General features: G+C 39.6%; 1 protein-coding gene across 2 annotated transcripts; it reads left to right on the top strand.

The window, feature by feature from the left end:
* Positions 1 to 12,482: 12,482 nt before the first annotated feature.
* Positions 12,483 to 50,252, top strand: SFPQ (splicing factor proline and glutamine rich). Of its 2 annotated transcripts, XR_008401375.1 has the most exons (12): positions 12,483 to 13,302; positions 17,055 to 17,243; positions 17,625 to 17,926; positions 18,022 to 18,117; positions 18,199 to 18,395; positions 22,505 to 22,589; positions 22,693 to 22,807; positions 22,892 to 22,937; positions 23,014 to 23,126; positions 40,148 to 40,190; positions 43,395 to 43,467; positions 50,056 to 50,252. XR_008401375.1 is itself a non-coding variant. In XM_053707068.1 (10 exons), the coding sequence occupies exons 1-10, from the start codon at positions 12,568 to 12,570 to the stop codon at positions 28,240 to 28,242; spliced, it is 2,034 nt and encodes a 677-aa protein (XP_053563043.1). In that variant the 5' UTR covers positions 12,483 to 12,567; the 3' UTR covers positions 28,243 to 28,912. The 2 variants fall into 2 exon arrangements, 1 of the variants encoding a protein (XP_053563043.1); XM_053707068.1 differs by lacking the exons at positions 40,148 to 40,190; positions 43,395 to 43,467; positions 50,056 to 50,252 and adding an exon at positions 28,087 to 28,912.
* The last annotated feature ends 21,837 nt before the right edge of the window (positions 50,253 to 72,089 follow it).

The following is a 72,089-nucleotide window of genomic DNA, read 5'->3' on the forward strand; positions in this document are numbered from 1 at the left end:
AAGTCTGTGCCAATTATCAGTTCCCCTTGAAAACTGTTTGTAGTTCTCATATTTCCTCAGACGGATCGGCATCTTCCTTTTCAAATTTATTTCCCCCCAACATTCCTCTAAGTCAGTGTTTTTCAACCAGTGTGCCACGGCACACTAGTGTGCCGTGAGAGATCCTCAGGCGTGCCGCGGCAGACTGAGAACAGTGTGACATTTTTTAAATTTTCCTTGTTTTGATGTGACAGGCTCATCAGGCAGACAGGCAGGCATCATTTACAACCATGACATATTGACATTCATTCACAGACAATCATTATGATGTATAATATATGCTGTATTATTCTACAACGTGTGATTTTGTAAAATTTTGGGATGGTGGTGTGCCGCAGGATTTTTTAATGTAAAAAAGTGTGCCACGGCAAAAAAAATGTTGAAAATCACTGCTCTAAGTGACTGTATTAAATTGGGCAGGCCAAATGTTCCATAGTATCAAAGTGCTGTCATCCAACATTGGTTCCCAGGCAATCACACAGATGTTCCTGAAACTGTGTTAACTTTCAACTTCTTGCTAAATTATACAATTGCATAATTTAGCATATTGAGTGTGTGAGATCTCCTGTGTAATTGAAGAAGGGGGAGAGAACTGAACCTGTCTGAAGTCAGTTCTGAATGCAATGAGTTATTTTCTACTGATCAGTGAAAATATTTGATCAAAGATACAGATTTATTAATCTTGAAATATATGATCAAAATATATATTTATTAATCTCACATATACCTTGACAGTCCGAATGACTAAACGTTACCTTACCACAGAAAGAACTTTGCGCCCTCTCCTAAAAATGCCACCTGAAATTCAAAACAGACAAACTCAAATACCTTGGCATATACTTGACAGCATCCTGACTCCCTCTGACAGCAACTATGACCTTCTGTTAAGTAACATTTCCCTTTACCTTTCCTCTTGAAAGAATAAACCAATCTCCTGGCTAGGCAGAATTGGCATCCTCAAAATGACCATCTTACCCAGAATTTTATATTACTTACAGACACTGCCCATCCATTTGCCCCCTCATTTCTTATCATGTCTCCAAAACATCATGGAGATGTTTATGTGGAAACACATTAAACCCTGCATACCCAGGACTACCCTCTATCTTCCTAAGGAACATGGAGGTTTGGGCTTTCCTAGCATCTCACTCTATCAAGAAGCTATAACCACCCAACACCAAATAAAATGGAGTTCAAACTCCAAAGACAAGCTGTGGGTGGAGCTGGACAGGATCCTCCTGCAAGTTCCCAACCTAGGCGCCTTGGGTTGGCTGCCATCTAGGACCCGACCTATCTCTATAACCAACTACCTTTGGTTTGGACAACTACCTTTGGTTTGCACACTGGGATAAAACTCTCCAAGAGCACCCTCACATTTCATTAAACCCTTTCCCACTAACCCCATTCACTGATATCCCAGATATCCCCTTCTCTCTTCCTAAATTTCTCCATACGAGTAAAAAACAATTAGAGCAAGTGACTTTTCAAAGACTGATAACCAAAGACAAACTCAAAGCCTTAATAGACCTCATCAACACAGGCATACCTTTCACCTGGTACTCATATAACCAACTGCAAATATTCCTGGCTTCTCACAAACAATGCAAACTTAGAAACAGAGCTCCCACCTTTTTGGAAACTTTATGCTTGCTACACACCTCCCCAAAATATCTAATTTCAATCGACTAGCATTTACTACTACTCCCCAAGGACGCTTCCCTCCCAAGCTTCACTAAGTTCTGGAATAGGGAAGGGACAATGACTGGGGTAAAATATTCTGCACACATGCTAAAGCATCCATATAAGCCAGGGTTCTTGAAACCAACTATAAATTCCTCTCTAGATGGTACTACACACCAGATAGGCTAAAGAGAATGTTTAAGAATGTAGATGATAAATGTTGGAGGGACTTTGGAGAACGCGGGACTCAACTCCATATTTGGTGGGACCGTACATTCATAAAACCATTTTGGCAAAAGATCCTGAATACAGCTAACACCAAATTAAGTGTCACTGTAACCCAGAACCCCTGAGCTTTTTCTCTTACACAATCTACCTATTTACAACAACAGACCTAAAAAACTCCTACTGCTCATATTGCTCAACAACGCAAATTTGCTAATCCTTAAATACTGGAAGACTTCGACCATCCCCACATATGCTGAATGGATAGCCCAAGTAGATAGACACCTACAAATGGAGAGGTTCCCATACCTTAGGGAAGGGAATATTGAGGCCCACAAATGAATGCTCAAGCTCTGGAACCCACCACATCCGTCCAGTGTGTAACTCACCTACATTGACCCTTCTTCCCTTTCTTTACATAATCCCTTGCCCTCCTCCCCACCCTCACACCCTTTTTTTTCTCTCCTTGCCTCTTTTTTATTCCTCTGCGCTCACTCTCTTCCCTTTCCAAACTCAATCCCAACACTACCACATATGCCCATCCCCCTTCCCTTTCCAGATATTTTTTTATGTATATTTCTGGACACTAATGTTTTCACTTCCCCAATTGCTTCCATGTTGTGTTATGCTTCATACAATGCGTTTAGAATTATTTGACAGTCTATTGAAATTCACCACAAACTTTTTTATCCCTCCAAGAAACTTTATTTTCCCACATTAACGTTACAATGACTAAAGAGTGAAGACCATCCAAGCTGCAAGGCTCACAATGCTTGGACATAGGACTCATAGCTGCTCCGGTTCCTAATTCTTGGACATACCTACCTGTCCTCTTGCCAAGTATTGCATCACACACATTGGAGGACAATTTTATTCCTGAATCTTATGTCAAATGTGCTCTTCTTCTTTTGTATTCATGAAGTTTTGTACACATAACTTTATTTTAATACAGTTTTGTTGAAATTGAATATATATATATATATATATATATATATATATATATATATATATATATATATATATATATAAGATTAAGATGCTAAAACACAAAAATGTCATTTAAACTAAGAATAATAAAAAAAGCAAAGGACATCCCTAATATGCAGAGATGGAACATATGGCGAGTATAAAAATTTGCTAAAAATACGTAGAGTTGTAATGAATACTACGTACACTAAACGCAATGTAATATAATTTATAAAATTGATAATATTAAAAGGAGAGGTCTTATTAATAAATTAATGTAACATATAATTATTATTAAAAGGGTCTATTATGCACCTTAATATACATTCATGATAATAATAACATATACAAAGGACGCACATAAAGTGTCAAGATACAACATATGCTAATATATAGAGACACAGAAATAATATATACTGAGTATTGTATGGTGTGTTTATTGTTAATAGTATAATATAGTGAAATGTAGATGTTCTGTATCATTATATTGCTCATTCACTCTCAGATACTGTGAATCATTATACAGAGCTAATAAGTACACCATTTCTGTATCACTATATAATGCAGAGTTATTGTATGAGCCACAGATAAGCCAGATGTGATGATGTCACAATACCACAGAGCCTGAGTAACGATGCCACAATACCGCAGAGCCTGAGTGATGATGTCACAATGCTATATTGACATCACACATTGTATTATCCCAGCTGCAGACACTCAGAGCTCTCAGTTTCAGTGCGAGTAGATTTGAGCGAGTATGGATTGCTTATCCTTTGTGATATTTTTCTTGTTGGTTTCGTACCAACCAGTTTTGGCAGCACCTGTGAGCGCCCTGCAAGGTAATTACACAATTTGTTCCTTCTTTGCTAATGACTTTAGTTTGTTACTGACAATCTCTTCCTATAGTTAGTACTGTTTGACTTCTGTAGCATGGGGGTGTGTAAATAAGAGTACTCAAGGATTTATTTTATTGGTTTTTATTTGATTTCCCTAATTTCATCATTTTTATGATTCTTTATAATCTTGAAAGCTATTTAAGTGACCACATTTTTTATAATGCTTCCTGTATCCACTACTTAATGCACAGGATTTTTTTTTTATATCATTGTTTTATATTATTACAGCCATTTTGTGTGCAGGTAATTAAATATCTCCAGCCCATGGCTCAATATCAGACCTTGACAAACTCACAAGGTCTCCAGTAATAATAATATGTCCCATGCAGACCTGATAGTGACCACTGAACTGATAAAATGGCACAAACATATGAGCAACAGCACTATGTGTATTGTGTTGTTTTATACCAAGTGACAATATCACACACACAGTGGTCATGTGACAGCCACATGCCATGCACATTGTCTGCTAATTTCTTTATTACTGTCTCACGGTCATAAATGCTTAAAAAATAATCACTTGTGTTTTCTTTGCACACACAGGGTTACCCTTGCGCCAGGGTGAAGATACAACAGAAAGTTCTGTGGTTGTCTTCAAAATAACCGAAATCTCAGTTCCACACCAGCCATTTTCTCTTCATCTATCCTTCATAGAACACACCCAGTTAATGGCCATCAGTGGCTTTGGGATCCTACTGATAGCAATATTTGTAGTGTGTGCCCTTTATAAGCGCATTAGTGAATGCATAAAGAAAAAACCCACTGATGTAGAAAATCCCGTAGAGAGTGACAAAGGCTCCAAAAACGTAAAGGGTGAAAGAAAAGGAAAAAGAAAGATCCGTAAGAAAAAGAGAAAGAAGGAAAAGAAAGAGAAATGCAGAGGGGAGGAAAGTGTATCAGAGACAGACTCAGAAAAGATGTCAGGGTCTGAAAAACAAATACAAGAGAAAGTGGATAAAGCTGTACAGAAGGTGGAGACAGAAGATAAAGCTGTACAGACAGAAGATACAGAGGAGTGAGATCCAGAGGAAATGACAAGATGGTGGAAACGCCTCACATTTCTCTGGGATGCAGATAATAATGTTATAAATAAAGTAATACGGATCAGATATAATGTTGTCTATTGTAATGAATTATTCCAATAAAAATAGTTACTGATATCTCAAAAAAACTAAAAACTTCCAGGCCGCATCTAGGAAGGAGCATTCTTGGGACTCTTCTATGTTGCCCCTGTTGGGCAAGTTGTTCCTTTTGCTGTAAGTTACAACAGTGACTCCTGTGTCTTCTAGAAGTGTGGCTGCCAGAATAAACAGCAAAACTTCCATGATTATACTTCAAGCAGAAAACAAATAAATAAATTAGTTTGTCTGTGTACCTTTGTACACCTCCTTTGTTATCAGAAACTGTGTTTCAGTGTTTACTAATCCTCTACTGTTTCCTATGTTGTTCAACTTGTGAGGCCAGAAGTGCTGAATGAGCAATTGCCACCCGGGCATGGTTGTAGACATAAATATAAGACAAAAAAAAGTGTGATAAATATGAGATGTTGATTGGATTTGGCCCAATGCGGATGGAAAAAAACTTAAATTGATCAAAATACAGTACAGAGTATTAAAGTTTCCATTATTTTAATAGGGTAGACAATATCTTAAATTACATATGTTAAGTGTGCATGTATTTATAACACCCAATATGCATAATAAATGCATATGGGGCCATACTGTTTCCAGTGAATAATTTAGTCATACCCATACAAACTGGATTACTATGCATGGGTTATCAATAGGGTTGCACCAATACCGATACTAGTATCAGTATCGGTGCCGATACCAAGTATTTGCATGAGTACTTGTACTCATGCAAATGCACCGATACTTAAACCAATACCTTCAATTCCTACCCATATGCCATCTTGTGGCGTTTTTCAAACTGTATGTTCCCATTTCATTTTAAGCTGGAATGGAGACTTAACTAAAAATTGTTCACTTCTGTTCTGCCAATACAAATTGCTGTTATTTGTATTATATTACGTCAGAGCAGTGCTTTAAAAGCTGCTACTTTACAGCTGGAAGCCTCTCATCTTGCACAATTATGCTCAAAATATACTGTACTCTGAGGAACACCCTTAGCCAGGGCTGGACTGGGAATAAAAAGCAGCCCAGGAAAAATATGAAGACCAGCCCTATTTACTGTTGAGTCAGTAGAATACAAATGCCCCATTTTTCTCAAAGGAGATTATTGGGATACTCCTTCCTCAATATTATTTTCAGAATTAAATTATACGACTTTGTATTATGTACAAGTGTCAGATTTATCAGTTATATAGGCACCCTACAACCCAATTGTATCCAGTAATCACCCCTTTAAATTGTAGCTTTCCAGTCCCAGCTGCTGCAGCTGTTATTTATTGTTGTTATTATTAATATACTGTTATTGTAATAATTTTATTTATAAACATGTTCTATGAACTTTGTGACAACAAGCGCATAAAACTGTTTTATTATTTCAAAATGTCTTTTGAGATACAGTTCATAATTATAAAGAAGTGATCTTAAAGGGACATGAAACCCACATTTTTTCTTTCATGATTTAGAAAGAGAATGCATTTTTAAACATCTTTCTAATTTACTTCTATTAACTAATTTGTTTTACTCTCTTGATATTCTTTGCTGAAAATCATATCTAGATAGGCTCAGTAGCTGCTGATTGGTTCCTGCACATAGAAGCCTCATGTGATTGGCTCACCCATGTGAATTGCTTTTTCTTCAAATAAGGATATCTAAAAAATGAAGCAAAATAAATAATAGAAGTAAATTGTAATGTTTTTTAAATTTGTATTCTCTATCTGAATCATGAAAGAAAGATTTTGGGTTTAGTGGCCCTTTAAATCATTAGTCTGTATTGTGCTTGGTAAACTGTCATGACATTAAAAAAGTATCAGTACAGTAATAGGTATCGGTGAGTATTTGAAAAAAAGTATCGGTACTTGTACTCGGTCTTAAAAAAAATTGTATTGGTGCAACCCTACTATATTGTGTTTAATATTAGTACAAAGGGCATTCACGTCACATGTAACTAGTACAAAATCTTCCTTCCAACTTATATCTTCAAGACTATTTATAAATTATGTAGAATCTTTTAGATAAGTAGGGAGAGAGGTAACATATGGTTGCAAAAATGTGTCCACATATTATGAAAGATTTGAAGTTAAGGAATTAATACCTGAAATAATAAGCCTTCCCGGGGGATTTTTTTTAGGAATTTGTGGATTTTGGGAAGGAAGTAGAATACTGGGATTGGTATCATCTCTAATCTCTTATAGAGTTTTATATCTACTTTCTAATGTAATAGTTTGTGGTGCATTGTGTCTTCCCTTATGTGGGTTATTCCCCCATTTATTATCTACAGAAGACCTATACCTTTTGCTATAATTTTCCTGATTAGATCTATCTCTATTCTGTTTATAATGGTAGTAGTCTCTATCATATCTCATATTTTCAGATATCTTCCATTGATCTTCATGTTGTCCTCTATTTTCAAAATTCCCTTTATTATTATAGTCGATACAGAACTGCTACATTTTCTCACAACTTTTTCATATTATGTTACAATTTTTTATACTATGTAACATTGGATTTCACTAACAGAGCTCCGCGTCTGTGCACTATAAGACTATCACAGTTACACTTATAAACTCATTAAGGACTTTTTTTTTTGCATTATTTTCAGTGGGCCTCACGCCAAAGCACACTTACTATTTTTTATTGCACTTTATATCATCTGAATATTAGCGCCATATCAGAATACTGCATATATAATTGGATATTCTTTCTAAAGAATATTTTAGATATTATAGACATATATTTCCGACGATTTTAGAGAGCGCTAGTCTTTATGTCAATATTCCATATATATATATATATATATATATATATATATATATATATGCTGTGATTTTTTTCTCTGCATTTTGACCTTAAAGTGAAGGTTAAGTTTAGTGGTTTCATCGCCTGTAATATATTATATAAGTCCTAAATAACATGATCGCTATTTTTTTTTTTAAATATAAGTATATAGATTATAGTGTTATAAACATGTTATATTTACTCTCCCGGCCGTTTGTTGCTCCTCCCTCCATTGATTTCCGGATTATTCATTACATTATGTACAGAGCAGTCCCACCCGCTCTGTACGTCATTCAAAAGCTCGTTCACGTTTTCATGAGCAATTGCGCATGCGCACCACTCGCCGTAATTTGTATTTGCGCCTGCGTGACCTATTTTGACAAAATACAAGACATAGCCGGAGGAATCGAGGAAAGCGCATGCGCAAAACTAGAACGCGCGTTGAGCCTAACACATAGGAAGTAAATACAACGCATGCGCATTAGTTAGAGTTTTGCGGTGACGTAATTTGACGGCCGCCTAACGGCCAGTGTCTCTATTGGCTTAGAAAAAAACGTGACCAGGATAAGGAAAAAAAAACAAAAAAACGGGCTGTTTAAACAGTCTAATGAATCGGATAAAGAAGAGGTAATAAATACATTAATATAGCGAAACGAAAATTTTGATGAATTAAACTCACATTTATTTGGATACTATTTACAGGGAAAGAAGTTTAATAACTAAAACTTTACCTTCACTTTAACTTTAAGCTGATAGAGAGACACTACCTGTATATATATTTATAGGTATATGTATAGAATATATAAAGTATAGTTGTGGCCACAACTTATTTTCATTTTTATATGTGTAGATTTTATATATTGTATTATAATTTACATTGTGCGTATTAAATTAACATATTATTCATTTGACACCATTCTACTATTATTTTAGTGTTATTTTTAACTTTATATTTATGAGAATTTCCTAGAGGATTTTAGCTGACATTCAAGTACTAAATAACATTAAATTTAGTGACACTTTATGGTATTATTGTTTTAATTTTTTGCTTTTAATATTTATTCCTCAGCTTAATTAGCGCCACTCATTCCCTTTTTTACTCTGCAAGAGACTTCCCTGTTTGGTCTGAATTTGTGACCATGTGTGGCTGGACAAGGGTAACAGTTTCCCTAGTCTCATAATCCCTAAGCCGGTCGGCCGTTGATCCAGACGACCTGGCAGTGGTGCAGGCGGTTGTCTCCGGTGGCGGGATCCATCTCATGTAGGACCCGACCTCTTCCTCTGCCCATTCAGCATACTCCGCAGGGCCCTCTGAGTCCAAACAGTGGCTCTGTTGCCTCCAGCCGGGGCCCTTGTCCACTGAGCCTGAGGGGGATTCTTTAGCCTCTCCACCGCCAGGCAGTGCCTTTGGATATGACCCATCTGACCGCACCCAAAGCACCCCTGGGGTGAGCTGGTCTCGGAGAGGTGGGCAGGCGCTGGTTGGGTCTGGGGGTACCAGGGAGGTGCCGGGGGACAAACAGGGGTGGTAGAGGAGTGGGTCACTGGTCGCGGGTCAGGACGGGCCTGATGCCGGGCATCCAACTACTGATCATCCAGGACGGCTGCTTGGTCGGCTGTTTTGGACCCATTCTCGTACCCCCTATCTCGGACCCATTCTCGTACCTCCGCCAGGGAGTGGTTATAGAAGTGCTCCAACAGAATGAGCTGGGTGGCTTTCGCTAGGGTAGTTACATGGCAGCCTGCGAACCAAGAGTCCAAGGACCGGGTTAACCAGTGTGTCCACTCCGTAAAAGGCTGCCCCTCTTGCCTCTTTAGTTCTCGGAACTTCAGCCGGTGAGCCTCCGGCGTGAGACCATAGTGGGCAAAGAGGTGCTCATTTACCCGGTCATAGTTCTTTCGGTATCCCAAGAAAACGGTGTTGAAAGCCTCTAGGGCTCATCCGAACAGCTTACCGAGCAGGAGGGTGACTCAGTCGGTATTGGCAACACCCTGCAATTCGCACTGTGTTTCAAATACTTGGAGGTAGCTGTCAATCTCCTCTTCATTGTCTTTAAAGGCATGGAAAGCCTCATGGGGTAGCTTCTTCGACTGGGAAGGTGGACCCAGGGGAGCCAGCATTGCTCCCCCAATAGACTTTTGGACCTCCATCATTTTGAATCGGGTGGTCTTGGATATTAGCTGAGTGATTACCTCCTCAGGCGGGGTGGTCTCATAGAGGGCCAGTCGCCACTGGAGCTCCCTCTGTACCTCGGACATTACTGTCTCTGCTGTGGACGCCTCACTGGGCCGCTCACTGCTCTGGTCGCTATCGGACCCACCGGCCGGCTCGTTAGCTTGGTCGCCTTCCATCAGTTCGGCGATGATTGCTGCCTTGGACTTGTTGCCAGCAACTTTCCCCCAAGCTTCCAGCAAGTCTTTCAATGTATTCTTCTGGAGCCCAGCGTACTGCTGCTCCATTCAAAGAGGGCTTCTGTTGGTGGTTTGAATGTTCCATGTAGACGGAAGCATCCCACCGCTGCCAACCAAATGTGAAGGACACCAGCTACCCCGACTGGGTAGCTCCACCAGAAGGGTCCTTCTTATGCCTGGAACATGCCGATATGTAGCGGAGCAAAGTGATTATAGCGGAGCCCACCCAAATAACCAGACATAACCAGTATTTGGGTGAAACAAAGAACAACTTAATTGTGGGAACACACTACTTTTATACACCAAATCATCTTGATAAGGAGTCTTATCAGACCCCCAAATCTCCTGCCACTCCAGACAGACTGGCACCCCCCAATAGTGTCCATTGTCTTATAGAGTCCCAGTGGTACAGAGGTGGCTATTTTGGGGTCGTTGGAAAGCCCTCTGGCCCCAGATACCACAGTCCAAAAAGCGACGTGATCCATGGCGGGGGCCGGAGCTACGGGTGATCAAATGTACACCGGGAAGGCCAAGGGGAAGCTGGAGTTGTAGGGGGGTCTGAAACCCCCAGTTCCCAAGGGAGCTCCCTTCCGGGAATCACCCCACCTCTTGCCCTCCAAAGAGGGTACCAATCCTCAAAAAAGCGGAGCTCTGGGGTGAAGGGCCACTGGAGCGACCTGGTGAAAATGTCAGCGGTATGCAGGGAGGCGTGGCCGGCCGGAAGTTCCAGGAGCCTGGCCAGCCGGAGAGGGGTTGGATGGTCAGAGGTCAGCTCTTCTGTGAGAAGGTACAGAACATAAAACAAGTAAAGCCAAGTGTCTGGGAGATTGCGAATGCTCTAAAAAGTCCAAATCCGGTGAGAAATTGCAGGGGGCTAGGTAGTAGGGGGTGGGTTTTTAACCTTAGCAGCCTGGTATCCGAGACAACTAATATAAAAAAGATTATGCACGTATACTGATCTAAAAATCCAGTATAAAATCTTTTAAAAACTTACTTAGAAGCTCCAAGTTTAGCACTGTTGATGAGGTTGACTGGGACACCCAGTGAAAGGGGCTGGAAAAAAACAAAAGGAGCAAACACTCCACCTCCCCCAATTCCCTGCATATGAAAAGACAGATAACATACACAGGAGTCTTAAAATCATCACAATGTTATTAAAAAATAAGCAAAACTATACATTGTTACAAAAACACTCCCAGATAGGCTATATAAATGGATCATTTTCAAAACATTTATGCAAAGAAAAATCTAGTGTACAATGTCCCTTTAATAATAAAGTACAGCACTTGTGAGGAGCAACATATACTGAAAGTAATCCTTACTACAGGAGTCTATTGTATTTTGTAAAGAAACAAATTATTTGTTACCAAAATAAATTAATCACACTAAGAAAAAAGTCTAGCAGAGTATGCCCCCCCCCCCAAATGTAATGCAGAATGTTATGTAAATAAATAATTTAACAACCTCAAAATAACCTTTTTTTCTACAAGTCCAACTATACAAAATAGAGGTACATAGTGCTTTCTTTTTTTTATCCCTACAGGTTTTGACAGTAGATCCAGAAGAACCAAAAGGCCTATGAAGTTGTGAACATTCCCTTTTTAAGTGTAAACTTAATTCTCAGAATGGCCTTATTGATTGCACTCACACCTCTATCAGAAATCTGTTACTATGAATGAATCGACTTTTCTGTAAAGAAGTACTGTACTTGTCGAATTTACTCCTAAATTTACTACCCTCCAACTTGTTGTATTAATAGTTTATCTTCTACATTAATACATCCCTTAGTGATATTACGCCCATAAATATTATTTTATATATATATATATATATATATATATATATATATATATATATATATATATATATATATATATATATATATATATATATATAATATGCTTGGGACTGGAAAAGGTTTGGACTTTGGAACACTTGTATGTTTGTATCTGTAAAATGTTGCAGCTTGGAAAGGTGATGAGGGCAAGGGTAAACAATAATATTTTATGTCATTTAGGCAATATTTGCAGATGCATAAAGGCATTTTGAAAAATCAAATGTTTTATTTAGCGCACCACAAGCTGCTTTTGTTGTCAGTGTCAACCATTTTAAAAAATAATTTTCATGTTTTTCACGTACTCCCAGTCCCCAATCACTGCATTGCTGTTACTGGTCATGTTTAATGTTTGTCACTCTTAAATAGCCAATAAGGTAACGCTTAGTAAAGGAATCAATTCTGATTCCAGCTCTGCGAAGATAACTCCAATAGGATTACCCCCTTGGTAGCACATCTCATTGCCATTGGATAACTTTGCTCAAGGCGTGCCCAAATGATTCCTATATAGATTGCAGACAAAGGCGGTTTCGGACTCTCTAGTCGCCATTTTATAGTGACGAAGTTTGTAAAAAAAATTCGTTGCTCTCCTTCTAATCCTTAATTGAAAATGTCCCGAGATAGATTCAGAAATCGTGGCAGTGGAATGGGCGGTATGAATATTTATCGTCGAGGCGGTGGCGGTGGCCGTGGTGGTGGTGGGATGTCAAATTACCGTGGGCCCGGGCAAATGGATCAAAACCGCGGCCCCCATTCGCATCACCAGCAGCAACAACAACAACAAGCTACGTCGCAGCAGCAACAGACAGCTCAGCAATCTCAGCCGCCGACTCAACAGAAGCCGACTGAATCGCCTAAACCCGCACAGCAACCGCCGAAACCCACCCCGCCATCAACACCAGCGACACAGACCACTGCTACACCAACTGCACAGACTCCGACTACAACCCCACCGGTTAAAAATGAGCAGACCCCATCAAAATCGCCTGCTCCAGCAGCTCAACAGCAGCCGGCGCAATCTACCCCCCCAACACAGACCAATACTAAACAAGGCCCGCAGCAACAGGGCCCGAAACCACAGCAGCCTAAAATATCCTCGCCTGTTAAGCCAGGTCTATCCCAACAGCAGCCGCAACAGCAGCAGCATCAGCAGCCGCAGCAACATCAGCAGCAGCATCAGCAGCAGCAACATCAGCGAAACCGCTTTGGGCCTAACAATAATCAGGGCGGCCAGAAACGGCCGCATCAATCACGCTTCCATTCAGCGCCTCCTCCACAACCTCCTGCAGAAGAGGAGGAAATGTGTGAAGATAAACCTCCAGAGGAGGAAGGTGGCTGGTGTGAGGTGAGTGTAAAACAGTGATATAGTTTGTTTAAAATATAATTTATACTAACTTGTATTCTTAACGCTTGAGGTTCCGTAAAATTTGGCGATTGTAGTCTTTTTAAACGAGTTCAGATAACGCCTTGGAGTAAATACATTTCGCACATGAAAACGTAGCTTTAAAGTTGGGCTGTAACGAGGTGAGGGAACATCGTTTAATACCCCCGCTCTGATAAGTCTTTACTAATTAGTTGCGTTACTGGGGTATCTGCGACATTTGGCATTCTTTTTGCTATTTGTTTTGACTTGAGTTAAACTTGGCCGTTGTCCAAAATATTGTACGTTTACTCAGGGAGATGGTTGGCCATCTTTGTCAGTACATGTGGTAAGGTCACAGGAAGTACATAAAATGGCGGCCTTCCTTTGTCTGCGCTCCATTTTGTGGTGCGTACTCGTGCACTTTAATGTCGCTAGTTATGTTGTCTGCGTATTTTTTTTCGTATGCTGGTTTGTAGAACCAAATCTAGTATGTGCCGAGTTTTATAGTTAGCAGATTTTTAACACGATCTATTAGTGCTTTAAGTGGACGTTAAATATTTTGAAAATGTTTATGCATATCAAATAAGAAACGGTTTTTTTTATACCCGTATTTTTTCTCAAACTGTACGAGTTATTTGTGAAATCCTGTTTTGGAACCAAAGCAATTTTGTTTTACCCCTGAATATAGATCGAAACATACTATTTTATTTACTGTGAAGTACTGCTTACTTTAAAGGGCCATTTCAATGCAAACACGTTGTTGTAACTTGTGCTTTTTATTTAGCAAAACGGTTAATAGGATGAAAGTTCATATTTGCAGACTCTACCTGACAGTTACAAGTGTCCTGCTAGCTTCAAGTTACACATTTTGTTTCTTTTCACATAGAAAATGTGAATGAGTTTCCTTTACCATAAGCACTACAGCCTCCGTGTATTCAGTGATCCACCTACAGCCAATGGGTTAAAGTTGGCTTTGATGGTGCTCATTACTTTATTGAATATTAAACGTTCTTAAAATATGTGTTTTCTTTGGCTAATCTTCGTTTTGAAAAGTTATATCTAACATTTAGCGTTTTAACCCTTTAATTCTATTCCATTTTTTACCCTAGTGGTGAGTCAATTTTGAGTTGTTTTAGTGGCTACCTAAATTTAAACCCTATTGTAAGCTAGATTTCAGTGAGTGACCCACACTTTTTTTCAGCTGGCTCAGCAGATTCATAATATGCCATTATTGTATTTATAATTCATTGCATGTGGTAGCTGCAACAAAAATGTAATTTTGTGTAGATGTTAGTAAATATTGAAAATGACCCAGAGATCACTGCTTTTAATGTGACCACCTTACCAAATTGTCAAAGGGTAGCCTAATGTAACATCCCCTAACACATCTGCATTTTTACTTTTTAAAAAAAAAATCTGCTTTCTAGTACTGCTCAACCATTTGAAAACTGTATCCTCAAATGAGGGGTCTTGAAGGTTTGAAGTTGCTAAGGGAGCTTAGAGGGGTTTGAAGACTCCCACCCCCCATCCAGCCTCTTTTGTAGCTACTTGTGCATCCTTGTTCAAGCTCTTTGTGATGTCGCCACATGCATCAGCACTCCCATGAACCGGGGGGGGGGGGTGCTACCCTCTAGGCCACCAACAATAACCCCAGCCTATAGTGTAGGGGATTGTCGAAACTGCGTTTGATTGGTGACCCCCGCCCCCATGACTAAAAGAGCTGATCATGCTGCACCTACAGGCTGCAATGTGCATCAGTGGTTGAAGAGACATTAATACAAACTGTAAGCTGCATAGCAATGTACAGTCATAGCTGTGAAGTACTTTGCAATGAATAATGCAGTTTTGGTCAAATTATTTTTCCCCTTTGACCAAAAAACCCTTGCTAAACGATCAAACCAATGTGCTGATATAGCATGAACGGTTTGCTCATGTTTTAAGATGAAATTGGTGTAGTCTACCGTCTCAAATGGGTTTAGCACTGATTCAGCTTTTGTGAACATTGTAGCAGGTATTTAAATACATATATTTTTGATATTTTTTAATAGCTAAATATAAATTTATATATTAACACATAAACTACGCTGTATGCTCCCTGCTATTGCAAAGTATGCTTTACCTATCATGATTGTTGATGCAAACTGATAATCCACCTTAAAAAGGCAAAATGAGTAGAGAATGTTGAGGTAGGAGGGGGTAAACAAAACTCACAGAAAAATTGGCTAAAAGTGTAAACCCAAGCCTCCCTGGGAGAAAGTGGAGACAGTGCAATTTTCAGATGTATTTTACAGCAAAATAAATTTATATTGCATTTAAAAAAATGATTGATTTTATGAATTAAAATAGGAGTTTAATGGTCCTTTTTTATGTTTAAATATATTTTATTAACAAATTATTAGTTCAATTACAATACACAGGGGAAAAACAGAAAATAAAATAAATAACCCCCCCCCCGGTTTTTCCAGCCAATATTTCAATGAGACATATTCTAGAATATTAGGAAGTTACCATTTTAACATATCCAAATAATATTCCCCCCGCCACCTCCTATATAACTTAATGTACTTCACATGTCCCAGAGAAACAACTTGGATTGTAGAGGATCCTGCAAAAGAAGTCAAGTTTCTTAATGGTCCTTTTTAAAGGGACACAACCCCAAATTTCTTTCATGATTCAGATATTTGCTTTATATTGTTAGATACATAGATAAGTAGCATGCACATGTCTGCAGCACTACATAGCAGTAAATAGTGTTGCCATATAGTATTTCAGGCATGTGCACTAACTTACCTTTTTTTCAACAGGATAACAAAAATAAATTGATACAAGTAAATTGGAAAGCTGTTTAAAATTGTATCCCCTGACACATAAAAGAAAAATTGTTTATGTCCAGTTAAAGTGAAGGTAAAGTTGTTCTAACCAGCAATCGTTTTTATGTTACTGTTAATAACCCCAATGCAGTCGCTAGGTTTTTTATTAAAAAAATTATCTATTTTGTTCTATTTATAACTTTATATTTCCTACCGTTCCTTGAATAATCTCCTCCCACGCTCCATTTCCTGTTTTAAGACACTCTGATGGGACCGCTCTATACGTGCTTTGCATACTCGTGCACATCGAGCACGGATTAACCGCGCATGCGCATCAATTATAGACAGTGATCTTTGCGCAGGCGTTAATCAGTTTTGTTTGGCTCTACTGCGCATGCAAAAAAACTTGGCAGCTCCTTCAATGACTACAGCACAAATTTGGTCATGCGCAAAACGAGGACGTGCTCGCTTGCAAATTGAGGAGAAATTGTCACGCATGCGCATGTAAACCGCAATGTTGATGACTAAATTTGACGGCCGCCTAACGGCCAGAAAATCAATTGGATCTCTGAAGCACGTGATAGGTATTTAGAAAAAAATATAAATGTACGGGTTGTTTTTCGGAAAGCCGATTAGATGATAAAAACATTAAATATCACAGGTAATATGTTTTATAACAAATTGATGAATGAAACTTATATTTATTTGCCATCATATCTCTAATTATTTGTAATAAGGCGTTTGACTTTACCTTCACTTTAATGCCCTATTAAATGCATGTTTTCCCTCTAGGTGGACAAGTACAGGTTCAGGGCTTGGATGCAAACATTCATTTATATTATGCTTTTTGTGTAGTTACAAAGTATAACTTGTTTATAAGTGGACAAAAGTTTCAGTAAAAGCTAACCTTATCTTTTCCTGTAGGGTATTAAGGCAACCTTGTCTCTCTTGAGAAGGCCAGGAGAGAAAACGTATACCCAGCGCTGTCGATTGTTTGTGGGCAATCTTCCTACTGATATTACAGACGAAGAATTTAAAAAGCTATTTGCAAAATATGGAGAACCTGGAGAGGTTTTTATCAACAAAAGCAAGGGTTTTGGATTCATAAAGTTGGTGAGTGTTCAAATGTTTTACATAATTTGCTAGCATTTAATATTTACAATATTTTCAGTAGACTCTCCAAATAGTGAATTGATTTACAATATTTTCAGTATTTTTTGAAAGGGATATGTAATTAATGCATTACTAGTTGTAGTTCTAACTACCTTTAGACTTAGCATATTTTGTATTACTTTCACTATTTTGCAACCCCCAGCAGGTCCCCACTGTCATGTACCTTTTTTTTCACACCCCTGTTATATGCTATATGGTGCTCAAAGGAAACTTTAATGAAAGCTTAACATTTTCAGTTGTCAAACTAGTGTCCTGTTTAGCTTTTTATTCCTGATGACAATGCAACTTTGGTTGTTACTAATTGTATGATTGTATTCTTAGGAATCCAGGGCATTGTCAGAAATAGCAAAGGCAGAACTTGATGACTTCCCCATGAGAGGTAGACAGCTAAGGGTTCGTTTTGCAACACATTCAGCAGCCCTCTCTGTACGCAACCTATCTCCCTTTGTGTCTAATGAGCTTCTGGAGGAGGCATTTAGTCAGTTTGGCCCAGTTGAAAGGGCTGTAGTTATTGTGGATGATCGTGGACGGTCTACAGGAAAAGGAATTGTGGAATTTGCTTCAAAACCAGCTGCCAGAAAAGCATATGAGAGATGTAATGACGGTGTCTTCCTTTTAACCACGTAAGAACCATTTGATGACATGGGGTTTGTTTTTTGGAAATCATACTATTTTACTCTAATATGTAAATACTTATTTTTTAATATATTTAATTTAGAACTCCAATGCCGGTTATTGTGGAGCCACTTGAGCAGTTTGATACCGAAGATGGGCTGCCAGAGAAACTTGCCCAAAAAAATCACTTATTCCAAAAGTAAGGCACAATTTCACTAAAACTTCTCTGAAATTGTTGTTGTGGCTCTGTATGTTTCATGTTTCACGGTTTTTCTTTTAGGGAGCGGGAAATCCCACCTCGTTTTGCACAGCATGGCACATTTGAGTTTGAGTATTCCCAGAGATGGAAATCTCTGGATGAGATGGAAAAACAACAAAGGCAACAGGTAGAGAAAAACATGAAGGATGCAAAGGAGAAGCTTGAAAGTGAGATGGATGATGCTTATCATGAGCATCAAGCTAACTTGTTGCGTCAAGGTTAGTGATGCCTTTTATGGTCTTGTGGTTTCAATATAGAAGTGAAATAATCTTGTCTCGCTCTAATAGAGTATATATAGTTTGCTAAAGTAGTAATCTAGAGTTTTAACTTCTGTCCTTTATTTTTTACCTATCTGAGGCATAGCTATTCTGCATATATGCGTAAATTAATTTCATAATTCTGTTACAAATTTGCATAGTTCACTGCTGTATTCTGTGTGACCTTAAAACCTACAAATGGCAGCCTCTTGCATTGCTTGGAATTTGGGCAATTTTAAAGGACCATTAAATACAGTAGAAGTGCATGATAAAACAATGCAATAGCACTGAATTTTAAAGGGCCACTGAAGTCAAAATTAAGCTTTCATGGTTCAAAGAGGAAACAATTTTAAAATTCCATATCGCATCCTATATCTAAATGTGCATATTCTTTGAATATGCAGACTTTGAGGCACCAGCTCCTAAGCATGTGCAAGGTTCACCGAATATACGTATATACTTTTTCTGATTGGTTGATGGCTGTCACATGATGTAGTAGGAAGGAAAGTAAAACTAACTTTAAAAATTTTAGAAAACAATTACTATTCAAGTGAAATTTAAATTAAAGTGAATGTAAATTTTGATGCTGAAGTGCCAGTTTTTTTTTTAAAAAATTCGATTAAAAACAGGGGCACTTTAATTCATTAAAATTTACATTTCACTCCTGTGAAAAAATACTTTTTTAAACTTGACAGCAGCTCCAGCTTCCTCCGGTCGTCGCTCCCAGTTTAGCACTTGAGGTTAGGCTGGGAAAGCAGGTAGACATTCCTCTCCCCCTGTACTGCATATGAATGGACAGATAACACAAACAGGACCAGCAGGAATCTGTAGAACCAAGCCCCCAAGTATCAGATGTAGATTGGAGTCTGAAAATCAAAACTGTAAAAAAAAGTGTGTGTATATATACACTCCCAGATGAGCTGTATAAGTGAATCATCGACAAAACATGCAAGGAAAAATGTAGTGTACAATGTCCCATCTGAGTCCGGAAACTTTCCTTATGACTTAAAGGATCTATGGGTTGGACTAAGCGCCAGATAAAAACCTTAAAGCCTGGGGGCGGGTGACTCCTAGCTGTTACCCAGAAAAAAGTCAGAAAGTGTGGGATCCCAGGCGCATACCCTAAGGAGGCTAACGTATAAGAAACCAGAGAGTGGCTAAAACTAATTTAATAAATCTTCACAAAATCAATTAAAAACAAGAATACAGTTGAGTAAATATAAAAATAACACAATATATATACTTCATGGATCCATGAGCAAGGATCAAAGCTATAACAAATTTATTATAATGAACGATGGAACGAATAATCAGACAATAAAATCAATAAGATAAAAACAATGTTGGGGAATAGATGAATCCAATTGATTAAAAACAATAATGGCAGTCCTAAATAGTCAAGGGTGGATGTAGAAAAAAAGGTCCATAAAAAATCCAAAAAGTTATAAAAACGGGTGTTAGTGAAATCCTGTAATAAATGGATAAAGTGCGAATCCAATTGAAAATTTGATGTAATCCGATTCTAAAAGAAATTTGAATCCAAATGAGTGACGAAAGTTGTGAAAAAAATATAATAAATGGCAATCAAAAATGACGAAGTTAGTGGCAATCAAAAAAGCAAAGTATGTGGTATTCAAAAAAGGTGAGAATAAATCTGCAATCTTCAAACACAGTGCCAACAAATACTGGAAAAGTGATCCAAAATAAAAAGAAATAAAAGAAGCAAACGATCCACCTATGGAAAGAAACAAAACAAACATAGTGTAGAATGTCCTAAAAAAATAGAAATAATGGAAGGCTTACCAGTGCTGGTCTACGCGTTTCGGCCCGTGCTAGGCCTTTCTCAAGACTTGAGAAAGGCCTAGCACGGGCCGAAACGCGTAGACCAGCACTGGTAAGCCTTCCATTATTTCTATTTTTTTAGGACATTCTACACTATGTTTCTTTCCATAGGTGGATCGTTTGCTTCTTTTATTTCTTTTTGTTTTGGATCACTTTTCCAGTATTTGTTGGCACTGTGTTTGAAGATTGCAGATTTACTCACACCTTTTTTTGAATACCACATACTTTGCTTTTTTGATTGCCACTAACTTCGTCATTTTTGATTGCCATTTATTATATTTTTTTCACAACTTTCGTCACTCATTTGGATTCAAATTTCTTTTAGAATCGGATTACATCAAATTTTCAATAGGATTCGCACTTTATCCATTTATTACAGGATTTCACTAAAACCCGTTTTTATCACTCTTTGGATTTTTTATGGACCTTTTCTTTTTCTACATCCACCCTTGACTATTTAGGACTGCCATTATTATTTTTAATCAATTGGATTTATCTATTCCCCAACATTGTTTTTATCTTACTGATTTTATTGTCTGATTATTTGTTCCATCGTTAATTATTATCAATTTGTTATAGCTTTTATCCTTGCTCATGGATCCATGAAGTATATATATATATTGTGGTGTTTATATTCAACTGTATTCTTGTTTTTAATTGATTTTGTGAAGATTTATTAAATTAGTTTTAGCCACTCTCTGGTTTCTTATGACTTAAAGGACCAGTAAATACAGTAGATTTGCATATTTAACAAATGCATTATAACAAGGCAATGCAATAGCACTTTGCCAAAAAAAAAACCTACTCATTTGATTTTCAGACTGTAATAGCCATTAGTTAATCACAAATGCATATACTTATATTGGCAATTCTTGCACATGCTCATCAGTCGATGTTGACTGCACATTTTGTTAATGGAAGTAAATTGGAACTTTTTCTCAATCTGAATCAGTTTAATTTGATCTGATTGTCCCTTTAAAGTTCCAGTTATTAAACTTATAGTATGCATGGCAGCTTTTACAAGCCTTACCTTGCCACATATAACCTTAAAGGGACAGTATACTGAAAAATAGTTTTCCCTTAATGTGTTTACAATTGCTTTTTTTACCAACTGCAGAGTAAAAAATGTATGAAAATTAGCTTTTTAATGTTTTTTTGTGTATATTAAAGCTCTGATTTTGTGTTTTGAAGCCACAACCTAATAAAATGGGTTGAGCTTGTAGATATAAGATCTCATTACTGTATCACATTGTGTACATATAGATGCTTCTTTGTCTTATATCTGTCCATAAAACAATCACCAGTACTTGGAGAGAACAATGGAAAATCAATATTTTATTACCTTATCTCTGCTATATCCAACTGGGAGTGTAATTTCTTCTGCTGGCTGTGTTTACATAGCTTATCTATAGCTGGGACCTGCGGCCACACACTTTCAGAATAGGTGGGGATATCAAAATGCTAAATAAACTATTTCAAATGCCAATATAAGGGTAAAGGAGCTACTTTTAAACAATGTAATACACTCCAGCAGGTAAAGTAGATAATTGGGAACAAATTAAAGGGGAGAACATTTTTGAGTAAACTGTCCCTTTAACGGACTTCTGCAGATATAAACTGCAATATGAGGTTTTTATGAAAGGGATAATCTAGACACACTTTTTTTTTTAAACAACTTTCAAATTTACTTACTTATTTTTTTTTCTAGTTGTGCTTTCTGCAAAACTAAACCTAGGTAGTCTCATACTAATTTCTAAGTTGTTGAACTGCTTCTTATCTTAGTGCATTTTGACAATTGTTCAGTTAGACACTGCTAGTTTGTGTCATAGATAACACTGCTCACTCCCATGGTATTGTTGGAGTCGTCACTGGCTAAAATGCATGTCTGTCAAAAGAACTGATTTAAGGGGGCAGTCTGCAGAGGTTTAGAAAAGGTAATTGGGGGTTAAGTGTTCATAAAAGTGTTACTCAAAACTGGGGTATGGATAATATAGGTTTTTTAAAAAAAAAACACATTCTGGTGTAGCTATCTGTCTACTCAATTAACTAGTCCGTATTGTCCTTTTCAAATAAAAGTTGTGCGTTTGGCTGTTAAACAAAAATGCTGCATTTACAAACTTGCCCAGTATTTTAAAGCAAGACTGCAAAAAATTACAAGGTTATTACTGTCCCTTTAACGGGTACATTGTTAATTAATTCAATTCTAATGCATCTGAGGTCTTTTGTAGACTTAATGAGACGCCAGGAAGAGCTGCGGAGAATGGAGGAAATGCACAACCAAGAGATGCAGAAGCGCAAGGAAATGCAATTGAGGTACTTTTTTTGTTCTAAATCTTTCAGTTCATCTTGTTTACATGATTGACTGTATAGTGTTTAGCTCGGTAAAACGTTCAAATATTTCAATTTCTCTAAACAGACAGGAAGAAGAACGCCGTAGACGAGAGGAAGAAATGATGCTTCGTCAACGTGAAGTGGAAGAACAGATGAGGCGGCAAAGAGAAGATGGCTATCGCATGGGTTATATGGACCAAGTAAGTTTCCACCTCTCCCCCCCAACCTCCCAATTTTAATTGCTTTGCTTTTACTAATATAAACCTAAATTTCTTTTCTAATAGAGAGAAAGGGATATGCGCATGGGTACAAATTCCATGACCCTGGCAGGTAATAAATATTTTTTATTTAATTATTATTTATTTAAAAAAAATTATTATTAAGTTTTGGTTATTTTCTTCCATAGATCAATATGGTTCTGCAAACCAGTACCCTTTAGGAACAACTGGCATGAGCTATGAGAGCAACACTGCAGTGGCACAAGCTACTATTGGAGCGTCTATGTTGGGAAGCGATATGGTAACTTATTCAGTTGTTCTTTGAGGGCAGCAGTTTTGGCATTTTTAGCCTTAATCTTTTCATAACTTTTTGTGGTGGAGTTTCTTTAGTAGTATTTAAAGTAGCTTGTCAGTTCAAATCTAGCTTCACTCCTCACACCACAAATTGCTAAACTATTTTTATGAATATTTAGGTTTGTTTTGTACTAAACTGCAAATGCCAAACCTGCATTGCAGGCAGTTGTAATATAACTCAGTGGCTCTTAACCTCATTTTCTTGAAATAGGAAATTCCATTCTGTAATTCCTTTTGTAGAAGGCCAGCAAAGGTGTGGCTCAGTTGTTGGCCCAAACCCTGGGGTCAAGTGCTACTGAGCTAATCTCATGTATTCAATAGTTGAGAAATTACCCCATGTTTGAGTCATAAAGCACATCCCAAATTAAGCAATGTCCTAAATTGCCACCATATTTTTGGGTCTGATTTTTTTTTAACTTTCATGTGTGCTTTTTTTGGATTGTAAATAGTAACTGCATTTGTGGCTCTCTTGTCTTAGTACATTTTAGGCTTGAGCAGTTTCTAAATTGGTTTATAGCTGAATACTTTGTATAGTAGGCAATGGTATCTTGCTTTAGTATACCTGTATATACTGTCCATAACACAGCAAACGATATGAATTTGGGGCTTTACTCTGCGGTATTGTGCAGCTTACAAATCAGATTAGTAAACCTGTTTAGAGTACTTAAATAAACCAAATGTTTCTAGCAACATTTCAGTGGCTTTATATGCCCTGAAAAGTTAGAATTTCTTGGGATGGTATCGTTTTTGTTCCTATTTCAGAACACTACAGTACAAAAGTAGCTAGCTACATTAAGAATCATACTTTTGCTAAATATTTTGTTTTATTGGACATTGGAAAAGCTAAAGGGCCATATTTGGAAAAAAATGTATGCTCTAATTTGTTATAGAATGTGTTTCTAATAACCCTGCACTGCTGTTTTAACCCTTAGAAGGGGGTTTAACATATTCAAGTACCACAAAGGGCATGCAGCGTACTACTGGTACGAAGCGTAAAGCGCTGCTGATAGGATCAGTAGTGGTTTCTTCTTGGGAGCCGCAGTGCTCCCCTTTGTGGCGGTTGAACAGACAGTAGTTCAGGATAGTCTTAAAATTGCATGCTCTAACAAATTAGAGCATGCAATTAAACTCTTATGGCCCCTCCAAAGAGTTGGTACCATTATTTTGTAGCTTTTAGTTTTGCATTATGGTTTAGCCTATGGAAAATGTTAAGTAGTCCACTGCACTAAAGAAATGTTCAGTTAGACATAATATTGAAGTTTCCTGTTCCTACGTGAGTACTACAAAAATGTACAGTTGTGATAGGGCTTTATGAATACTGTTGAGCATTGCTTGTTAGACTTAAAGCTTCAATTAAGAACTTAAAGGGACACTGGAGTGGAGTAACAGTTAAATGCTGCCCCCCCAAAAAAGCCATGCAATATCACACCAATTATGGTAATCAGGTTTTTAAGATTATTCTTTATAATAGAGACAAGTCTCGCAGGACACCAGGCATATAGACAAGCTAAATTAACAATTTCACATATGCATGTTCACAGCAACCAATTTATTACATATTTTAATACGGCAAAAACGTTGCTTCCAGTGTGAATTAATATTCAGAGGTTAGATTCTGATTATTCTGTTCAAAACCAAAATGTAGCATTAGTTTGCAAATTAATTTTAGACAAATGAGGGTTTTTTTTAAAACTTATTTTCTTGGTGTCTATTACCCAGTAAGAACCATTCTATTCCCGATTATTGTTGGAGGGGACACACACATGTTGGGTATATCTCACCTGTTTCTCTTATGTGAATTTTTAAATAGACTCCAGCCAATACAACTTTACAACCTTAAAGTAGTTACTTTTTTGAATGGCATCAGTCTCCTGTTAAACTATCAGTTTACTCTTGGCTAATTGTGTTGATAAGCAGCTATAACTCAATAAAACAAGTAGCTGACCAGTACAAAATTAAGTTTCTTTTTTACTTTTTTTTTTTCACTGGCCTTTAGCAGACAAAAAAGCTGTGCTAGAGTGTCCATTAGAAGCTTCTTTGTTACACAATTAACCAAGGATTGCATTGTGCAATCTGTATCTTGCTTGCCCTTTTCTCCATTGCTGCATGTGTGATGCTGGTGTGCAGTTAGGTACAACAGAGGCAGGAGTGAGAAAACAAAACTGCATAGCAGATACATGCTAGAATAAAATCAGTTTGTCACCAAGCGGTGTAAACTTAGGCGTGACTGTTACATGGCACAGAGTACTGCACGCTGGGAAATGTATATTGCTCAGTGAGTGCACACAACACAGCACCTGGTAGATTTTCATAATTTTCCCAGTAGTCTTGTTCTTGCAAAAATTAAAAAAAAATAAAAAAATAATATATATATGTGTATATATATGTGTATATATATGTATATATATCTATATATATATCTATATATATATATATATATCTATATATATCTATATCTATATATATCTATATATAGATCTATATCTAGATCTATATATATCTATATATAGATCTATATCTAGATCTATATATCTAGATCTATATATATATATATATATATATATATCTATATATATATCAAGATAGCAGTAAAATATATATGCAGAATTGGATGAAAAAAATACAAATGACATTTACACAATATAAACCTTTGTTTTAATAACCCCTACTGCTCACTGAACAGAATAGGCTACTTGTTAGCTAGTAGAGCAGCAATGTATGATGCTTCTCTGCTAAACTACACATGCACACCAACCAGCAGCCACAAACACTTTGACCCAGCAGAAAACTGTTCACTGCTAAACAGACGTGCATTTGAGTGCTGGTCTGTTAACAATAGCAGTGACGTCGCTGCAGGGAGAGAAACTATGGCCAGAAAATACTATTTGGGGCATAGAAAAAAGCATGCATGATATATTATACTTAGCAACTTGTTTTACTGGCGTTCTAGAGAATTGGAATAGTGTATGGAACCTTTGCTGTGACTCCTGTCAATTTAAGTATTTGCACTTTTTTTTAAAAGAAATTTCAAATTTCAGTCTCCCTTTGTTCCCTGTAACGTGATAACCAGCCAATCAGACTTGTATAAGTACTGTGAACTCTTTCACATGCTCAGTAGGAGATGAGACATTTTAAAAAGAATGGGCACAATTCACTATCAAAAGTAAATTAGTATATAGTCATTGCACACTGTATCAGCAACTAAATATCTGCCAGGGTGCAATGTCAAAGCAAATATCCAGAAATTCCAAAAAGACAGCACTTACTGGTCTTGAAATTTTTTTAACTTTTAATCAAGGGGTTAAAAATAGGGGATTAGCATGACATTTCGATGCCGTACTGGCATCTTTTACAAATGTTGTCCCATGTGTAAAGAGTGTTGCTCCAGAGAAGGTACATCAGCTATGTGATGTCCCAAGGAAAGTGGGACATCTCTCTCGATAGAGAACTCCATTACATTTAGGCATTTAACTGCACTTTCCATATCCATGAAGTAGTTTTAAGTTTTAATGCTCAACATGCACTGTTTTACAGAACTTTCATAAACCCCTATCTGTGCTGTCCATACATAGTAAATTTCTCAAAGGGCATGTAAATTAACATGCTACTTTACTGCTTTCAGGGAAGCTCCAGGAGGCTCAGACGCCTGGTAAAAATAAATCTGACAGTTGCATTTATTTTAGATGCAAATAAATGAGTATGAAGAAAAAAATAATTTGAGAAACATACTTATGACATGTAATGTCCTTGCTGGCAATATTACAGATCAGTTGTGCAAACAAGCACATTTTATTTAAAAAAAAAAAATCTAAATAACCACTGACTTAAAGGGGCAAGAAACACAATTTTTTTTTCCCCTTGTAAATCGGATAGATATTTTTAACCGTTAATTTGCTTTGTTTGGTATCCTTTAAAGAAGCAATGCTTTTTTGATAGAGCCAATAACAAGACATGTGCAGTCACAAATCCGCAGCTTTTGAGTCTAACTAGGTAACCCTTCAATTAAGGAAATCAAGAGAACAAACAAATTGGCTAATTGAAGTAAAGTGGAAAATTTTAAATCACATGCTCTATCTAAATCATGAAAACATTTTGAGTTTTGTGTCCCTTATAAGCCTTTTTTCCTACAAAGTTAACATACCTTTATTTTTTATGAAAGCATTATTCAATGTTGGTAGCTGAAAAGCTTGCTATATTTACTTCTGAGCTTACTGGGGCCTCTGAATACAGTTGGGTGTGTACTATAGCACTGGCTTCTCTGTGAATCCTTTTCATAAACTAAACCAGGCTAATTTTATGGTTAATATTTGAGGTTTTTAAAATTTCATTATGAATCTTGAGCCATGTATTTATCTTTACTTTTAAATTAGAATGAATAAAATTCTGTAGGGCCATGTTTCTTAGATTATTTGGCATTTGCATGAACTACTTATAGGGCCATAAATTTCCATTTTAGCAATGCATTGGGGTAACTATATAGGGCCATAATACCTACAATAATGTAGTAAAGCTTTCAGTTACAATGTGATTTGGCTTGTATCTGGTATGAACTTTTAAGAACATGGATAATTTTAAAAGTAGAAAAACATTAAATGCTCATTAGGAATTGGTATTGCAGCTAACTTACATTGCTAGAATACTAGTAGGTTTATTTTGTTTAACCTGTGCTTTATTTTAGCACAGCAGGAAGTCTTTGTTACAGACTTCAAGTTGGGAGCGTACCTCATGGCATGTGTGATACTTAACTAATTTGCAAATTACCCTTTTTTCCTTTCTATGTTCCTGGTACCTGTGGATCGACTCATTGGTGATTGTATCGACGAACCCTGACTGCGGGACCCTTCTAAAAATACATACTTTACACACATGGACAACATCTTCTGTAATGAACTGTTTGTTTTCAATAGCGTAATGATCGCTTTGCCCAGGGAAGTACAGGGTCTCCCAATGCCCAAGCTGCGAGAGGGATGGGAACTGTGCAACCTGCTGCAACTGCAGGCACTACAAGTTATGGGAGGGGAAGAGAGGAATATGAGGGCCCCAACAAGAAGCCTAGGTTCTAAGTTCAAACTCCCTTAGTTTTCATTCCAAACGTTATAATTCATTTTTTTTCTTTTTTTTTATTCTTGCATTTTAGTAAGAAAATATTTTTATGGATGTTAGCTTGATTCTGTATTTGTGGTCTAATGGAGGCTTAAATATTTCCACACTTACTATCCCCATCCTTATTTTATGGCAGTATAGCTTACATTTTGTAAACGTGCGTTAAAAATTTTGAACCATAGGCAGACTAAGCCATTTCATGTTTATTATACAACTGATGGCTGGAAAATACTTAAGCTGTGGATACAAAAACTGAGTAAAGATTGAATAGCTTGGTGAGAACTTTGCATGACTTGCCTTGTCTCGGTATTCTGTCATCCAGTATCCAGCTCCAAAGCTGTTGGGCTGCTGGGTCCAATGCATATTAAATGTTCTATGTGCAGCTAAAGTGGTGACAGTGTTCTGATACTGTGAAGATGGTAGTCTTAGCAGCTTCAGCCAAACTCCTATGTGTATAGAAAGAAGAAATAATCTCCACTGTGGATTTAATGGTCTGAGCTGGAACTATCAATACTTTACCCCCTTCCCTTGTGTATTCGAGCTTTTTGTGGCCTGAACAAGAGCTCCATGAAACTGTCCTTTAATATGGGTTGTATTAAATAACTTCTAAATAAAATAAACATTGTGCAACTTGTTTTGTTGGGATGAGTAGCAGTTCTGTGTAAATGGACTTTGAGAATGAATGTGAAATATAATCTAGATGGTTTAAAAGATGTGGCATGTTGCATAAACAAAGTGGTTCTTGTTAGACAACTGTATTTGTTGTGTTCTATATTGGCTGTACTTTTCAACAATAGTTGTAGTCTTAAATTTAGGCAAACTGATTAAATATCTAAGACTCATAAGGCTTAAAATCTGCACTAGAACATGTAGTTTAAAGGGACATGAAACCCAAATTTTTTTTCATGATTTAGAATTGAACATGCAATTTTAAACAACTTTCTAATTTACTTCTATTTAATTTGCTTAATTCACTTGATAAACTTTGCTAAAAAGCATATCTAGATTAGCCCGGTGAGCCAATCACACGAGACATAGATGTCTCGTGTGATTGGCTCACCCATGTACATTACTATTCAACAAAGGATATCTAATGAATGAAGCAAATTACATAGACGGTAACTGGAATGTTTAAAATTGTAATCTCTACTTAAATCATGAAAGATAATGTTTGGGTTTAGTGTCCCTTTAAGAGTGAATGCAAGGCCATGCATGCAAAACTTAGATGGCTTGACTTAAAGGGATATAAAACAGTCTCCTATATACTAAGCAGAGAGTTATATGTATTGGAAATCAATGCAATGTCATTTTAAAAGGATTTTATTTTTATATTAACTTAATTTGTGAAGGGTCCATTATTTCCTGTCACAACCTCAAAAAGGGCCTTTTTCTATATAGTGTTGCTAGGAGACACCTATAAAAGCTGTAGTCTGTTAATTGCCCATGCTCTAACAGACTTGTTGCAAAAATCATGTGACAGTAGAACATCTAATCTTGCTGCAGGCAGTGGTACACTGAGATTTTTAAGTACTTACATATTTAGCAATAAAACAAGTTAGTGTTAAAACGGTAATCTGTTTCTTTACGTTGATAAAATACTTTTTTTACTAAATGAGCACTGCTTTTATATCCCTTTAATGTTCTGGAAACTGCTTTTTTTATGCACAGCCACCAAATCTGTAACTTGAATTTAAAGGGCTGTTCTGATGTAACAAGTATATGCACTAATTCGCTAGAACATGTAATTTTTATGTTTACCCTAGCAAACTGATTAAGCTCTGCAAATGGATTAAACACACTGGAGTAGAAAGAACATAACCAGCGACCCAGGCATGAGTAGCAGTTACAGAGCCCCAATTACTTGAATTCCTGCTTAGGTGCTTGTTTTTAATCTCTTTTCAGAGGTTGAACACGGCTAGGATTGTTAATGTAAAATTGCTTGTTCTAATGACCATGTAATTTTTTTCTTTCAGAATGTCCCTTTAATTCCTAGTGTGTTGGGTATTTAAAAAGGGATTATACATAAGTTAAGTTTATTTTTGAAAGTGTTTAGGCTGTAAAGTTGGGATTTCCAACAAATTCTTTGCAAGTTTAGCTGTCAAGGAATTTTAAATTTGCAAACAGTTGACAGAAGCCTCTTGCCCTGTATCTTAACGAACCAAATTTATCAGTCCTTGCATCCACTATATGGTTAGGGCTGCAACAACTAATTGGTAAGTGATCATAAAAATAGTTGTCAAAGAATCTCATTATCAATTAGGTGATCAGCGATTAGTTGGTTAATTGCACAGCACCAGCTGCTTCAATCCGATGAACTCCTGCACATATTGTGCAAACATTTTTATTTATTTTCTATCCGATTAATCGGATGATTATTGTCCGATTTAATCGGATAGAAAAGATTAAAAAAAAAAAAATTTGTTTGCACAATCTTAGTTGCAGTAGATCATCAGATTAAAGCAGCTGGTGCTGTGCAACTGACCAACTAATCGCTGACCACCTAATTGATAATGAGATTTGACAACTATTTTTATGATCAAACTTACCAATTAGTTGTTGCAGCCCTAGTTAGGTTTTTAAAATGCTAGAATACAATGTGTTTCTTTTTTTTTTTCTTCCTTTGGCCTGAATCTACATGCATCCTTTTATAATAGCATGTAAAGTTTGTCAAAACGCTCTAGGCATAAGTCCTACTTTGATGTCCTAGTCAACATTCAATTAATGTATTTTTTCCATATCCCTATTTAGACACAGCAAGTGCAGCTATTTTAAATAGGGATTTTTGTTTTTAAATTCACCTTGTTCTTGTAACCTACATACTAGCATGCTGTTGTTTTTTTTTTTTTTTTACAAAAAGTCTAGAATGGAGACCATGGCACCTTAATACATCAGAAATGTTGTCCCCATTGAATGCAATGGCTCACAATTCTACTGGCTTGGGCTGTAGCATTAGCTTAACTTTAGTGGTGTGGCTGTGTACAGGATAAGGGATGCAAGTAAAAGGCTCTTAACATATGCATTAATACATCCTGCATATTTTAAAGGTACACGAAGTAAAAAATTATATATATAATTTTCATTCATCCCCATTTTATTTGAAATAGCTGTTATTGAAACTGCTTTTACTGAATTTCTATACTGTACTATTGGCTATAGAAAGGGTATTCCCTCAGTTGATTTGAATGCAATGATCTCTAAGCTGCTTTCACTTTTAATTAAAGTGACTAGAAAAACCCTTTAATTACGAGGAATTTCTGTTGCTATAGAACGTAGACCATTCTTAATGTTTTTAAAACACCCTTTTTACTGAAGTTTTTTAAAAGCCAAAAACTCACCCATCTGCCTTAGAGGAGCCTATCTAGACTTTAGTCCACAAACCAGGCTAGCCACTGTCAAAGTTAGTATAAAATGCAGTTTTGCAATTATCTGATAAAAGCCAGTTAGAAATGGACATGTAGCAGAAGCCTTGAAGTCAGGATGGTGCATTTTAAGTTGAGAACTATTTTCAATGCTAAAATACATGAAAAGCAATAAAATATTATGCATAACTAAAAATGTTAATCAAATCTCAAGGTGCTTCTCCGTACTGCAGTCCTCCTAGGGACATTGTGATGCATTAAAGTTAATGCATCATTTAAAATGTATAGCTAAATTAAAGGAATATTAAAGATTGGATATTTTAAATAGACAAGTCTAGTAAACTTATTTGTCTTAAACACTTTTGTATGCATGGTCACCTGTAGGTGAAGCAAAAACAAACTTTACTGGTGCCCAAAATTATACATTTGACTTCATAAGTTTTTTTTTTTAGAAATAAAATAAGTCGCATGTGACGCTGATTTAAGTATTAATGGATTTGCTGCCAGTACATACCCGGAAAACCAAGAGTTAAAAGCTTTACACCCACTAATTTCAAATTTAGTGGGTCTGCAATGTGGCTTTCTCCATTTCTACCTTGATTAGCAAATTCAGACCATTAACTCTTGGTAATAGGTTTATCTATTCTATTTTGGTTTGCAAGCTTCTGGCATCTGGTTAGCCTATATATACCTTTTGCTCATGCTTGTTATGAATTCCAACTTAAGTAAATATATTACCTAATTTTAGTATAAATCTGATTTTTGTCATGGTAGTTAAAGAAGCATCTTTAAAGCAAAACATTACTTCCTTGGAAGTATACTAATGTTGAAGTAAATTGTATTCTGTCTTCCAAGATGTGTAAAAGATTTTTATGCCTTCTGGCCAAGATGAATATTTTAAAATCCAACTTTTTTTTTTCCTCCCCTATATTTGTTGATTTTCAGGAAGATTAGTCAAAGCTTAAAAGCATCCTGAAGCAAAGGGTGCTTATGCCTTTACTATATGAAGGCACAAACTATTTAAATACTAGAAATCCTTAATTGCTGGCAGCCAGATGTGGGAAGCTTTTAATTGTATCTGTTTTAATGGAGTTTTAGCTACCTCAATTACACTTAACCTTAGTGACCGACTATAGCAAGCATTTCTTCAGTGCATAACTATGAGGAACCTAGTGCTACAAATGGACTGTAGGATCCCGGATGTAGTATTCCTGCTTGCTTCAAGATGCTCATTGCTGACTGCGTTAAGGTAGGTAAATAAGAAATACTCTTGGTTACTTACTGTGTATTACTTGTATTCTGACATAACATTTCTGTTGATGGGAAAACAATGCAGCACTTAACTTTCTCTTGTAATGGCAAGAAAATGACTTGTAACTGTACACGCGGCGTTTGTTTCAATTTGTAGATCTGTAACATGCTTGCAGAGAACCGTAGTTGCATAAATTCATGGAATTTTATTGACTAGTTAAATTCCATGTATGTTTTATTTTAACTGCTGGGAGTGGGACACATCTAATTTTCAACCTGTTTTTGAACACATGCAGTATATTTAAATCTGCTGTCAAACCCAGTAATTGCAAGATCCTGTGATTTTGGAAGTTGTGAATGTGTGACTGTATACATAACTTGCTAAATCGTAAAGGTTTTTTTTTTTTTTAAATAGGAATCTATTCTAAAACTGATTCTGTGATTATGAACAATTTATAATTTTTGATCAACTCATATTCTGATATGTACAGGTATGTCTTGGAAAAGTAATCGGACTACTTGTTACTTTGTGGGTCTGTGGGGTGGGATGTATGCTTATGAGCTTCAATAAGTTATAAACGGATTTATGTATCTTGTGTATTGCCTGTTTTGGCTTAACTTTTAACAAGCTGTTTTTGCTCAATACAGTTAAGTATATGGTGGTAGCTTTCCAATAAGAGTTCATGTAATACGTAGAAACTGCTGCACAAAAGTGATACTTTTCTAGACCTTTTGTAGAGGATATTGTCTTGAAGTAGACGGCCTACAATCATGTTTTTTTTTCCCCTTAAATATACAAGTAGCCCTCGGTATAGGTCAGGGGTCTGTTCCTGAAGAGATGGCTGTAAAAAAAAAAATCCCAATTATGTCTGTCGAATGAGTTAGATTAGATATATAGATTATATATTTTTATGCTTGAGACATGTCGCTATTAAGGATTCGGAGAGTTCTGTTTACCAACCAGTGGGCAATCATATTTGTTTGCTGCACATAAAGGAACTTAAATGGACACTAAACCCAAATGTGTTCTTTCATGATTCAGATAGAGCATGCAATTGTAAGCAACTTTCTAATTTACTCCTGTTTTTCTTTGTTCTCTTCAAATCTTTATTTGAAAAAGGTATCGAAGCTAGGGTGCCAGCCAATTTTTGGTTCAGTTTCTTGGACAACACTTGTTTGGTGCTGTCCAATCAACAAGGACAACCCAGGTTGTGAATAAAAAATGGCCCGGCTTCTAAACTAACATTCTTGATTTTCAAATAAAGATAGCAACAGAACGAATACAATTTGATAATAGGAGTAAATTAGAAAGTTGCTTAAAATTGCATGCTCTCTGAAACATGAGAGAAAAAATGTGGGTTCAGTGTCCCTTTAACTTTATTTTAACCTGCAGACATGCACTTCCTGTTAGCTTAATTATCAAAAATGCCAGCATTAAAGTTAATGTTTTTTTATGGCATGATTTTTTTTTTTCTGTACTGGCCCTTTAAGTGAACATATTAACTACTCGTGCTGTACTGTAAATACAGGTGCCACTCTTGCAAAACTTGTTTCTATCTTAGGAGACTGTGGAATAACAGTGGTCATGTGATCACTAGGAATAATTGATATTGTGACACTGCGTAAAACGAGGGCTACCTGTATATACTTTTTACCCTGGCTAAAGTACTACATTTAAGGTCTCAATTACCATGCTTAATGCATTCTGGCTAAAACTTGTATCTCTGGCAAGTGTTATCTGCTTAAAGAAAATTTGTTTACCTGATAAATGTATTTCTTTAACGCGATGAGTCCACGGATCATCTTAATTACTAATGGGATATTCACCTCCTGGTCAGCAGGAGGCAAAGAGCGCCTCAGCAGAGCTGTTAAATAACTCCTCACTTCCCTTCCACTCCAGTCATTTGACCGAAGCTAGGAAGAGAAAGGAAAGCCAAGGTGCAGAGGTGTCTGAAGTTTATAATCGACAACCTGTCTAAAAGAACAGGGCGGGCTGTGGACTCGTGTCAAAAAAGAAATAAATTTATCAGGTAAGCATAAATTCTTTAAGACACGAGTCCACGGATCCTAATTACTATTGGGATACAATACCCAAGCTAGAGTACACAGATATGGGAGGGACAAGACGGGGAGCCTAAACAGAAGTCACAACTGCTTGAAGAACCTTTCTCCCAAAAGCGGCCTCAAGTATTGATAATCTTTGATTTCCTGACTTCTGTCAGAAAAATCATGAACAATGAGTGTTATGGTCCCCAAGAAAGTGACTCTTGTGTTGAACTAGAGAACTGTTTCTCAAATTTACCTTCCACCCGTGAGTTCTCAGGAAAGATAACACTGTCGTTGTGGGATCTTGCTTGTTGAAAAGATGGCGTCTCGACTAGAATGACGTCCAGGTAAGGCACCACCCCAATGCCCCATGCCCAAAGTACCGCCAACAGAGACCCAGAACCTTTGAAGTTTCTGGGAGCAGTGGCCAGGCTGAAAGGAAGAGCCACAAACGAAGTATTTGTCCTGGAAGGCAAACCTTAGGAACTTGTGGTGATCCCTGTGAATAGGGATATGTAGGTAGGCGTCCTTTAAACCCACTGTCATGAATTGACCCTCCTGGATTAAGGGAAGAATGGAACAAATAGTTTCCATCTTGAAGGACGGAACCCTGAGAAATTTGTTTAGGCTCTTTAGATCCAAAATTGGTCTGAAGGTTCCCTCCTTTTTGGGAACCACGAACAGATTGGAATAAAAACCCTGACCCTGTTCCTGTACTGGGACGGGAGCAATCACTCTCAGGGCAGAGAGGTCTCCTACACAATGTAAGAGCGCCTCTCCTTTTGTCTGGTCTGCAGATAATCTTGAAAGAAGAAACCTGCCGCTGGGAGGAAATCTTTTGAACTCCAATTTATATCCCTGACACACTATTTCTATTGCCCAGGGATCCTGAAGTCTCAAACCCAAGCCTGAACGAAGAAGGAAAGTCTGCCCCTACCAGATCCGGTCCTGGATCAGGGGCATGCCCTTCATGCTGTTTTGGATTCAATAGCAGGCTTCTTGGACGGTTTACCCTTGTTCCAAGACAGTTTTGTTCTCCATGTAGGCTTAGATTGTTACTGCTTAGAGGATGCATTTTCCTTGAATTTTGAAAGGAACAAAAATTTGTCTTTGTTCATTTTTCTTATCCTGAGGAAGGAGATGACCCTTACCTCCCGTGATATCAGATAATTTCCGTCAGGCCAGGTCCAAACAAAGTCTTCCCCTTGTAAGGATTCGCTAGAAGCTTAAACTTAGATGACACGTCCAAAGACCAAGGTTTTAACCATAAGGCTCTGCGGTGCAAGGACAGAGAAACACAAACTCTTAGCTGCCAGATTAGTAATTTGCAGGGAAGCGTCCGTAATAAAAGCATTAGCTAACTTCAGAGCTTTAATCCTGTCTTGGATCTCATCTAAGGGAGTCTCAGTCCTGAGACTCAGAGCATCAAACAAATATGCTGCCACACTAGTGACAGTAGCAATGCACACAGCTGGCTGCAATAGTAGACCCTGGTGAACAAATCTTTAAACCCTCTAACTTCTTGCCCATAGGATCTTTGAAAGCACAACTATCCTCAAAGGGAATAGTTCTCTTGGCTAAAGTAGAAACAGCACCTTCCACCTTAAGAACTGTTTGCCAAGCCTCCTAGAAACAGTCAGCTATGGGAAACAATGTCCGAAGCTGGCTTTGGCACTGGAAAAATGTCTTGAGTAAGAGGGAACTTCAAAATATATCTGTCCAATTTACTCGACTACTGTGGAATCAGACGTCTAAAAAGTAACCAATATTTTCCTGAGCAATAGGTGTTCTAGCTTAAACCTAAGTTACAACCTCCGAGTCAGAGGCAATGAACTTTCTGAGTCTGAAATTTTGCCTTCCGATGGAACCTCAATACCCTCAATTCCCTGGGAGGGTACTTCTGAGATTGCCACCATTGCATCAGAAACCTCATTTACTACATGTCTGGCTTTCCTCTTACATTTGCTTTGCAGCATTGGGAAAGTAGACAATGCATCAAATTGTGGAAGACATAAGAGCAGCTATGTCTTAAGGTAACTCCAGCGGGCGCTAGAGCAGAAGTACAGGGCACTGCTTGAGCGGGCATTAGTTTGGGACGCTTGGGGAGAAAGCTGCGGCATACTCTGAATCTCGTCAGACTCCTGAGAAGCATCCGCTTCTGAAAAATATTGCTCAGGAAAAATCTTTTCCCTATAACATAGCCCTTAATACATGAGGGACAGAAAGGGATTGCTGGTTCCACATTTGCATCCAAACACATGGAGCAAGTAACATTTTGCAAGGCTCCTGTGCCCATACTGAAGCACAATAAGATGACAATGTAATAAAAATGTACTTTTACTCAAAAAAAAATTGATTACAATAAAACATTACTGTCTCTTTAAAATGTAAAGGTCTACCTGCCAGCCGGACTCCCTGTTTTTGAGACTGGAACGATCCGGATCTTCAGGACCCCAATAGCGTTAAAACTGCTTGCTCAATTGAGTAAAAAACCATGCGGGTGTCACATTTAGATGTCCATGCGATACTAGGCTGAATACTGCACAGCTTAAGGAAGCGAGTGAAACAGATAGCCCCGCCCATCGTGGGCGTTACTGAAAACCTCATTACCCGATCGGCTTATCGGTTTATATAAACAGTTAGAGAAAATAACCACCATCATCAAAAATTGAGCTTAACTCCCAGTGCCTGTACTTACGGCTGTCCAATACCCTCCAAATAAAGAGAGCTTAATGTCCCAAACATAAAGATCCCCTTGTCTGAGCCTTGTTATAAAATTATGATAAAATTAAAGTGCCCACTTTCCTCTGTTTATTTCCCAGAATAAAAAGTCAGCACTTGCCTTTAACTCTGTCCGAGAGCAGGACAGTCCAGCAGGTTTAAGAGGTCTTCTCCCTCCCATAGCCCTGTGGAAAATGATAAAGCCTGAGTAAGCTTGCTTAGGCCATCAGGATAAGGGCAGCTTAAATGTATGGGAGGCGCAGTGAAAATTATGTCCCACCAGTTCCCATTGCTCTAAAGCCACCAAAGCCCTACTGAAGGGACTGATATGGACTGGCTACACCCTAGAACAAAACTACTTAAACTCTTGATTGAAAAATCTTTTCTAACACCTCACTTTACCACATCTTATCACTAACGTAGGCAAAGAGAATGAGTGGAAGGGAGGAGTTATTTAACAGCTCTGCTGTGGTGCTCTTTGCCTCCTGCTGACCATTAGGTGAATATCTCATTAGTAATTAAGATGATCCGTGGAATCATTTTGTCTTAAAGTAAAGGTTGCTGCAGGGGGGGGGGGGACTTGTGTCTTAAAAAAGAAAAGGTTGCTGCATGGGGTGGGCTCCAAGGGGGGGGGGGGGGCTCCAAGTAATCTCAGTAACTTCTCACATTGTGCAATATTTTTCTCAGTGATCTTTACAGGAATCATGGTTGTACAGTATCCTAGAATAAATTATTTAATGTCTAAGTCTTAACTGTTTGAAGACCATATGGATATGTAGACCACACATGGTCCTTGGTTTTAAGGGCAGTGTCAATATGTGTTTTGTAAATATGGCTAGATGGTCTAAAGATATGTGCATTAATCAGGACACATCTATAAAGCCCTGGACTGTGAAAGCAGTCTGGGCCAGTGTGTGTGTGCTGTGAGCCAGTTGTCTGTGCCTCATTCTTCCCATATAGTCCCCTGAAATATTTGGGAGGCTTTAATACAACACATCACACAAAAACCAAAGTTTTATTTTGGTTACTGAATACCCTAACACTTTTTAGGGTTAAAAATGCTACAGATCCTTGCGTAATAACAATGCTACACTTGTTGGAAATTGAGTACGAAGTGAAAAGTAACTAACCAGTGTACTAATAGCTATATGCAACTTGTGGTATTACAGTACAGGTTTGGAACGCCTAAACTCAATATGCCTATGTCTGAACTCTTGCATAAGAATGTACATGGGGTGGGCTGCCATTCATTTCTGTATCGTGTAAGTATTTGCATTGGTGAAGGGTGACAAGTGCTGCATTGTATTCTTATTTTTGTTTAGTATATTTTCTTACCTCGCCAGAATTGTGATGTCAGAATATGTGCTGCTGTATGTGCAGGCCCTCTAAAGTATGTCAGTCTTATTAACCATTTTATACTTTTAAGAAAGTTTGTAAATATATCACGGTTTTTAACTTTTTAACTAAACTATCCAGTTTGTTAAAGAAAAGTATTAAAATTTATAAAAGGGAAAAGTCTAAAATTTCCTTGACTATTACATGGAAATAACTGGGTTATTTAAGTTTAGGTTTGAAAAACCCTCCATTTTTTAATTTGCAGTTTTTTGTCAGAACTTATGGGCGCTTGTTATTTTGAATGAAATTGTGGGAAGGATGGCCATATCATGTTTTAAGGTCTTTGATGTGAGATCTTAATTACAATTTAAAACTTAGCTTGGTCTTCCAAGCATTTGTCAGAATATAAAGCTTTTTGTGCATTTTCAGTCTACATATTATAATAGTTCTTATTTAAAGGGATACTGAACCCACATTTTCTTTCACGATTCATAGAGCATGCAATTTTAGTAAACTTTTTAGTTTACTCCTATTCTTCTCATGGTATCTTTATTTGAAAAAGCAGTAATGTAAGCTTACGAGCCGGTCCATCTTTGGTTCAGCACTTGCTGGTTGGTGGCTAAATGCAGCTGTCAATCAGCAAGCGCTGTCCAGGGTGCTGAACCAAAAATGGGCTGGCTCATTAAGCTTACATTGCTGCTTCCAAATAAAGATACCAAGAGAATAAAGAAAAATGAATGAGTAAATTAGAAAGTTGCCTAAAATTGTCTGAATCATGAGAGAAAAAACTAGGCTCAGTATCTCTTTAAGATACAATTAAATGTGCATTTATACTTTAAATATGCATATTTTTATTTACCTGATGGGAGGCCATTAAACAGTGTACAATCAAGGCTCTAGTTTTGGAATTTAGTAACACTAAGCCTACTGAGTGACCTAAACACTGCAAGGTAATGTCTCTAGATTTGTCCTTGAGAATTCTATTTTTCTGCACCTATTTTGATTCTGGAGCTTCTCTGCAGATGCTCTCCTTAAAATTTAGTATTGCATGTATTTGGTCTGTTGAACATTACAGTAATTTTTTGCTTATACTGACTTTCTGCTTCAGGGTTTCATTCAATTTCTAAGTTAACTTTCAGTTCTTATTATTTAGGTAAGGCAACTGAATGATGCCTGCGCAATGATCTAACTGGAAGGTATGTTGTATTCTATTTATGTATTCACTTTACTGTTAAGTCTAATCAGATTACCTTTTACGTTGTATACAGCATACTTGATGGTTCATTCCTTTTCAGCCTTATCATTCTGTTTATACTGTTAACTATCTCTCTCTCCACCCCTGTTAAAATGACAGGTTTCTGATGTTAAAAAAATGAGACAAAGATAAATAACTATGCAACTCAATTGAAAAAAATGAAATCTTTTAGGTGAAGGAAAGTAAAAATAAAATATGGTTGCATAAGTGTGCACACCCTTAAACTAATACTTTGTTGAAGCAACTTTTGATTTTATTACAGCACTCAGTATTTTAGGGTATAAGTATCAGCATGGCACATCTTGACTTGGCAAGATTTGCCCACTCAGATTGCGAGGGCATCTCCTGTGCACAACCTTTTTCAGATCACCCCACAGATTTTCGATTGGATTCAGGTCTAGGCTCTGGCTGGGCCATTCCAAAAGTTTAAAGGGCCAGTATACACACACAAAAATTTGGGCTAATTTAATAAAACTCTTGATGTATACAAAGTTTGCAATTGACATGCATTATTTTTTTTACTTCTAAAGAGTTAAAATAGGGAAGAAACTTGCAGTGTTTTTACTGCATATGGAGACAATCATCCTACACACTAGAGTTTTTACCTCAGTCCCTAGTGTGTTTACTGACAGCCCTCCTGCTGGAGCTATCTGTGTAATGATTTATACATCATTTCTTTACATTCTTTCTAGGATTTCATTTTACAGTCTCATTCAGAAAAATCCCTGAAAATGTTAATCATAATTCAGCCCACAGTTCTGTTCTAAATAAATCAATATTTATGTATAATATGTAACCACTGTCCCATCAGACAATGTGCATGCGCTACTGTAAAACATTGTGATAGGTAGATGTTTTCCTGTCATCCTTGTGTATATTGAATATGGTGTAACACATATTGGTTTTTAGTTTTATGTTCTGAATAATTTACTGGATCATTTTACAGCATATAAGATGCAAGTGTCTATAAGATGCAGCTTTGATTTATAGAATATAGGGTATGGCTACCTGACCTTGATTTGGAATATAAGACGCACAATATTTTACAGGCATTTTAAAGTGTACTGTGTTGTATGCTTTAAAAAAAGTTATGCATCCCATCCAGTATTTAAGGAACTGCTTTATGATTATTTTTTTAAGTCCCCTAGCTTGCTATTGTAATCCAAGACTGACCTTTTTCCAAAAAAGTGACTGGAAAAAGTACAAACTCCAGTATACAGCTGCATACTTAATTCACACCTGGGCATTTTTTTTATTTTTTTTAAAGAAAAAAGCATTTTCAGAAATTCAGCAGTTTTAGAGCTCCATTATTTTCTTCATTAAGTAAACTTGTGTTTTATATCAATTTATTTTTGTACATCAAAATCTGGCAGCCAGAGGGTTAAGAATATCAATTCTCCTCTCTGCCTTCCGTTGTCTCTGCAGGAATTCCACCCCCTTCCTCCCTCACGGTTCAGCAGCATTAGAGGTTGCTCCTGTCAGGATAACATAGTTAAATGCCGTGGTAACCGGGAGGGGGAAGGGGGGGTGGAATTCCTGCAGAGAGACAACGGAAGGCAGAGAGAATAAGCTGTGAGTTTAACTGCTTCTCTGCATCTAAAGTAATAACACGGCTCACAGATAGATCTTCGGAGATTGACATGTATTAGCTGCTCCAGCATGGGGGCTGGCTATAAGGACAATAGGGAGAGAGGAGAAAAGTATTGCTTTGTAGCTAGTGTCCTACGAACATATTCTCAGGTAATGACACTTTATCATCAATTTTAGAAGCTTTAGCAGCAAAATTGCTAATACATGCCAATTACAAACTGCATCTTTGAATTCTTTATTTAAATAGGCCATATTTTTTTGGGTGTATAATGTCCCTTTAATCTTCTGGTGAAGCCATTCCTATGTTGATTTGGATGTATGCTTTGGGTCGTCATGCTGAAAGATGAAGTTGCTCTTCATGTTCAGCTTTCTAGCAGAAGCCTGAAGGTTTTGTGCCAATATTGACTGATATTTGGAACTGTTCATAATTCCCTCTACCTTGAATAAGGCCCCAGTTCAAGCTGAAGAAAAACAGCCCCAAAGCATGATGTCACCACCATGCTTCACTGTGGGTATGGTGTTCCTTTGGTGATATGCAGTGTTTTTGCGCCAAACATATCTGGGAATTATTGCCAAAAAGTTCAACCTTGGTTTCATCAGACCATAACACCTTAGATCCCTCCATAGATCCCTCTGATGCTTTGGAAGCTCTCTGCGGACCATGGCTTTTGTGTAGGACGCAACTAAGAAAATGTCAGGAAAGACCTACTAGAGCAGCTGAACTTTATTCAGGGTTAATTAGAGGCACTTTAAATTATGGCAGGTGTGACTCTTATTTAACATAGTTTTGAATGCGATTGCTTAATTCTGAACACAGCTACATCCACACTTATGCAACCACATTATTTCTTTTTAAAGATAAGAGTCCACGGATTTCATCCTTGTGGGATTATGCCTTCTGTTCAGCAGCAGAGCTGTTACATAGCTCCTCCCTTCCCTCACACCCCAGTCATTCTCTTTGCCTATGTTAGTGTTGGGAAAAGGTAAAGTGAGGTGTTAAGGGATCCAGCCACACTAGGCTTAAATAAATGGAAAGTATAAACTATTTTCAAATAACCATGTAATATACACTACTATGAAGAAAAATATGCAGATACTGATCTAAAAATTTGCTATAAAACCTTTTTTTAAACTTGGCTCCATGTCTAGCCCCCCCCCCCCCCATATGTATATGAAAAGACAGATTAGACAAACAGTAGCCAGCAATGGTCTGTAAACTCATGTATACATCTGACACTTTAGGGCTTGGTTAGGAGTATGAAAAGCAGCACAATGTTTTTTTTAAAAAAAGCAAAACTATATATTGTTACAAAAAACTCCCAGATGGGCTATATTGTGTCTAGAGAACATATATGCAAAGAAAAATCTAGTGTATGTCCCTTTAACAAGTTATTGGTCAGTAGGGGGTAAATGAGGGGCAACCATTGGGTTTCTTGGGCTCTAAAGCAGGAACTTACTTTAAAAAGCCAGTGAATCCCTGGCACCTGTGTTTGTTTGTATATTTTTTTTGTGGTTTATGCTGTATGAAACTAACATAGCCTTAATATTTTGATAGCTGTCGACACAGTACTGGAATGACTTCTCATTCGAGATGTTAAAACAAACTTCACTGAAGTGAGAACTGCAAGGTTTGTATTGACCAAATTTTGAACTGCTTGTGATTCTTTTTGGGGGGAAAAGGGTTGTGTGCACTAAATGCATGTTTCTTAAATTCTCAAGGATTATTGAAATATAAAATGTTTAATTCTACATAGAAAAATCATTAGAATATATTTTGACCCCTTTTTCTCAGTTTAAAACTATTATGCATGTGTTAAATGGACAGTCTACCATAGAACCGTTATTGTTTTAAAAGATAGATAATCCCTTTATTACCAATTCCCCAGTTTTGCAAAACCAGCACAGTTATATGAATATACTTTTTACCTCTGATTACCTTGTATCTAGGAACCTTCTTCCAGCCCCCTGATCACATGACTGACTTGTTATCTATTGTCTTAAATTTAGCATTGTTTTGTGCTAGATCTTAAATAACCCTATGTGCCTGAACAGTGCTATCTATATGGCCCACGTGCACTTTCTGTCTTTGTGTTGAAAAGAGATTTAAAAAGTGTGTGTGATAAGAGGCAGCCCTCAAAGGCTTAGAAATCAGCATATGAGTCTACCTATGTTTAGTTTAAACTAAGAATACTAAGAGAAAAAAGCAAATTTGATGATAAAAGTAAATTGGAAAGTTGCTTAAAATTAAAAGTCCTATCTGAATAATGAAAGTTTCATTTATACTAGACTGTCCCTTTAATTGTGCAATTCTAAAACACAATGTATGCATATGGTAGTCTTGTAGTAAATTTGGGAACCAGATGAGTTGCTTACCTTGTCTACTACGGTATGTTAAGATTTACATTTAAGCAAGGCAAGCAGTGTGGGGGTTAGTGGTTGAAAAGCATTTGCAGATATAGGTTGTGGGTTTTAATGTGACATATTTAAGATTTGTCTGCAGTGTTGCAAAATGGTACCTTCAAATTTCTGCTTACATATCGGCAATCGACTGGAATGCTGGTTTAAAGGGACAGTGAACACTAAGATTTTATATGAAATGTTTAGTTGTATGATAAAATACTTTGCAGTTTGATTTAATTTCTTTCTAATGACCCGGTGAGTCCATGGATCAGTAATTACTGTTGGGAATATCACTCCTGACCAGCAGGAGGTGGCAAAGAGCACCACAGCAAAGCTGTTGAGTATCACGTCCCTTCCCACAACCCCCAGTCATTCTTTGCCTGTGTTGCAAGGAGGTGGTAAAGTTTTCAGTGTCCGTACTACTATCAAGATTTTATTTTAAAAACAGTAGGTTTGCTCAGTTCTTGCTGGGGTCTAGCCTGGTCCATGTCATTCTCCTCAGTAGGGCAGTGGTGGCTTTTAAGCATTTGGGAACTTGTGAGATATAATCACTGCGCCTTCTCAATTTTTGCTGTTCTAATCAGAAAGCCTGAGTAAGTTTACTCATGTCTTTCCTTTTCCACAGGTCCATGTGAGTATCAACCTCTCAAACCAGGTGAGCTGTCCTGCTGCCAGACAGACTGATTTTCAGGTAAGTGCCAAGTTTAACTTTTTCTTTCAGGGTAATAGAAATTCTGGCACTTAAAAAGCTAGCTCCATCCTATAAATAAGGGCACATTGTATTATAATCCTATTATGCGTTAAATTGGCAGTTTGCAGGCACTGTGAGACTATATTGGTGGCTCAGTTTGTGTCTTTAGCTCCGGTTGTGATCCGGGCAGGACGTGTGTGTACTGTTTTTGGGAATACAGATACTGGTATAGTTTTCTCTGGGGAAAATTGCAGATAAGACATAATTGCATCGGCTTTTTCCTTCTGATCACCAGGACAACGCCAGATTAGAATAGGGGCGGGCCCTTACTGAAGCAGCGGTTGTTAGGCACGCTTTCCTTTTTCTCCGAGAACGTTTTCAGTGCAACCAGTTTCCAGATTTGTGACGTAGTTGTTGGCGGCTCTGCTATAGACGGGCTCAGACGGCGGATTACGGTCCGGAGTTCAGAAGTTTTTACTGAAAAAAAAAAAAGCTACCATTGAGTAGTTATCTTTTCCAGGCAGCAGTAAAGGTAGGCACCTCGGTAAAGTTGCTGAGGTGTGTAGAGGGTTGCCTGAGGAATTTGCCTTTAATTTAAAAAAAATATATAATTCAGAGTAATTTTTTTCCAGTCTAAATTTTAAATTTTGCTACAGGATGGACCAAGAGGCTTTGCAAATTAATGTATGCAAGCTATATTTTGATTCCCAGGTGGAACCACCAGTAACATTGTGTTCCTCTTGTATTAAGAGAACCTTGTGTTAGAGATATAGACTTTTTTTAACATGAGCCACCATTAGATAAGGCGAATAGTGTCCAGGGGTCTCCTGTACCAGATATGCCACAGCTGTCTCCTCAAGTGTCCCAATCTTTTACACATGCAGTGCCCTGCGTTTCCTCAATCCGGTAGGATTTTCTTTGATAGACATTGCTACTCGGGTATCTTCTGCTCTATATGATGCACTGCCTGCCTTTCCCATGCTTCAGGGAAAGCGCAAGAGTACGTTTACGGAATAAGAGAGTAAGGTTTCTGACCAGGTTGTGGCTAGCCAGGTTTCCCTTACTCAAAAGTCTGAAGAGGACGATACTTTGGTGGTGCCTGAGGGTGAAATCTCAGATTCTGACAGTATAATTCCTGCTTCAGTATAATTCCTGCTAAAGTGGAAGGAGCCATTTCCACTTTAGCCAAGAGGACCACTATCCCCATTGAGCATAGTTGCTCCTTTACGGATCCCATGGATAAGAAATTGGAGGCCTTACTAAAGATGTATGTTCACCAGGGTCTGCAATGGCAGCCGGCAGTGTGTATTGCCACTGTCACCAGTGCGGCAGCCTATTGGTTTGATACGTTGTCTGATTATATTTGGACAGATGATACTCTTGAGGAAATCCAAGATAGGATTAAGGTTCTTAAGTTAGCCAATTCCTTTATCACGGACACTTCTCTTCTGGTCATTAAGTTTGGAGCAAAAATATCTGCAGAGCCCTATGGTTGAAATCCTGGTCTGCAGCCGTTGCATCTGAATCCAAGCTTTTGGCGATTCCCTACAAGGGTTAGACCTTGTTTGGCTTAAATTATTTCAGACATTACAGGAGGAAAGGGACATTTCCTCCCTCAGGATAAGAGAAATAAACTGAAAGGGTGGCTGAGTAATTTTAGTTCCTTTCAAAACTTTAGATGTAAGCCCTCTCCCCCCTCTTACAAGCAGGAACAGGCCAAGACTTCCTGGAAGCCCAATAAGTCTTTGAACTAGGGGAAGCAACCTAAGAAGCCCGCTAATTACTAAGTCAGCATGGAGTTCCTGCCCCCGATCAGGGAGGGGATCATGTAGGGGGCAGAATTTCTTCACTCAAGCCTGGGTTCGGGATTTTCCAGATCCCTGGGCGGTGGACATTGTATCACAGGGATACAAACTAGAGTTCAAAACTTTTCCTCCCAGGGGCAGGTTCCTCCCTTCACGATTATCTGTAGACCAGATAGAGGCGTTCTTACTTTGTGTTCTGGATCTTTTCGCCCTGGGGAGTGATGGTTCCGGTTCCATTGCATGAACAGGGTCTGGGATTGTACTCCAATCTGTTTGTGGTTCCCAAAAAAGGGGGAACTTTCAGACCAATTTTAGACCTGAAATGTCTAAAGTTCCTCAGAGTACCATCCTTTAAGATGGAAACTATACATTCCATTCTTCCCTTGGTTCAAGAGGGTCTGTTCATGACAACCATAGACCTAAAGGATGCATATCCAGGTTCCCATCAACAAGGATCATCACAAATTTGAAATTTGCTTTTCTAGACAAGCACTTCCAATTTGTGGCTCTTCCATTCGGCCTTGCCACAGCTCCCAGAATTTCTTAAAGGTATTGGGGGCTCTGTTGGCGGTGATCCGGTCTTGGGGCATTGCAGTGGCACCATATCTAGACATTCTGATTCAGGCGCAGTCTTTTCAACAAGCAAACTCTTATACAGACATCTTATCTTTTCTTCGCTCCCACGGATGGAAGGTAAATCTGGGAAAAAGTTCCTTGGTTCCAGCTACAAGGGTAGTGTTCTTGGGTACCATAATAGACTCCCTATCAATGAAGATATTTCTGACAGAGGTCAGGAAAACAAGGATCTTCGACAATTGCCTTGCCCTTCAGTCCTCTCCTCGGCCGTCAGTGGCTCAATGTATAGAGGTAATTGGTCTGATGGTAGCTGCCAGTGGCATCATTCAGTTTGCTCGGTTCCATCTCAGACCTCTGCAGTTATGCATGCTCAGGCAATGGAATTGGGACTATGCGGATCTGTCTCCGAATAGATCTCGATCAGGCGACAAGAGAATCTCCCCGGTTTATCAGGTTCCATTCGGACAACAACTTCGGTGGCCTACATCAACCACCATGGAGGAACAGAGTTCCTTGGCCATTACAGAGGTGGCCAAAATTCAGTGGATCGAGACCCACAACTGCTGTCTATCTGCGATCTACATTCCAGGAGTGGACAATTTGGAAGCAGATTTTGAGCAGACGGACCTTTCACCCAGGGGAGTGGGAACTCCATCTGGAGGTATTTTCCAGTTTGATCCTCAAATGGGGGCAGCCATAGCTAGATCTCATGGCTTCTTGACAGAATTCCAAGCTACCTATATACGGTTCGAGGTCGAGGGATCCACAGGCAGTCCTGATAGATGCGCTGGCAGTGCCGTGGATTTTCAGTCTAGCATACCAGTTTCCTCTGTTCGCTCTTTCCACAAGTCATTGCTCGAATCAAGCAGGAGAGGGTGTCAGTGATTCTCATAGCACCGGCTTGGCTTTGCAGGATCTATTATGCAAACCTAGTGGAAATGTCTTCCACTTTGGAGAGCTCCGCTGAGGAAGGACATTCTACAAATCTAGTTTGTCTGAAGCTGACTGGAGGTTGAACGCTTAATTTTATCAAAGTGTGGGTTCTTTGAGTCAGTCATCGACCTTGATCCAGGCTTGTAAGTCTGTGACTAGAAAGATTTACCATAAAATATGTCATAAATATCTGTACTGGTGTGAATCTAAAGGTTTCTTGTAGAGTAGTCAGGATTCCTAGGATTCTGTCTTTTCTACAGGTAGGTCCGGAGAAAGGTTTGAAGGGTCAAATATCTGCTTAGTCTATTTTGTTAAATAAGCGTCTGGCGGATGTGCAATCTTTTTGTCGGGCCTTGGTCAGAATCAGGCCTGTTTTTAAACCTGTTACTCCCCCCTGGAGTCTTAACCTTGTTCTAAAAGTCCTCCAGCTGGCCTCTTTTGAGCCTATGCATTCCTTAGATAGCAGGATGTTATCTTGGAAAGTTTTGTTTCTTGTTGCCATTTCTTCTGAGAGTCTCGAACTCTTGGTGTTGCAGTATGATTCTCCTTTTTCATTCTGATAAGGTGGTTTTGAATAGGAATATTAATCAGGAAATCGTTGTTACATTGTTTCCTAATCCTTCTCATAAGGAACGTTTGCTGCACAACCTTGATGTGGTGCGTGCATTGAAATTCTATTTGCAGGCGACTAAGGATTTTTGCCAGTCTTCTGCTTTGTCGTTTTTTTTTTCTCGGGGAAACGCAAGGATCAGAAAGCTATGGCTACTTTATTTCTGGCTGAAGAGTGTAATTCGCTTGGTCTATGCATCTGCTGACAGCAGCCTCCTGAGTCAAGGCTCATTCCACAAGGGCTGTTTCTTCTTCCTGGGCATTAAAAAAAAAAAAAATGAAGCTTCTGTGGAACAAATTTGCAAGGCAGTGACTTGGTCCCCTCCACACTTTTTTTTTATATTTTTTTTATAAATTTGATACGGTTGCCTCGGCTGAGGCTTACTTTGGGAGAAAGGTTCTTCAAGCAGTAATGCCTTCTGTTTAGGTTACCCGTCTTGTCCCTCCCTTATCGGTATCCTCTAGCTTGAGTAATGGTTCCCAACAGTAATTACTGATCTGTGGACTCACTGTCATTAGAAAGAAAGCAAAATTTATGCCTACCTGATAAATGTATTGACACTGAGTCCACGGCCCACCCTCTTTATTTTAGTTTTTGTTATATAAACCTCAGGCCCCTGTGCCCCTTGTGTTGCTTCCTTTATCTCCTTTCCCTTTGGTCAAATGACTGGGGGTTGTGGGTAGGGTAAGTGATACTAACAGCTTTGCTGTGGTGCTCTTTGCCTCCTGCTGGCCAGGAGTGATATTCCCAACAGTAATTACTGATTATCCTTTACCTCACCGTGTCAAGAAAGAAATACAATTATCAGTTAAGCATAACGTTAGGAGTTTGTCCACTTTCTGTGTAATTTTAGCTCTGAAAATTGTTTTTAAATTCTGAGACCTGGAAAACTAAACTGCAGCCTTATCAAAGCTAACTCTGCTCCATAGCTTATTTATTTTGAACTGGGGACAAAAGCTAGTTGCCATAATGCTAGTATTATGCACATAATTTTGCAGTCAAGCTTAAATTGGCACTTGCAAATAAGGTCAATGTTGGGTGGTCTTGTTAGACTTGGATATGCCATTCTATAGCAGTATAACAGAAATGTCTTGCAGTATGGAAACCTTGGGTGTAACATTACGGCTAATCTTTATGCAGTTGATAATACATGCAAATCAGTAGTTTAATTTTTTTTTTTTTTTTTTTTTTTTTTTTACAGGAACACGAGGTGACAGCAGGAGGAATCTTGTTTGAATGAAATTGACATCTAGTTTTGAGTTATTTTTGGAGAACTGTTATGTGTATATAATGGATATGATTAAAGGGTTTATGGTTTACCAAATACTTAATTTTAATTTAATTACATTTTCATTGAATGCCTTGGATTAAGGTCAATAAAACATACTAAAGTGAGAATTTTTTGTTGTTGGAATTCTTTAATTTGATTAAAAATTAATTGAACATATTGTATACAGGTTAAAAATGTTCCAGAACTTTACAGATCTCAATTTATGCCAATTCATACTTTATGAAATGTAACAACTCCTAAAAGTTTAGTGTAGCTATAATCAAAACATGACCACTAATGTCAAAATTAAACTTTCAATTACACATTGTTGGTATACTAAAACCCTTGCAGTAATGTCACATGACTGGGTCAATTGCAATCTGAGGAATCTAATTTATAGGAAACAATTGTATGGTTTCTTTCGATCTAGATTTCTATATAAGGAGCACACATACATTTTAAAGCTAGGGGCACTAATGACCAATTAGCTTAGTCGTTAGTGTGGAAGGTTCTCAAAATTAACCTGAGATATTAATCTCTATCTTTCTGTACGTTAGACTCCTACACTACCATATAAGAAATATTTTGTGATTTCTTTCTGACACGGTGAGTCCACGGATCAGCTCTAATTACTATTGGGAATATCACTCCTGATAGAGGAGGCACCACAGCAAAGCTGTTGAATATCACCTACCTTCCCTCCAACCCCAGTCATTCTTTCTCTACGTTAAGAGCAAGGAGGAGGTGGTTAAGTTTAGGTGTCTGGAAGAAGATTCTTCAATCAAGATTTTTATTACTTTTACAAGATATGACGAGTCCACAGATTTCATCCTTGTGGGATTTAACCTCCTGCTAGAAGGAAGTGGCAAAGGGCACCACAGCAGAGCTGTATATATAGCTCCTCCCCCCAGTCATTCTCTTTGCTTGTGTTAGTGATAGGAACAGGTAAAGAGGTGTTAAGATTCTTCAATCAAGCAGTTTTTTTATTTTAAAATGGTGCCAGTGAGTACTATTTCTCCAACATTGGTGTGTCCGGTCCACGGCGTCATCCTTACTTGTGGGAATATCTCTTCCCCAACAGGAAATGGCAGAGTCCCAGCAAAGCTGGCCATATAGTCCCTCCTAGGCTCCGCCCACCCCAGTCATTCTCTTTGCCGTTGCACAGGCAACATCTCCACGGAGATGGTTAAGAGTATGTGGTGTTTAGTTGTAGTTTTTTTGTTCTACTATCAAGAGTTTGTTGTTTTAAAATAGTGCTGGTATGTACTAGTTACTCTGAAAAAGAAAAAGATGAAGATTTCTGTTTGTGAGAGGAAGATTATTTTAGCAGACAGTAACTAAAATCGATTGCTGTTTCCACATAGGACTGTTGAGATGAAGTAACTTCAGTTGGGGGAACAGTTGGCAGACTTTTCTGCTTAAGGTATGACTAGCCATATTTCTAACAAGACTGTGTAATGCTGGAAGGCTGTCATTTCCCCTCATGGGGACCGGTAAGCCATTTAGTCTCAAACAGAATAAAGGGCTTAATATGGGCTATAAAACTGGTAGACACTTTTATGGGCTAAATCGATTGCTTTATTTGGACATTTTATACATGTTTATGCTGATAATTCACACTTATAAATTTGGGGAACGTTTTTTAATGTCAGGCACTATCTTATACACCTTTTCCAGTCAGGAAGGGCCTTCCCAGTTGTGGGCTGAGCCTCATTTTCGCGCCAGTTTTTGAGAGCAAGACATGCAGATGCATGTGTGAGAACCTGAAAGTAGTTGGAAAAGTTCCTAGAAGGCGTCATTTGGTATCGTATTCCCCTCTGGGCTTGGTAAAGTCACAGCAAAGGCTGTAGCTGGGAGTGTATAGGGGTTAAATCTGTAACCGCCTCCGGTTTAGTTATTTTAAGGGTTAAAGCTCTGAAAATTGGTGTGCAATACTTTTAATGCTTTAAGACACTGGTGAAATTTTGGTAAATTTTGAACAATTCCTTCATATATTTTCATATTCAGTAATAAAGTGTGCTCTGTTTAAAATTTAAAGAGACAGTAACGGTTTTGTTTTAAAACGGTTTTTGTGCTTTATTGACAAGTTTAAGCCTGTAACATGTCTGTGCCTTCAGAAAAGCTATGTTCTATATGTATGAAAGCCAATGTGTCTCCCTCTTCAAAATTGTGTGATAATTGTGCCATAGCGTCCAAACAAAGTAAGGACAGTACTGCCACAGATAATGAAATTGCCCAAGATAATTCCTCAGATGAAGGGAGTAGACATGGTTCTACATCATCTCCTTCTGTGTCTACGCCAGTTTTGCCCACGCAGGAGGCCCCTAGTACTTCTAGCGCGCCAATGCTTATTACCATGAAACAATTGACGGCTGTAATGGATAACTCCATAGCAAATATTTTATCCAAAATGCCTGCATATCGGAGAGCGCGATAGCTCTGTTTTAAACACTGAAGAGCAGGAGGGCGCTGATAATTGTTCTCATACCCTCACACCAATCTGAAGGGGCCATGAGGGAGGTTTTGTCAGATGGGGAAATTTTAGATTCAGGAAAAATTTCTCAACAGGCTGAACCTGATGTTGTGACATTTAAATTAGAACATCTCCGCACTGCTTAAGGAGGTGTTATCTATCTGGATGATTGTGACAACTTGGTCATTCCAGAAAAATTATGCAAGATGGACAAGTTCCTAGAGGTTCCGGTGCACCCCGACGCTTTTCCTATACCCAAGCGGGTGGCGGACATAGTGAATAAGGAGTGGGAGAAGCCCGGCATACCTTTTGTTCCCCCTCCTATATTTAAGAAATTATTTCCTATGGTTGACCCCAGAAAGGACTTATGGCACAGTCCCGAAGGTCGAGGGGGCAGTTTCTACTCTAAACAAGTGCACTACTATTCCTATCTAAGATAGTTGTGCTTTCAAAGATCCTATGGATAAAAAATTGGAAGGTTTGCTTAAAAAGATTTTTGTACAGCAAGGTTACCTTCTACAACCCATTTCGTGCATTGTTCCTGTCACTACAGCAGCGTGGTTCTGGTTCGAGGAACTAGAAAAGTTGCTCAGTAGAGAGACTCCATATGAGTAGGTTATGGACAGAGTTCACGCACTTAAGTTGGCTAAATCTTTTATTTTAGATGCCGCTTTGCAATTAGATTAGCGGCGAAAAATTCAGGGTTTGCAATTGTGGCGCGCAGAGTGCTTTGGCTAAAGTCTTGGTCAGCGGATGTATCATCCAAGACAAAATTGCTTAACATCCCCTTCAAGGGTAAAACTCTCTTTGGACCAGAATTGAAAGAGATTATCTCAGACATCACTGGGGGGAAAGGGCCACTTCCTCCCACAAGATAGGCCTTTCAAGGCCAAGAATAAGTAATTTTCGTTCCTTTCGTAAATTCAGGAACGGACCGGCCTCTAATTCTGCATCCTCTAAGCAAGAGGGTAATGCCTCACAGTCCAAACCAGCCTGGAAACCGATGCAAGGCTATAACAAGGGTAAGCAGACCAAGAAGCCTGCTACCGCTAACAAAACAGTATGAAGGAGTAGCCCCCGATCGGATCTAGTGGGGGGCAGACTCTCTCTTTGCTCAGGCTTGGGCAAGAGATGTTCAGGATCCCTGGACGCTAGAAATAGTTTCTCAGGGTTATCTTCTGGAATTCAAGGAACTACCCCCAAGGGGAAGGTTCCACATGTCTCACTTATCCTCAAACCAAATAAAGAGACAGGCGTTCTTACATTGTGTAGAAGACCTGCTAAAGATGGGAGTGATACACCCAGTTCCAATGACGGAACAAGGAATGGGATTTTACTCAAATCTGTTCGTAGTTCCCAAAAAAGAGGGAACCTTCAGACCAATTCTGGATTTAAAGATCCTAAACAAATTTCTCAGGGTACCATTGTTCAAAATGGAAACCATTCGAACGATTCTACCCACTATCCAGGAAGGTCAATTTATGACTACCGTGGATCTAAAGGATGCGTACCTACATATTCCTATCCACAAAGATCATCAGTTCCTAAGGTTCGCCTTTCTGGACAAACATTACCAGTTTGTGGCCCTCCCTTTCGGATTAGCCACTGCTCCAAGGATTTTCACTAAGGTACTCGGGTCCCTTCTAGCGGTTCTAAGACCGAGGGGCATTGCAGTAGTACCATACTTGGACGACATTCTGATACAAGCGTCGTCCCTTTCAAAAGCAAAGGCTCATACAGACATCGTTCTGGCCTTTCTCAGATCTCACGGATGGAAGGTGAACATAGAAAAAAGTTCTGTCTCCGTCAACAAGAGTTCCCTTCCTGGGAACAATAATAGATTCCTTAGAAATGAGGATCTTTCTGACAGATGTCAGAAAGTCAAAACTTCTAAGTGCTTGTCAAGTTCTTCATTCTGTTCCACGTCCTTCCATAGCTCAGTGCATGGAAGTAGTAGGGTTGATGGTTGCAGCAATGGACATAGTTCCTTTTGTGCGAATTCATCTAAGACCATTACAACTGTGCATGCTGAAACAGTGGAATGGGGTCTATACAGACTTGTCTCCAGTGATTCAAGTAGATCAGAAGACCAGAGATTCACTCCGTTGGTGGATATCCCTGGACCACCTATCCCAGGGAATGAGCTTCCGCAGACCAGAGTGGGTCATTGTCACGACCGACGCCAGTCTAGTGGGCTGGGGTGCGGTCTGGGAATCCCTGAAAGCTCAGGGACTATGGTCTCGGGAAGAATCTCTTCTCCAGATAAACATTCTGGAACTAAGAGCGATATTCAATGCTCTCAGGGCTTGGCCTCAGCTTGCAAAGGCCAGATTCATAAGATTCCAATCAGACAACATGACTGTTGCGTATATCAATCATCAGGGGGGAACAAGGAGTTCCCTGACGAAAGGAGTAACCAAAATAATATAGGGCGGAGAATCACTCCTGCCATCTATCTGTGATCCACATCCCAGGTGTGGAAAACTCGGAAGCGGATTATCTGAGTCGTCAGACATTCCATCCGGGGGAGTGGGAACTCCACCCGGAGATTTTTGCCCAGTTGACTCATTTATGGGACATTCCAGACATGGATCTGATGGTGTCTCGTCAGAACTTCAAGGTTCCTTGCTACGGGTCCAGATCTAGGGATCCCAAGGCGACTCTAGTTGGACCCTCAACCTAGCTTGTGTTCCCACCGTTTCCTCTCATTCCCAGGCTGGTAGCCAGGATCAAACAGGAGAGGGTCTCGTGATCTTGATAGCTCCTGCGTGGCCACGCAGGACTTGGTATGCAGACCTGGTGAATATTTAATCGGTTCCACCATGGAAGCTACCTTTGAGACAGGACCTTCTTGTTCAGGGTCCATTCGAACATCCAAATCTGGTCTCCCTCCAGCTGACGGCTTGGAGATTGAACGCTTGATTCTATCAAAGCGTGGGTTTTCAGATTCTGTGATTGATACTCTGGTTCAGGCCAGAAAACCGGTAACTAGAAAGATTTACCATAAAATATGGAAAAGATATATCTGCTGGTGTGAATCCAAGGGATTCCCTTGGAATAAGATAAAAATTCCTAAGATTCTTTCCTTTCTGCAAGAAGGTTTGGATAAAGGATTATCTGCGAGTTCTCTAAAGGGACAGATTTCTGCTTTATCTGTCTTACTACATAAACGACTGGCAGCTATGCCAGATGTTCAAGCATTTGTTCCGGCTCTGGTTAGGATCAAGCCTGTTTACAGACCTTTGACTCCTCCCTGGAGTTTAAATCTAGTTCTTTCAGTTCTTCAAGGGGTTCCGTTTGAACCTCTACATTCCATAGATATTAAGTTGTTATCTTGGAAAGTTTTGTTTTTGGTTGCTATTTCTTCTGCTAGAAGAGTTTCATAGTTATCTGCTCTGCAGTGTTCTCCGCCCTATCTGGTGTTCCATGCAGATAAGGTGGTTTTGCGTACTAAGCCTGGTTTTCTTCCAAAGGTTGTTTCTAACAAAAATATTAACCAGGAGATAGTTGTACCTTTGTGTCCGAATCCAGTTTCAAAGAAGGAACGTTAGTTACACAATTTGGACGTAGTCCGTGCTCTGAAATCTTTTGTAGCTTCTAAATAGAATTTTAGACAAACATCTTCTCTGTTTGTCGTCTATTCTGGTAAAAGGAGAAGTCAAAAAGTGACTTCTACCTCTTTCCTTTTGGCTTAAAAGCATCATCCGATTGGCTTACGAGACTGCCGGACGGCAGCCTCCTGAAAGAATCACAGCTCACTCCACTAGGGCTGTGGCTTCCACATGGGCCTTCAAGAACGAGGCTTCTGTTGACCAGATATGTAAGGCAGCGACTTGGTCTTCACTGCACACTTTTGCCAAATTTTACAAATTTGATACTTTTGCTTCTTCGGAGGCTATTTTTGGGAGAAAGGTTTTGCAAGCCGTGGTGCCTTCCGTTTAGGTAACCTGATTTGCTCCCTCCCTTCATCCGTGTCCTAAAGCTTTGGTATTGGTTCCCACAAGTAAGGATGACGCCGTGGACCGGACACACCAATGTTGGAGAAAACAGAATTTATGCTTACCTGATAAATTACTTTCTCCAACGGTGTGTCCGGTCCACGGCCCGCCCTGGTTTTTTAATCAGGTCTGATGAATTATTTAGTCTAACTACAGTCACCACGGTACCATATGGTTTCTCCTATATTTTTCCTCCTGTCCGTCGGTCGAATGACGGGTGGGCGGAGCCTAGGAGGGACTATATGGCCAGCTTTGCTGGGACTCTCTGCCATTTCCTGTTGGGGAAGAGATATTCCCACAAGTAAGGATGACGCCGTGGACCGGACACACCGTTGGAGAAAGTAATTTATCAGGTAAGCATAAATTCTGTTTTTTCTCAGGGAGAAATCATCAGTAACTTCCCAAGAGGAGTGGAGACATCTTATTTCTCCAACATTGGTGTGTCTTCCACGGCGTCATCCTTGTGGGAATATCTCTTCCCCAACAGGAAATGGCAAAGAGTCCCAGCAAAGCTGGCCATATAGTCCCTCCTAGGCTCCGCCCACCCCAGTCATTCTCTTTGCCGTTGCACAGGCAACATCTCCACGGAGATGGTTAAGAGTATGTGGTGTTTAGTTGTAGTTTTTTTATTCTACTATCAAGAGTTTGTTATTTTAAAATAGTGCTGGTATGTACTATTTACTCTAAAACAGAAAAAGATTTCTGTTTGTGAGAGGAAGATGATTTTAGCAGACAGTAACTAAAATCGATTGCTGTTTCCACATAGGACTGTTGAGATGAAGTAACTTCAGTTGGGGGAAACAGTTAGCAGACTTTTCTGCTTAAGGTATGACTAGCCATATTTCTAACAAGACTGTGTAATGCTGGAAGGCTGTCATTTCCCCTCATGGGGACCGGTCTGTATAGGGGTTAAATCTGTAACCTGCTCCGGTTTCGTTATTTTAAGGGTTAAAGCTCTGAAAATTGGTGTGCAATACTTTTAATGCTTTAAGACACTGTGGAGAGACAGTAACGGTTTTGTTTTAAAACAGTTTTTGTGCTTTGACAAGTTTAAGCCTGTTTAACATGTCTGTGCCTTCAGATAAGCTATGTTCTATATGTATGAAAGCCAATGTGTCTCCCCCTTCAAAATTGTGTGATAATTGTGCCATAGCGTCCAAACAAAGTAAGGACAGTACTGCCACAGATAATGAAATTGCCCAAGATGATTCCTCAAGTGAAGGGAGTAGACATGGTTTTACATCATCTCCTATGTCTACGCCAGTTTTGCCCATGCAGGAGGCCCCTAGTACTTCTAGCGCGCCAATGCTTATTACCATGCAACAATTGACGGCTGTAATGGATAACTCCATAGCAAATATTTTATCCAAAATGCTTGCATATCAGAGAAAGCGCTATTGCTCTGTTTTAAACACTGAAGAGCAGGAGGGCGCTGATGATAATTGTTCTGTCATACCCTCACACCAATCTGAAGGGGCCATGAGGGAGGTTTTGTCAGATGGGGAAATTTCAGATTCAGAAAAAAATTTCTCAACAGGCTGAACCTGATGTGACATTTAAATTAGAACATCTCCGCACACTGCTTAAGGAGGTGTTATCTATCTGGATGATTGTGACAACTTGGTCATTCCAGAAAAATTATGCAAGATGGACAAGTTCCTAGAGGTTCTGGTGCACCCCAACGCTTTTCCTATACCCAAGCGGGTGGCGGACATAGTGAATAAGGAGTGGGAGAAGCCCGGCATACCTTTTGTTCCCCCTCCTATATTTAAGAAATTATTTCCTATGGTCGACCCCAGAAAGGACTTATGGCAGACAGTCCCTAAGGTCGAGGGGGCAGTTTCTACTCTAAACAAGCGCACTACTATTCCTATCGAAGATAGTTGTGCTTTCAAAGAGCCTATGGATAAAAAATTGGAAGGTTTGCTTAAAAAGATTTTTGTACAGCAAGGTTACCTTCTACAACCCATTTCGTGCATTGTTCCTGTCACTACAGCAGCGTGGTTCTGGTTCGAGGAACTAGAAAAGTCGCTCAGTAGAGAGACTCCATATGAGGAGGTTATGGACAGAGTTCACGCACTTAAGTTGGCTAACTCTTATTTTAGATGCCGCTTTGCAATTAGCTAGATTAGCGGCGAAAAATTCAGGGTTTGCAATTGTGGCGCGCAGAGCGCTTTGGCTAAAGTCTTGGTCAGTGGATGTATCATCCAATACAAAATTGCTTAACATCCCCTTCAAGGGTAAAACTCTCTTTAGACCAGAATTGAAAGAGATTATCTCAGACATCACTGGGGGAAAGGGCCACGCCCTCCCACAAGATAGGCCTTTCAAGGCCAAGAATAAGTAATTTTCGTTCCTTTCGTAATTTCAGGAACGGACCGGCCTCTAATTCTGCATCCTCTAAGCAAGAGGGTAATGCCTCACAGTCCAAACCAGCCTGGAAACCGATGCAAGACCAAGAAGCCTGCTACCACTAGCAAAACAGCATGAAGGAGTAGCCCCTGATCCGGGACCGGATCTAGTGGGGGGCAGACTCTCCCTTTGCTCAGGCTTGGGCAAGAGATGTTCAGGATCCTTGGACGCTAGAAATAGTTTCTCAGGGTTATCTTCTAGAATTCAAGGAACTACCCCCAAGGGGACGGTTCCACATGTCTCACTTATCCTCAAACCAAATAAAGAGACAGGCGTTCTTACATTGTGTAGAAGACCTGTTAAAGATGGGAGTGATACACCCAGTTCCAATGACGGAACAAGGAATGGGATTTTACTCAAATCTGTTCGTAGTTCCCAAAAAAGAGGGAACCTTCAGACCAATTCTGGATTTAAAGATCCTAAACAAATTTCTCAGGGTACCATTGTTCAAAATGGAAACCATTCGAACGATTCTACCCACTATCCAGGAACGTCAATTTATGACTACCGTGGATCTAAAGGATGCGTACCTACATATTCCTATCCACAAAGAACATCATCAGTTCCTAAGGTTCGCCTTTCTGGACAAACATTACCAGTTTGTGGCCCTCCCATTCGGATTAGCCACTGCTCCATGGATTTTCACAAAGGTACTCTGGTACCTTCTAGCGGTTCTAAGACCGAGGGGCATTGCAGTAGTACCATACTTGGACGACATTCTGATACAAGCGTCGTCCCTTTCAAAAGCAAAGGCTCATACAGACATCGTTCTGGCCTTTCTCAGATCTCACGGATGGAAGGTGAACATAGAAAAAAGTTCTCTGTCTCCGTCAACAAGAGTTCCCTTCCTGGGAACAATAATAGATTCCTTAGAAATGAGGATCTTTCTGACAGATGTCAGAAAGTCAAAACTTCTAAGCGCTTGTCAAGTTCTTCATTCTGTTCCACGTCCTTCCATAGCTCAGTGCATGGAAGTAGTAGGGTTGATGGTTGCAGCAATGGACATAGTTCCTTTTGCGCGAATTCATCTAAGACCATTACAACTGTGCATGCTGAAACAGTGGAATGGGGACTATACAGACTTGTCTCCAGTGATTCAAGTAGATCAGAAGACCAGAGATTCACTCCGTTGGTGGATATCCCTGGACCACCTATCCCTGGGAATGAGCTTCCGAAGACCAGAGTGGGTCATTGTCACGACCGACGCCAGTCTAGTGGGCTGGGGTGCGGTCTGGGAATCCCTGAAAGCTCAGGGACTATGGTCTCGGGAAGAGTCTGCCCTGATGTTGATGATCTTCGCAAACAGTATCTAAGATCCTGCTGGTTCTCACAGAGCGGTTGAAGGTAGTGTACAGAAAACGCTATACACACAATAGCAAGGGCACTATCAAGGCAAGCTCCTCGGTTACTTATTCCTCCAGATACCTTATGTCTAAGTATCAATATATTGTTTGTTATGAGGAGTGGTGCTAGCATTTAACACTAAATTTGTGTGAACAATTGGAAGTAGGTTCCCTGGAAAAAAATGCTGTTATAGCACTCTATGCCCAGACTGATTGTAGAGGCAAAATTAAAGATGTATATAAAATTTAACTTTTATTGCACTAGTTAAAGATAGGACAATACGTTTAAAATTACTCTTATCATTTATAGCTGTATTAAATAAATTGCGAGATCTGAAAATCATTAATCTGGCCTTAATAGCATAACCTGTATTAGATCTATTAGATGTATTAGATAAGTCATTACAGAAGAACACAACCATTAATGATAGAGAAGAAACAAGTATATATTTCAAGATTTCTCTCTAGACATCCACCACACGGAAAGCAATGGCGCCATTCTGCACAGGGCTGATCAAAGCAGTATTAATAGCAACCATGAGATATCCAGCCAAAATAACGGTACTCGGTATGGAAGGCACCATTGCTTTTGAATTTGGTGAATGAAGCTAAAGCTTTTTGCATTGAAAATATTGCAGTGTGAAACTGCAGTTAGAGTGGGAAAACTGACCTATACAATGTCATTAGCCAAGATGGATAGCAGGAAAGATGAGTTGGAAGATAAGGATTTATGTAATAAGGAACATGGGGGGGGGGGTTGGTTCTTCCCCTCTGCCTTTTCTTTTTCTCTTGTAAGGTGTATCCAGTCCACGGATTCATCCATTACTTGTGGGATATTCTTCCCAACAGGAAGCTGCAAGAGGATCACCCACAGCAGAGCTGTCTATATAGCTCCTCCCCTAACTGCCACCTCCCAGTCATTCTCTTGCAGCTCTCGACAAGGGAAGTAGCTAGAGAGATGTGCATTAATGTAGTTTATCTTCAATCAAAAGTTTATTTTCAAATGGTACCGGAGTTGTACTATTTTAGCCTCAGGCAGAAAGTTGAAGAAGAGTCTTCCTGTGGTTTTTGATGATCTTAGCAGCTTGTAACTAAGATCCACTGCTGTTCTCACACATAACTGAAGAGATAGGTAACTTCAGCTGGGGGAATAGCGTGCAGGGTCTCCTGCTCTGAGGTATGTGCAGTTTTACATTTTTCTAGAGAGATAAGCTAGAAAATGCGGACAATACCGGATTTATTTAAGGTAAGCCTGATTACAGTGATTTAATAACTACTGGTATCATGCTTGCTGTAAAGGGTAATATTTTTATTTACTCCCATTACTGAATAGATATAACGTTTGCTTGAGGTATATAAACGTTTATTATATATTGGTGATAAAACTTTATTCTGGGGCCCAGTTTTTCCACATGGCTGACTAGATTTTGCCTAGGGATAGTTTTTTAAGGCCCTCTCACTGAGTACAGGTTGGGAGGGGCCTAGTAGTTTTTGCAGCTTGAGACATCCAGCTTCCCTGAAGGAGTCCCTTGAACATATAGGACCTCTCTAAAGGGTTTGTGTGCCTTCCAAAGTCATATGGGCAGGTAGTGCCACAGCAGAGCTGTAGCAGTTGGTTGTGACTGTTTAAAAACTTATATCGTTTCTCTTGCAAGGTGTATCCAGTCCACGGCTTCATCCTTTACTTGTGGGATATTCATTCCCTACAGGAAGTGGCAAAGAACACACAGCAGAGCTGTCCATATAGCTCCCCTCTAGTTCCAACCCCCAGTCATTCTTTGCCGGCTCTAAGCACTAGGGTCTCTCTACGGGAGGGTAAAGTGAATGTGGTGTTAGATTTGTAGTTTTATATCTTCAATCAAGAGTTTATTTTTAAATGGTACCGGTTTGTACTATTTACTCTAGCAGAAAAGTGAAGAATTCTGCTGAGAGGAAAATGATTTTAGCATGTTGTAACTAAAATCCACTGCTGTTCCCACACAGGACTGAGTACCAGAAAACTTCAGTTGGGGGGGAACAGTTTGCAGACTTGACTGCAATGAGGTATGTTCAGTCATTTATTTCTAGACAAGACTGAGATAATGCTAGAAGACTGACAAGATCCCCATGTGGGGAGGGTAAGCTATGTTCTGAGACAGTATTAAATGCTTACCTGACAGGGCTAAATATGCTGGGCAATCGATTATTTATTTAAGAAATACTCGTTGGAGACACCTTTTTAAGCACTTTGGAGTGTTTTACTGGGGTTATTATCCACATGGCATAAATTTAGTCACTTAGAAGTGATTTTTGTAGGCCTCACAACTGGAGTGGGAGGGGCCTAATTTCGCGCCTCAGATGCGCAGTTAGAAGTGAAAGTCTGTTTCATGCTGCTTCACATGGAGGGTCCAGCTGCTGATTGAGGGCCTAGATGAATTTTTATTTCCCCAAAACTGATCCCTAAGGGCAGGTAGGGCCACAGCAGTAAGCTGTGGCAAGGTGCTGTAGTTAATTAACCGGTTGTTTGCTTTAGGCTCCTCTGGTTTGGACATTAAGGGGTTAATCGTTCTGAAACTTGCTGTGCAATCATATTAAAGCCTTAGGTATATACTGTGAAAATTTCATAAGGATTGGTGCATTTTTCACTGTTTTGTAAAATTTTGTGCTCTTTATTTCTTAAAGGCACAGTAATGTTTTTTTCAAATTGTGTTTTTTATTTGATTAAAGTGTTTTCCAAGCCTGCTTGTGTATGCCACTAGTCTGTTAAACATGTCTGACACTAAGGAAAATCCTTGTTCAATGTGTTTAGAAGCCATGGTGGAACCCCCTCTCAGAATGTGTCCCAATTGCACTAATATGTATATATACACTTTAAAGATCATATTGTTGCACTTAAAAGTGTGGCCCTAGATGATTCTCAGACTGAAGGTAATGAGGATAGTCCGCCTACCTCTCCCCATGTGTCACAACCAGTTACGCCCGCTCAAGCAGTGCCTAGTACCTCTAGTGTGTCTGCCCCTATTACATTGCAACAACTAGCGACAGTCATGGATAATTCCCTTGCGGCCTTTCTATCCAAATTGCCAGTTTTTCCTGCAAAGTGCGATAGCTCTGTTTTAAGAACAGATTATGAGCAGTCTGAAGCTTTGGTAGCCTTATCTGATGTACCCTCACAACACTCCAAAGTGGGGGTGAGGGATTTGATGTCTGAGGGAGAAATTTCCGACTCAGGAAAGGTTTCTCATCAGGCAGAGTCAGATTCATTAGCGTTTAAATTTAAACTGGAACACCTCCGCGTATTGCTCAGGGAGGTATTAGCCACTCTGTATGATTGTGATCCTATGGTGGTCCCAGAGAAATTGTGTAAAATGGACAAGTACCTAGAGGTCCCTGTATACACTGATGCATTTCCGATCCCTAAAAGGGTTGCGGATATTGTTACTAGGGAGTGGGATAGACCAGGTGTCCCTTTTGTCCCCCCCCCTATTTTTAAGAAAATTTTCCCCATAACTGACTCCAGGCGGGACTCGTGGCAGACGGTCCCTAAGGTAGAGGGGGCTGTTTCTTCACTTGCTAAGCGCACAACTATACCAATTGAAGACAGTTGTTCTTTTAAAGATGCTATGGATACAAAATTAGGTTTACTTAAGAAATTTTTTGTTCAAGGTTTCCTTCTCCAACCTATTGCCTGCATTATTCCTGTAACTACTGCAGCGGCTTTCTGGTTTGAGGCGCTGGAGGAGTCGCTCCAGACGGAGACCTCATATGAGGAAATTATGGATAGAATTAAGGCTCTAAAGCTAGCTAATTCTTTTATCACAGACGCCGCCTTGCAATTAGCTAAGTTAGCGGCAAAAAATTTAGGTTTCGCCATTATGGCTCAAGTCATGGTCGGCCGATGTGTCGTCAAAATCCAAATTATTAAATATCCCTTTCAAGGGAAAGACCCTTTTCGGGCCAGAATTGAAAGATTATTTCAGAAATCACCGGGGGAAAGGGCCATGCTCTCCCACAGGACAAGCCCTTTAAGGCTAGAATTAAAGCTAATTTTCGTTCCTTTCGTAACTTCAGGAGCGGTCCGGCTTCAGCCTCTACAGCTTCAAAGCAAGAGGGTAACGCTTCACAGCCCAAGGCAACCTGGAAGCCTTGCCAGGGCTGGAACAAGGGTAAACAGGCCAAAAAAGCCTGCAGCTGCTACCAAGACAGCATGAAGGGGTAGCCCCCGATCCGGGACCGGATCTAGTAGGGGGCAAGACTCTCTTCGCTCAGGCCTGGGCAAGAGATGTTCACGATCCCTGGGCATTAGAGATTGTTTCCCAGGGATATCTTCTAGAATTCAAGGACTCCCCTCCAAGGGGAAGGTTCCACATTTCCCGTCTGTCTACAGACCAGACAAAGAGAGAGGCGTTCTTACGCTGTGTAGAAGATCTACATACGATGGGAGTGATATACCCAGTTCCAATTGCAGAACAAGGTCTGGGTTTTTGCTCATACCTGTTTGTGGTTCCCAAAAAAGAAGGAACTTTCAGACCAATCCTGGATCTAAAAATTCTAAACAGATTCCTCAGAGTCCCATCATTCAAGATATGGAGACCATTCGCACAATCTTACCTATGATCCAGGAAGGTCAATATATGACTACCGTGGATCTAAAGGATGCGTACCTGCATATCCCCATCCACAAAGATCATCAGTTCCTCAGGTTCGCTTTCCTAGACAAGCATTACCAGTTTGTGGCTCTTCTATTCGGTTTAGCCACTGCTCCCAGAATTTTCACAAAGGTGCTAGGGTCCCTTCTGGCGGTTCTAAGACTGTGGGGCATAGCAGTGGCGCCTTATTTGGACAACATCTTAATTCAGGCGTTGTCATTTCACAGAGCCAAGGCTCACACAGAGATTGTATTGGCCTTTCTGAGGTCTCACGGGTGGAAGGTGAACGTCAAAAAGAGTTCTGTCCCCACTCACAATGGTTCCCTTCCTAGGAACACTAATAGATTCAGTAGAAATGAAAATATTTCTGACGGAGGTCAAAGTTGAAACTCTTAACTACTTGCTGAGATCTTCATTCCATTCCTCGGCCATCTGTAGCTCAGTGCATGGAGGCAATCCAATTAATGGTAGCGGCAATGGACAATAGTCCCTTTTGCTCGGATACACCTCAGACCACTGCAACTATGCATGCTCAAACAGTGGAATGGGGATTATGCAGATTTGTCTCCTCAAATTCAGTTGGACCAGGAGACCAGAGATTCTCTTCTCTGGTGGTTGTCTCAGGACCACCTGTCTCAGGGAATATGTTTCGCAGGCCAGAGTGGGTCATTGTAACGACCGACGCCAGTCTGTTAGGCTGGGGTGCGGTCTGGGACTCCATGAAAGCTCAGGGCTTATGGTCTCGGGAAGAAACACTTCTCCCGATAAACATTCTGGAACTGAGGGCGATATTAAACTCTCTTCAGGCATGGCCTCAACTAGCTGCGGCCAAATTCATCAGATTTCAGTCGGACAACATCACGACTGTAGCTTACGTCAATCATCAGGGGGAACAAAGAGTTCCCTAGCGATGACGGAAGTAACCAAAATAATCAGGTGGGCAGAGGATCACTCCTGCCATCTCTCAGCAATTCACATCCCAGGAGTAGACAACTGGGAGGCGGATTTTCTAAGTCGTCAGACTTTTCACCCGGGGGAGTGGGAACTCCATTGCCCAGCTGACTCAGCTATGGGGCACTCCAGAATTGGATCTGATGGCGTCCCGTCAGAATGCCAAACTTCCTCTCTACAGGTCCAGGTCCCGGGACCCCAAGACGGTATTGATAGATGCTCTAGCAGCGCCTTGGTCCTTCAATCTGGCTTATGTTTTTCCACCGTTTCCTCTCCTCCCGCGTCTGGTCGCCAGAATCAAGCAGGAGAAGGCTTTGGTGATTCTGATAGCGCCTGCGTGGCCACGCAGGACTTGTTTATGCAGACCTAGTGGACATGTCATCTGTCCCACCATGGACACTGCCAATGAGGCAGGATCTTCTAATACAGGGTCTGTTCAAGCATCCAAATCTAGTTTCTCTACGTCTGACTGCTTGGAGATTGAACGCTTAATTCTATCAAAGCGTGGGTTCTCTGAGTCAGTTATAGATACTCTGATTCAGGCTAGAAAGCCTGTCACCAGGAAAATCTACCATAAGATATGGCGGAAATATCTTTGTTGGTGTGAATCCAAGGGTTACTCATGGAGTAAGATTAGGATTCCCAGGATATTGTCCTTTCTCCAAGAAGGATTGGAGAAAGGTTTGTCAGCTAGTTCCTTAAAAGGACAAATATCCGCTCTGTCTATCCTTTTACACAAGCGTCTGGCAGAGGTACCAGACGTTCTAGCGTTTGCTCAGGCTTTAGTCAGAATCAAGCCTGTCTATAAAACTGTGGCTCCGCCATGGAGTCTAAATCTAGTTCTTTCAGTTCAAGGGGTTCTGTTTGAACCTTTACATTCCATAGATATTAAGTTGTTATCTTGGAAAGTTTTGTTTTTAGTAGCTATCTCTTCTGCTCAAAGAGTTTCAGAATTATCTGCCTTACAGTGTGATTCACCTTACCTGGTGTTCCACGCAGATAAGGTAGTTTTGCGTACCTAGCCTGGTTTTCTTCCTAAAGTTGTTTCGAACAAGAATATTAACCAGGAAATAGTTGTTCCTTCTGTGTCCTAATCCTTCGAAGAAGGAACGTCTGTTAAAGCATCATCCGTTTGGCCTATGAGACTGCTGGCCAGCAGCCTCCTGAAAGAATTACTGCTCATTCTACCAGAGCAGTGGCTTCCACATGGGCTTTCAAAAATGAGGCTTCTGTTGAACAGACTTGGTCTTCACTGCATACTTTTGCCAAATTTTACAAATTCAATACTTTTGCTTCTTTGGAGGCTATTTTTGGGAGAGCGGTTTTGCAAGCAGTGGTGCCTTCTGTTTAAGGTACCTGCCTTGTTCCCTCCCTTCATCCGTGTCCTAAAGCTTTGGTATTGGTATCCCACAAGTAAAGGATGAAGCCGTGGACTGGATACACCTTGCAAGAGAAAACAGAATTTATGCTTACCTGATAAATTACTTTCTCTTGCGGTGTATCCAGTCCACGGCCCGCCCTGGCATTTAAGTTGGGTAAAAAAATTTTTGTTTAAACTAGTCACCACTGCACCCTATGGTTTCTCCTTTTTCTTCCTAACCTTTGGTCGAATGACTGGGGGGTGGAGCTAGAGGGGGAGCTATATGGACAGCTCTGCTGTATGCTCTCTTTGCCACTTCCTGTAGGGAATGAGAATATCCCACAAGTAAAGGATGAAGCCGTGGACTGGATACACCGCAAGAGAAAGTAATTTATCAGGTAAGCATAAATTCTGTTTTTTTTAATCCGGTTTTGAAACTAAGGGGTTAATCATCCATTTGCAAGTGGGTGCAATGCTATTTCAGTCTATTATACACACTGTAAAAATTTCGTAAGATTTACTGCTTTTTTCACTGTTTTGCAGTTTCTGTGATTGTTTTTTTCTCTTAAAGGCACAGTACCGTTATTTTTTGCTTGTTCAGTTATTAAAGTGTTTTCCAAGCTTGCTGGTCTCATTACTAGTCTGTTTAAACATGTCTGACTTAGAGGAAACTCATTGTTCATTATGTTTAGAAGCCATTGTGGAACCCCCTCTTAGAATGTGTACCAAATGCACTGATTTTACTATAGATTGCAAAGACCATATTCTGGCTTTAAAAATTTATCACCAGAAGAAATTGACGAGGAGGAAGTTATGCCGTCTAACTCTCCCCACGTGTCAGAACCTATAAATTCCGCTCAGGGGACGCCAAGTACATCGCGCGCCCATTGCGTATACCTTGCAAGACATGGCGGCAGTTATGAATCATACCCTTACAGAGGTATTATCTAAACTGCCAGGATTGCAAGGATAGCGAGACAGCTCTGGGACTAGAATAAATACAGAGCTCTGACGCTTTAGTGGCTATGTCTGATACACCGTCACAATGTACTGAAGCTGAAGCAGGGGAGCTTCAATTTGTGGATGATTTTTCTGATTCAGGGAAGATACTTCAACCTGATTCTGATATGTCTACATTTAAATTTAAGCTTGAGCACCTCCGCGTATTGCTCAGGAAGGTCTTAGCAACTCTGGATGACTGTGACACTATTGTAGTCCCAGAGAAATTATGTAGATTGGATACATTCTATGCAGTACCTACTTACACTGATGTTTTTCCAATCCCTAAAAGGTTTTCTGAAATTATTACTAAGGAATGGGATAGACCAGGTGTACCGTTCTCTCCCCCTCCTGTTTTTAAAAAGATGTTTCCTATAGACGCCGCTACACAGGACTTATGGCAGACAGTCCCTAAGGTGGAGGGAGCAGTTTCTACTCTAGCTAAGCGTACCACTATCCCTGTCGAGGACAGTTGTGCTTTTCTAGATCCAATGGATAAAAAATTAGAGGGTTACCTTAAGAAAATTTTTATTCAACAAGGTTTTATTCTCCAGCCTCTTGCATGCATTGCCCCAGTCACTGCTGCTGCGGCTTTCTGGTTTGAGTCTCTAGAGGAGGCTCTACAGGTTGAAACCCCGTTGGAAGATATTGACAAGCTTAAGGCTCTTAAGCTAGCCAATTCATTTGTTTCCGACGCCGTTGTTCATTTAACCAAACTAACGGCTAAAAATTCAGGTTTTGCTATTCAGGCGCGTAGGGCGCTATGGCTTAAATCCTGGTCAGCTGACGTGACTTCAAAGTCTAAACTTCTCAACATTCCCTTCAAAGGACAGACCCTATTCGGGCCTGGACTGAAGGAGATCATTTCTGACATCACTGGAGGAAAAGGTCACGCCCTTCCTCAAGATAGGTCCAACAAATTATGGACCAAACTGTCTAGTTTTCGTCCCTTTCGAAACTTCAAGAGTGGCGCAGCTTCAACTTCCTCTAACACAAAACAAGAGGGAACTTTTGCCCAGTCTAAGCCGGTCTGGAGACCTAACCAGGCTTGGAACAAGGGGAAACAGGCCAAAAAGCCTGCTGCTGCCTCTAAGACAGAATGAAGGAGCAGCCCCCGATCCGGAAACGGATCTAGTAGGGGGCAGACTCTCTCTTCGCCTAGGCTTGGGCAAGAGACGTCCAGGATCCCTGGGCATTGGAAATTGTGTCCAAGGGTTATCTTATGGAATTCAAAACCTCTCCCCCAAGAGGGAGATTTCATCTCTCACTTTTATCTGCAAACCAGATAAAGAGAGAGGCATTCTTACATTGTGTTCAAGACCTCCTAGTTATGGGAGTCATCCACCCAGTTCCGCAGGAGGAACAGGGACAGGGCTTCTATTCAAATCTGTTTGTAGTTCCCAAAAAAGAGGGAACATTCAGACCAATCTTAGATCTCAAGATCTTAAACAAATTTCTCCATTTCAAGATGGAAACTATTCGAACCATCCTTCCTATGATCCAGGAGGGTCAATATATGACTACCGTAGACTTAAAGGATGCTTATCTACACAAAGATCATCGTTTTCTCAGGTTTGCCTTTCTAGACAGGCACTACCAGTTTGTGGCTCTTCCCTTCGGGTTGGCCACGGCACCAATAATCTTTACAAAGGTTCTAGGGTCCCTTCTAGCGGTCCTAAGGCCGCGGGGTATAGCAGTAGCCCCTTACTTAGACGACATTCTGATACAGGTGTCGACTTTTCAAATTGCCAGGTCCCACACGGACATTGTTCTGGCATTTCTGAGGTCCCATGGGTGGAAGGTGAACGAAGGAAAGAGTTCTCTATCACCTCTAACAAGAGTTTCATTCCTAGTGACTCTGATAGATTCGGTAGAAATGAAAATTTACCTAACGAAGGCCAGATTGTCAAAACTTCTAGACTCTTGCCGTGTTCTTTATTCCACTTCTTGTCCTTCAGTGGCTCAGTGTATGGAAGTAATCGGTTTAATGGTAGCGGCAATGGACATAGTACCATTTGCCCGCCTACATCTCAGACTTTTCATGCTCAGTCAGTGGAATGGGGATTACACAGATTTGTCCCCTCTACTAAATCTGGATCAAGAAACCAGGGATTCTCTTCTCTGGTGGCTATCTCGGGTCCATCTGTCCAAGGGGATGAGCTTCCGCAGGCCAGATTGGACTATAGTAACGACAGATGCCAGCCTTCTGGGCTGGGGTGCAGTCTGGAACTCCCTGAATGCTCAGGGTTCGTGGACTCAGGAGGCGGCCCTCCTTCCGATAAACATTCTGGAACTAAGAGCGATATTCAATGCTCTTCAGGCTTGGCCTCAGCTAGCTGCGGTCAGGTTCATCATAGGCTACAGTCGTGATGTTGTCCAACTGAAATCTATCAACCATCAGGGGGGGAACAAGGAGCCCCCTGGCAATCTTGGAGGTTTCAAAGATAATTCTATGGGCAGAGGTTCACTCTTGCCATCTCTCAGCTATCCATATCCCAGGAGTAGAGAACTGGGAGGCGGATTTTCTAAGTCGGCAGACTTTTCATCCGGGGGAGTGGGAGCTCCAATCGGAGGTATTTGCACAGCTGATTCAACTTTGGGGCAAACCAGAACTGGATCTCATGGCGTCTCGTCAGAACGCCAAACTTCCTTGTTACGGATCCAGGTCAAAGGATCCCCAGGCAGCGCTGATAGATGCTCTAGCAGCGCCCTGGTCCTTCAGCCTGGCTTATGTGTTTCCTCTGCTCCTTCGGCTGATTGCCAAGATCAAGCAGGAGAAAGCTTTGGTGATTTTGATAGCTCCTGCGTGGCCACGCAGGACTTGGTATGCAGATCTGGTGGACATGTCATCCTTTCCACCATGGACTCTGCCGCTGAGGCAGGACCTTCTACTTCAAGGTCCCTTCAAACATCCAAATCTAATTTCTCTGCGTCTGACTGCTTTGAGATTGAACGCTTGATATTATCAAAGCGTGGTTTTTCTGAATCGGTCATTGATACCTTAATTCAGGCTCGAAAGCCTGTCACCAGGAAAATCTATCATAAGATATGGTGTAAATATCTTCATTGGTGTGAATCCAAGGGTTACTCATGGAGTAAAGTCAGGATTCCCAGGATATTGTCTTTTCTCCAAGAAGGATTGGAGAAGGGATTGTCAGCTAGTTCCTTAAAGGGACAGATTTCTGCTCTGTCCTTTTACACAAGCGTCTGGCGGATGTTCCAGACGTTCAAGCGTTTTGTCAGGCTTTAGTTAGAATCAAGCCTGTGTTTAAACCTGTTGCTCCGCCATGGATTTTAAATTTAGTTCTTAAAGTTCTTCAAGGGGTTCCGTTTGAACCTCTGCATTCCATAGATATCAAGCTTTTATCTTGGAAAGTTCTGTTTTTGGTAGCTATCTCTTCGGCTCGAAGAGTTTCAGAGTTATCTGCCTTGCAGTGTGATTCCCCTTATCTGATCCTCCATGCAGATAAGGTAGTTTTGCGTACCAAACCTGGGTTTCTTCCTAAGGTGGTATCTAATAAGAATATCAATCAGGAGATTGTTGTTCCGTCACTGTGTCCTAATCCTTCTTCAAAGAAGGAACGTCTATTACACAATCTTGACGTGGTTCGTGCTTTAAAGTTTTATTTACAAGCTACTAAAGATTTTCGTCAAACATCTGCATTGTTTGTTGTCTACTCTGGACAAAGGAGAGGCCAAAAGGCTTCAGCAACTTCTTTCTTTTTGGTTAAGAAGTATAATCCGCTTAGCTTATGAGACTGCTGGCCAGCAGCCTCCTGAAAGAATTACAGCTCATTCCAC

Source organism: Bombina bombina, chromosome 3, assembly GCF_027579735.1.
Source record: "Bombina bombina isolate aBomBom1 chromosome 3, aBomBom1.pri, whole genome shotgun sequence".
Classification (NCBI taxonomy): Eukaryota; Metazoa; Chordata; class Amphibia; order Anura; family Bombinatoridae; genus Bombina; species Bombina bombina.

Bases quoted from the DNA above. Each gene is read 5' to 3' on its own strand.
- SFPQ (XM_053707068.1), top strand. From the start codon at position 12,568: ATGTCCCGAGATAGATTCAGAAATCGTGGCAGTGGAATGGGCGGTATG. The intron at 17,244-17,624 runs GTGAGTGTTCAA...TTGTATTCTTAG, and splicing joins GTTTTGGATTCATAAAGTTG to GAATCCAGGGCATTGTCAGA. The intron at 18,396-22,504 runs GTTAGTGATGCC...GGTCTTTTGTAG, and splicing joins AGCTAACTTGTTGCGTCAAG to ACTTAATGAGACGCCAGGAA.